The sequence below is a fragment of the Rattus norvegicus genome, chromosome 11 (genome assembly GCF_036323735.1).
Source record: "Rattus norvegicus strain BN/NHsdMcwi chromosome 11, GRCr8, whole genome shotgun sequence".
Classification (NCBI taxonomy): domain Eukaryota; kingdom Metazoa; phylum Chordata; class Mammalia; order Rodentia; family Muridae; genus Rattus; species Rattus norvegicus.
In genome coordinates this window covers 41,912,491-41,977,736 of record NC_086029.1, presented here as the reverse complement: position 1 = coordinate 41,977,736, position 65,246 = coordinate 41,912,491, and the positions used below count along the sequence as shown (strand labels likewise).

At 36.7% G+C, this 65,246-nt stretch overlaps 9 protein-coding genes across 9 annotated transcripts; all 9 read right to left on the bottom strand.

Annotated features, from left to right (window-relative positions):
• Positions 1–9,649: 9,649 nt before the first annotated feature.
• On the bottom strand, positions 9,650–10,022 carry LOC102552244 (keratin-associated protein 20-2-like). Its single transcript, XM_006248105.5, has one exon. The coding sequence runs from the start codon at positions 9,950–9,952 to the stop codon at positions 9,782–9,784; it is 171 nt and encodes a 56-aa protein (XP_006248167.1). The 5' UTR covers positions 9,953–10,022; the 3' UTR covers positions 9,650–9,781.
• Positions 10,023–15,283: 5,261 nt separating this feature from the next.
• On the bottom strand, positions 15,284–15,742 carry LOC120095562 (keratin-associated protein 20-2-like). The gene has a single exon (XM_039088736.2). The coding sequence runs from the start codon at positions 15,734–15,736 to the stop codon at positions 15,527–15,529; it is 210 nt and encodes a 69-aa protein (XP_038944664.1). The 5' UTR covers positions 15,737–15,742; the 3' UTR covers positions 15,284–15,526.
• A 1,968-nt stretch (positions 15,743–17,710) lies between these two features.
• LOC102552137 (keratin-associated protein 20-2-like) lies at positions 17,711–18,214 on the bottom strand. Its single transcript, XM_006248104.5, has one exon. The coding sequence runs from the start codon at positions 18,091–18,093 to the stop codon at positions 17,929–17,931; it is 165 nt and encodes a 54-aa protein (XP_006248166.1). The 5' UTR covers positions 18,094–18,214; the 3' UTR covers positions 17,711–17,928.
• Positions 18,215–28,094: 9,880 nt separating this feature from the next.
• Positions 28,095–28,635, bottom strand: LOC102552046 (keratin-associated protein 20-2-like). The gene has a single exon (XM_006248103.5). The coding sequence runs from the start codon at positions 28,590–28,592 to the stop codon at positions 28,368–28,370; it is 225 nt and encodes a 74-aa protein (XP_006248165.2). The 5' UTR covers positions 28,593–28,635; the 3' UTR covers positions 28,095–28,367.
• Positions 28,636–32,672: 4,037 nt separating this feature from the next.
• Positions 32,673–33,237, bottom strand: LOC102551947 (keratin-associated protein 20-2-like). Its single transcript, XM_063270966.1, has one exon. The coding sequence runs from the start codon at positions 33,133–33,135 to the stop codon at positions 32,962–32,964; it is 174 nt and encodes a 57-aa protein (XP_063127036.1). The 5' UTR covers positions 33,136–33,237; the 3' UTR covers positions 32,673–32,961.
• A 10,457-nt stretch (positions 33,238–43,694) lies between these two features.
• Positions 43,695–43,868, bottom strand: LOC102551852 (keratin-associated protein 20-2-like). The gene has a single exon (XM_063270847.1). The coding sequence runs from the start codon at positions 43,866–43,868 to the stop codon at positions 43,695–43,697; it is 174 nt and encodes a 57-aa protein (XP_063126917.1).
• A 5,393-nt stretch (positions 43,869–49,261) lies between these two features.
• On the bottom strand, positions 49,262–49,438 carry LOC102551771 (keratin-associated protein 20-2-like). The gene has a single exon (XM_063270965.1). It carries the CDS (start codon positions 49,436–49,438, stop codon positions 49,262–49,264), a length of 177 nt encoding a protein of 58 aa, XP_063127035.1.
• A 4,286-nt stretch (positions 49,439–53,724) lies between these two features.
• On the bottom strand, positions 53,725–53,904 carry LOC102551679 (keratin-associated protein 20-2-like). Its single transcript, XM_063270964.1, has one exon. It carries the CDS (start codon positions 53,902–53,904, stop codon positions 53,725–53,727), a length of 180 nt encoding a protein of 59 aa, XP_063127034.1.
• A 7,396-nt stretch (positions 53,905–61,300) lies between these two features.
• Krtap20-2l2 (keratin associated protein 20-2-like 2) lies at positions 61,301–61,441 on the bottom strand. Its single transcript, XM_063270963.1, has one exon. It carries the CDS (start codon positions 61,439–61,441, stop codon positions 61,301–61,303), a length of 141 nt encoding a protein of 46 aa, XP_063127033.1.
• Between the last annotated feature and the right edge of the window lie 3,805 nt (positions 61,442–65,246).

Sequence of the window (65,246 nt, the reverse complement as noted above, 5' to 3'; positions counted from 1 at the left end):
GAACCTAACTTTTATTTTATGTTGAGTTTCTACAGACTTTGAAAAGTCTCTTGATTTTCTGCAAGGCTAATTTGGAATTTCTAACCTGAAAACTCCAATGCGTGGCTGATACATTTGTTAGTTTTTTTTTTTTTTTTAGTTTTTTCCGGAGCTGGGGATCGAACCCAGGGCCTTGCGCCTGCTAGGCAAGCGCTCTACCGCTGAGCTAAATCCCCAACCCTCATTTGTTAGTTTTTTAAAATCCATCTTTTCTAATTTTCTGTAGACTTTTACAAGCTCAATGTTTTGAATTTAAATTATGGAGGATTCAGAACAACATTACACACATACACACACACACACATAGAGAGAGAGACAGAGACAGAGAGATAGAGAGAGAGAGACAGAGAGACAGAGAGAGACAGAGACAGAGAGACAGAGAGATGGAGAGAGGGAGAGAGAATGAATGTTGCCTTAAATCCCACAAACACTAACATGAAATGAAATACAATTTCTGGTATTCCAGGCAGGATTTGCCTTCATTTCTCAGTGGAGAGTAGATATTCTCTTGTATCTTTCAAAATTACAAAATGCCTATTAGTATGTTTTGAACTTTGGTTATTATTTTCTTCCTACCTTGATATGGAAATATTTTCTATCTAGTTATTAAGTTATTCAGTTTTGTCTCATAGAAAATTAATTCTGGCAACTTCTGAATTGAAAAATTAACACCCTAACTGAAAATCCTGCCTGGTTACATGAGATGGCCTGTTCCTGCTCTGTATCCCCCTTATGAAGAGTCCTATCTAAGGTCACCATCACATATTCCTGGGAGTTTCTCTTGCGCTGGATTTCTCCCTCATCCCTGAAATTCCCCCCAATTCCAGTTGTCTCTCTCAGTACTCATTTCATCCATTTTCACCCAACCTGATCTCTTGTTTCCGTCCTCAACCCACCCCCAGTCTACCTGCTATATCTTTTCTATTCTCTCTTCCTTCAGCGATTCATGTATTCCACTTGAGCCTTCCTTGTTACTTATTCTTTCTAAGTCTATAGATTGTAGCATGGTCATCCTTTATTTTACAGCTCACTTATAAGCTATTATATCAGCTTATAAGTGAGTACATACCATGTATGCTTTTCTGATTTTCTCTAGTTATATTATTTGCCTGTACATTTCATGATGTTATTTTTTAATAGCTGAATAATACTCCATTGCGTAGATGTACCACATTTTCTTTAATCATTCTTCAATTGAGAAATGTTAGCTTTTTTCCAGTTTCTGGCTATTGTGAATAAAGCTATTATGAACATAGTTGAGAGTATCCTTCTGGTTAGATGCAGTGTCCTTTGATTATATGCCCAGAAGTGATGTGACCAGGTCTTTGGGTAGATTAATTCCAATTTTCTGAGAAACCACCATATTTATTTCCAAAGTGGCTGTACAAGCTTGCACTTCCACCACTAATGGAGGATGTTCCTCTTGTTCCTCATCCTTACCAGAATGAACTACTTTAAAAATATTACTTGTGGTTTTTATCTTTGCCATTTTGACAGGTTTAGGATGGCATCTACATCATAACTGTTTTGATTTGCAGTCTTTGATAACTAAGGATGTTGAACACTTTTAAGTGCTTCTTGAGAATTCTCTTTATATCTGCACTTTATATCTGTATCATTTGGCTTGTTGATTACTAGTTTCTTGAGTTGTTTATGTATTTTGGAAATTAGTCCTCTGTCAGATGTGGAGTTGGTGAAAATCTATTCCCATTTTGTCCCATTGCTTGGGTGATTTGCCTTACAGTAACTTTCAGTTTCATGAGGTTGTATCTAATGACTGCCAATCTTAGCACCTGCACTATTGGTGTTCAGTCCAGAAAGTTGTCTCCTCTGCCAAAGAGGACTTGGATCCCCTTGGACTTATTTCTTCTTTTCCCCCATGGAGGAACTGGGACACCAACACAACTTTAAAATATTTTCCTACAATTTGGCCTTTCTACAAGATGTGCTGTGATAAAGGTGGTGCAGAACTTTGGAGAGTGGCCCACCAATGACTAGTCCAGCTTAGACTCATGCCCTGAGAGGATTCCCACCTCTGACCCTGACCCTGACTGGAGGATCAAGAACCAGAAGCCAGATATCCTTGACATCTAGGATAGAACCAAGCAAGAACAGAAACAATCAATAAAGTGATCCCTAATGATAACTCTGCTATACTTGTAGATTGGAGCCTAACATAAATGTTATCAGAAAGACTTCATCCAGCAGCTGAGGCTTCATTCTTTGATGGGAGCAGATTCAGAGCTTCAAATCCAAACATTAGGCAGATATTAGGGGATTTCAAAGAAGAGGAGTAGAGAAGATTGTAGGAGCCATATGGGTCAAGGGCACCACAAGAAATACCACAGAGTCAACTAAATTTGGCTCACTGGGGCTCACAGAAACTGAACCAACAATCAGGGAGTCTGCATGGGTCTGAGCTAGGTCCTCTTCATATATGTTATGGTAATCTAGCTTGGTCTTCTTGTGGGACTTCTAAAGGTGGGAGCAGGGCTGTTTTTGCATGCTTTTGTGGCCCCTTTCCTCAGACTGTATTGCCTTGCCCAATCCTTAAGGGGATGCACTTAGTGTTATTGTAGCTTGGTATCCTTTATTTGATTGGAGTTCCTGTGAGGTCTCTCCATTAAAATGAAGGAGTAGATCTGGGGGAGAGGGAAGTTGTAGGGAAGGGCCTGGGAGGCAAAACTGCAGTTGAGATAGAATATATGAGAGGGTAAAAATAAATATTCAAGTAAAAATAACACCCCTAGAGTAAACTGGCTCTGTGCTCTACTCTGGACCACATAGCAAGTATATCACAGGCATGTGCACTTATGTCTCTAAATATTGTTTGTTAGATCTGGTAAGCAAAGTCAAGCAAACCTCAAAGAGAACTCATTTTTATTTTCCAGAGTATTCTCTAGAATAAGGGTCCCTCAGTTTCTCATATTTTATACCAGCATGCCATTACCTTTAGTCTCATCATCTTAATTGTGGGTTACAGATAAAATAAAGATAGAAATTTTGGACAAGATTAGTATATACAAAAATATAAACAAACACATCTCTCTCTCTCTCTCTCTCTCTCTCTCTGTGTGTGTGTGTGTGTGTGTGTGTGTGTATGTGTGTGCATGTATCTCTTTATACCTATGCCTATCTGTATATGTAAAACAATTCTTGCACCCAAGGCTCAGTGATCACTGCAAAAGAAGGAATGGGAAGATTATAAAAGCCAGAGGAACAAGCACTTCACTTGAAATTATGTCGCCTAGGCATGCCAGAATCTATACTCATAACTCTCAGCAACATGACTTTCTAAATATAAGTTGAACAAGGACAATGGACATGCCAATGTGAGAGGGGGAAGCTCATGAAGCTTCAATCCTATACAAAGATCTATAGACAACTCAGGAGTACTGAGAGTGAAAATGTTTTAAATGAGTCTTTGGTAAAAAATGATATATTTCCCTATTAATTTTAGGCAACTGAATATATTAAAAATCTTTCTCCCTCTATATCTCTTGGTTTCCCTCCCTTCTTCTGTCTCTCACTTAAAAAATAACCCATGCATATGTGAAAAATCAAACATAAATACATGTGACAAATTGAGAGATTATTTTAAAAAACTCCAAGAAAGCAAAATCTACAATAAAATACGCTAATAATAATGCATGCAGTTTGATAAAGTGGAAGGTTCACCAGTTGATCATGTTACAGATCCTTACAAAGTCACTGATAAAGTTATCTGCAAGCTGTCACAGAGTCTAGAAGAAAATGATAAAGATGGGCAAACATTGTTGATTTTTCTCAGAAAGTTTAGCATAAAGCTTGAAATTATGAAGTTATGTAAAAATTCCTCATGTGAAGAAACTTGAAGATATGTAAGACAGCAGATGACAGAGTACAGGCTAGGTAGCTGTAGAAACTCCTCAGTAGATACCATAGGACCAGTATCTTCTATAGCACAGTGGGCAGCAGCAGCCATAAACATACCTATCAAAACCACAGCCATAGCCACAGCCCAGGCCTCCATAGCCATAGCCCAGGCTGACATAGTAGCTGCCACAGTAGTATCAGGACTTGATGGGTTTGTAAAAGACCAGGAGAAGGACCTTTGCATCTTGGTGTCATCATTGATTTATACAACCGGGAGTTTGGTTGAGAAAACCACAGTCATTATAATGTCACATGTCTTCACTGTGCCTCAGAAAACATCAGGGTGTCATAGTTTACCGGCCAAACAAAGCTGCATAACTGGAGATAATTGTGCTCATATGTCAGGATCTCATGGTCAAATCACAGGGCTTTAACATGAAGTTCTGCTACTGCCTTTAAGGCTGCCCAATTGTGTTTGTATTTTATTTAATACTTATAAAACCTTTTTTGTATCACGATACAAATCATTAAAATAGCTCTCTCTGATATTTTATGTCTGTTTTGAAATACCCTGTAGATAAAGGGTCTTTGTGTTCTCTTTTCTTTGTTTGCTTTGTTATTGTAGAATAATTCTATCAGGAGGAATGCATTCACTAAGCCTCTCTAATGAAGAATGGTGTGGTTATTTGTTCTTATTGGTAACCTGATGATAGTTGTCATTTACATTAACATATTTTGGTTTTAATCTGAAAGTATTTTATTTACACATATTTCTCAAATTTTCTGTATGTTTTTTTCTGTGATATTGTCATTTCATTTTTGTTACTATGGCTCTGTGGTATAATTTGAGATCAGGTTCTGTGACAGGGCCAGCCTCTTCCTTTCTTCTTTGTATTATTTGGGTATTAATGTCATTTTGTGCTTTCATAGTTCTCTTAGTATTATGTTGTCAAATTTTGTTAAGGAATTAGTTGGAAGTTTGATGGAGATTGTATGAAATCTGTGTATTGCTTAAGTAAACAGCCATTTCCATGTTATGGAATTGGATTCTGCAAATGCATGAATAGTGTATTATTGTCATTCCATATCCAAGTTTCTTATGAAAATTATACCCCTGCCCCTAGATAGGTACTACTTGTAATTATGTTAAGCAAAATAAGCCATACTGAGAAAATAAAATGCTGGGTTTATGAGATAGCTCAGTTGATAAAGCCACATACCATCATTACACCCGAGGACCTGAGTTTGATCAGAGCATCTCATATAGTGGAAGGAGAAAATTCAGTTTTATATCTTTTCTTCTGTCTTCCATTCCAACACTTGCAGAAATAGTAAAAGACTAAGTATATTTAAAAAATTTTAAAAACCACAGGGTCGGGGGTTGGAGATTTAGCTCAATGGTAGAGCACTTGCCTAGCAAGCACAAGGCCCTGGGTTCAGTCCCCAGCTCCGAGAAAAAGAAAAGAAAAGAAAAAGAAAAAAAACCCAAAGGGTCACATGTCCAAGAGGAGAACTAAGTACTAATTATCCTGTGAAATGGGCATACCATTTAAATGATTGCTACTGCCTTATGCCAATAGATCAATATATCCCATAAACCCAGTCAAGGAAGCTTTTGCTGTGAATGGCAGTCAACAAAGTGACATACTGTTCAAACTGTGCATTTAAAAGTAGGTGATGTTCTTCATTCTAAATTGGACATGCACACCATACTACCTTCCACAGACTCACAGACCTTTGTAGAAGGGGAACAGGAGGAGTGTAAATATTAGAGGTGATGAATGACCTCAAGGGAGATTTTTCAAGACACAACATGGTAAGCAGACATTTTATCCCACAGTGATTGTGACAATATGCATAATACCTGAGCAAACTCCCAATAGAAAAAAAAGAAAACTCTAGCATGGATGGAGTAGATGCATTTAGCATTTGATCTCTGCTGAAGGATCAGTTTTTGTTAATGATATGACTTTTGGTAGTCTAGACACACACCAGAGCAGGCTCCAATCCCAAGACAAGCTGGAAAATACAAATTGAACTCTATGGGTGGGGTTACAAAAATAGAAATCTCAAAGTTGGATGGAAAGAGTGATGGAAAGATTAGGGGTCCAGGGAGTGATTAGTTTCAAAATTCCTTGCATGTACTTTCCAGTTGATGCAATTTTTCATTTATTCTTTTCCCTCATAATATGTCTTGATTGTAGAGTTTGTTCCATCTACACCTCCAAGTTCCTCTTCACCTTCATCAGCTCTCAATTCATTCCATTTCTCTCTGTCATTTTAAAAGAATAATTCTCTAAGAGATAACAATCAAACATGACAAAATAAAATGTGATAAGACAAAGCAAAAGCCACTGTGTATAATTTGAATATAGCAATCAAAAAAGAGGAAAAGATTCCCAAGAGCAGGTACAAGAATCAGTGACCACAGAGCCTGAATTAGTCATTTTCTATAACCAGGCAAGGCCTCAAGTGGAGGGATTAGGACACCAACACAGCCATGAGACTTTTGACTTTCAGTTTGTCCTTCCTGCCAGGTATTCTGGGACTATAGCCTATCATCATTATCAGAGAAACCAGAAAGACTTTATCCAGCAACTGATAGGAGCAGATACAGAGCACATTCAAACATGTAGGTAGAGCTTGGGGAATCTTCCAGATGAAGGAAAGGAAGCATCATAGGAGACCACAGGAAGGAAAGGAAGCATCATAGGAAACCAAAAGAAGGAAAGGAAGCATCATAGGAAACAGAGGAATCAGGGAGGAGAACATGGCCCTCATGGAGACTCAACTGACTAGGACTCATGGGAACTTGTAGAGATCAGAGAGCCTACAGGGAGCTGACCTAGGTTCTCTGCAAATATATTATGGCTGAGTAGCTTGGTGTTCTTGTTGAGATCCTAACAGTGGGAAGGGGCTGAACCTGACTCTTTTGCCTATTCGTGAGACTGTTTGCCTCCTCCTGGGCTTCCTTGTCCAGCCTTGATGAGATGGTATGTGACTGGTCTTATTGTAGCTTGCTCTGCCATGTTAGGTTGATGTCCATGGGATAATGCACTTTTCTGAGAGGAGAGAGAGCAAGAGTATCTGGGGAGTGGGGAAAAGGCTTGAGGGGAAGGAAAATTGCAGTTGGGATATAATATCTGAGAAAATGATATAAATCAAACAACAACAAGCAAACAAAAATAATTAAGAAAAATAATCAGTGACACACTCTTTCTTAGGAGTCCCATAAAAATACTAAGCTAATAGCTATAATATGTCCACAGAGGTCCTAGTGGAGACCTGTGTAGACCTTTAGCTTGCTGATTCAGTCTCTGTGAGTTCATATGTACCTTGCTTAGTTGATTCAGCGGGCTTGGTTCTCCTGGTGTCATCATCATCTTCTCTGGCTCTTATATTCTTTCTGCCTTCTCTTCCACGTGGTTCCCTGAATTCTGAAGAGAGGGATTTTATGGAGATATCTCATTTAGACCCTTTCTCAATGTTATATCTGTCTGAATCTGTTGCCATCTGCTGCCTAAGGAAGCCTCTCTGATGGTGACTGGATAAGGCACTGATCTGAGTATTAATAGGAGTAATTTTTTGATACATTGCAAAAATGTTTAGACCAGTGGTGTTTGGTTTCACCCTAGGTCTCTGGAATACCTTGGTTACCCAAGCAGTGACAGTTATAGGATCTGTTTCATAGACTGAGCCTCAAGCCAACTCAGAAATTATTGATGGAACTCACACCCAAAAATATCAATATGGTATGTATTTGCTTATATGTGGATATTAACTTTTAAGTAATGATGACCAAACTACAATCTTTAGACCCAGAGAGGTTAGTTATAGAGAAAATTTCAAGGGTGGGGAGAACAAAGATTTCTCTGGGAGGGAAAAATAAAATAGATTTTATGAGCAGAATGGGGCCAGGTAAGGGTGGACAGGGCAGTATCAGGTAGCGAGTAGAAGGAGAGATAGGGTAGAAGAAGTTAATGTGGAGAAAAAGAGAAAGAAAGAGAGGGGGAGGAGGAATTGAGGGGCATTTCAGAGACAATGTGGAAAATTACTATACTAGAAACTTCCTAGAATATATAAAGGGGATTATAATGAGGCCTCCTCAAAATTGGGGATACAAATTCTCAACTGGTCACCACTTATCACCAAATGAGGCTTCTAGTCCTGAGTCTGGATTGCATTCACTTGAACTGTTGGCCAAGGAGGGGCATGAAAGTGCCCCAAATAAAACACACTATTGCTAAGACAAAGAGTTACTCTCAATCTAATAATTGGGCCTCATTGCCAAGAATAGCACCCACACGACTCACTGAATATGGGGAAACAGAGCTAGTGACTACATGGAACCTGCTTTGTTTTAGTATCTTTGAGACAGGAAGGCATTATTCAAACTACAAAAAGAGAACCATAAACATGAACCCAGCCTCCAACCCTTTGACCTACAATTGGTCCTGTCTGCAAAATATGCTAGGGTAATGCTGGCCCAAAATTTGTGTGAGCAATACAAATATTTTAAAGTACAAAACATTTTAACCATAATTTTTCAAAAGGAAAGATACTACAAGGCTTATGTCATACACATAATCAATGTCTAAATTGTATGTGTGTCTGAGTTTATATAAAAGTTCATGAAACTAGAATAGACATTATGAGAAACAAAAATCTTAATGGAAATGGAAAACAAGAGACTAATGTAATACATAGGACATGAATGGAGGGGAGGGGTAAGGGGAAAGAAGTGTGTAATGAGAAGCATAACTGTAAAATGACCAATGTCTATGAAGTAGCAACTGAAATTGTAGCTGCACATATACAAATACAGGTGTTACAAACATAAACATGAAAATAGCCAATTGTCATTAATCAAACTAAGGAAGATCTATAAAACAGAACCATCGATTGTATAAAAAGATGTTGTACACAAATAAAGAAAACAAATATATCAGGAGGAGGATTAATGCACATTTGGGGGATGTACACAGCTAAATTAAATAGTCAAAATGATATAAATGAATGTTAACATGAGCTGATTTTTAAATCAGGTGTTTTTCAAAGAGTCAGATAGACAAGTGGACAGAAGAATCTTTTCCATCACTAATATCTCAAAGACTCAAATAAAAAAGATGATATTTTAGCCCACAACAGTTAGATAAGTAATATTAGAAAGAAGAAAGATGAATGTTGCTGAGCATGTAGAAAAAAGTGCACCCTCTTCCATTGTTACTGGGACGATTACTTGGTACAGTCATGACAGAAGAGAGCATGTGACATGTTTGAAAATATATAGGGAAGTGATAGGTTATCTAGAAGTCATAGTGCTTCTTATACAATCAGATGAAAATTACTGCATCTTAAAAAAATAGGCACACTACCATGCATATTGTCACATTACTTATAACAGTTGTTTTTTAAATGACTAAATGTCCATCTGTAGATGAATGCTGAAACATCTCTAACTTATCTAACTTCCTCATGTCCTTCTTTATTTACCTCCTGATTTCCCATCCCTCTCTAACTTCCTCTCTTTCAGTACCCTTCCACTTTCCCACAACCATGTCCAACTATGTGACTAAGCAGATACAAAAGCACAGAGCACACAGAAATTGTTTTGTACAATTTAATCATTTAGTTATTTGATGATACATATTTTTGTTACAAAGATTGAGAGTAAAACATGAAATCATTTTACAGAGTATAGTGAAGATAACAAAAAACATAATCACAGTCCAAATTCAGATGAGGAATTAGATGATTGTGTTGCATTTCAATTATATTTTAGATATTTTGTCATAAAGTTAAAATTTTTGAAGACAATTTGAGTTCCTGGTATGAAAACCCTTGGAAAGTCTTCTGGTTAGAAAGGCTGTGTAACTGTATAATATCCTCAGTAGAAACCATAGGACCAGTATCTTCTACAGCACAGTGGGCGGCAGCAGCCATAACCATAGCCACCATAGCCACAGCCATAGCCACAGCCATAGCCACAACCATAGCCACAGCCTAGGCCTCCATAGCCATAGCCCAGGCCTCCATAGTATCCACCATAGTAACACATGTTGTCAGAAGTGAACTGTTCAGAGGAAGATAAGCAGTATGTTTCTGGAGTGTGGATGTAACCAACTGCCAAGGGCTTTTATATACCTGGATGCTTGGTGGCAAAAGCCACAGGCATTATGACATCACACAAGTCTCTTCTATGCTTCAGAAATCATCAGGGTGCCATAGTTTACTGGCCAAACAACGCTGCATAACTGAGATAATTGCGCTCATATGTTAGGATCCCAAGGTCAGATCATGAGGCTTTAATGTGAAAATCTGGATGTAGTTTCAAACAATGCCTCATTCTATATTTAGTTTATTTAATACTCATGAATCTCTACTGTGCCACAATACAAATCATTGAAATCTCTCTCCTTTTTCATGTATGTTTTGTAGTGCTCCATATTGAAAATGTCTTTTTGTTTTCTGTACTTTGCATTGTATTATAAAATTAATGTGTATTTCCTAAGTATTTTGGATGATGAATGATCTTGTCATTGGTTACGTTATTGGTAACTTGATAACACTTAAAATATACATAAGCATATTTTGCATTTATTTTAAATTTATTCTATTGAGACATTTTGACATCTATTTTTACTATGGTATGTTAATTCTACTGATCCATAAACATAATAGATCTATCCATCTTCTGATTTCTTCAATGTCTTCCTTATATGCCTCTTTTTGTGCTACTATTTTTTAGTTTGTATTACTATGGTTCTGTGGAATAATTTGAGATCAGATTCTGTGGTAGATCTAGAATCCTCCTTTCTGCTTACTGTTTTTGCTCATCCAGTCATCTTTGCCTTCCTACATTTATTAGGATTATTCTGTCTAGTTCTGTTGGAATAATATTGGAACTTTTATGGGGATTGCATGAAATCCGTACATGGCTTTAGCGAACATACTATTCTTTCTTCCATTTAGTAATTCTATGAATCCATGAACAGCATGTGTCATTCCATACCCTAGATTCTTCTTCAAATTATTTTTTCACAGAAAAATGGATGGCATTGAGAATTATATTAAACAAAATGAAGCAGACTGGAGAAGGGAGACCACAGGTAGCTAAAGTATCTTTAGCACTTTATCCTGTTTAAAGATCAAGTTTTTTTGTTAACAACGTCACCTTAGATATGGGTATCACATACTAGATCATGCATCAATTAGCAGGAAGTTGGGCAACACAAACTGGACGGAGGGGAATTAGACAACAAAATATAAGCTCAAGGTTGGTTGGGAAGAGAGATGGTGTCTTAGAGTCCTCTTGCTATCTTGAAAAAGCATAACTAAAACAAATTGGGGGAAGGGGCTTTATTTAGTTTGCACTTCCACATTACTCTTCATCATGGAAGGAAGTCCACATTACTGTTCATCATGAACAGTAGGAAGGAAGTCAGGAATAATTCAAACAAGGGAGAAACCTGGAGGCAATAATTGATGCACAGGCCATGGTGGGGTGCTGCTTACATGCTTGTTCTTCATGGATGGTCAACCTGATTTCTTATAGCACCCATGACCAACAGTCCAGATTTGGCAGTACTTGGGATGGGCCTATACCTCCCTCATCAATATCTAATTAATAAAATGCATTATAGCTTGTCTACATCCCCATTTTATGGAGTCATTTTCATAACTGTGCTGACATGGTTTACTCCTATGGTATGGCTTTAGTTTATGTCAAGTTTATGCAAACTTCATTAAAATTGATCCTTTGATAATTTGACACATAAGCACCCCTCTGTAAAGTCACCAACTGTTCTTTATCATTCATTCCCAGGGTCTCACAATAAAAGCACAAATAACTTTAAAAGTCTCAAAAATTTTGCAGGTCCAAACACATTAAACATTCAGTCTCTCTAAAATAAGCAATTCTTTTTAAAAATCTAGAATACCTTGGAAAGTTAAAATTATATCAACTGGGGGCTTTTGAAAAATTTCAATTACATTTTATACATTCTTACTTAATGAGGGAAGAATCAGGGCACAGTCACAATAATATAAAAGCAAAACTAATCTATCAATAGTAAATAGCACACAATGTCTGGAATCTACATTCCTACTTCTCAACTCCATTAAGTGCCTGGACCACTTCTATCACTCAGTCTATGCAGCACACACTGCTTATCTTGGTGGTCATCCCGATTCCCAACAAAATGTTGTATATAAGTATTGGGGTATTGAAGTGACAGGGCTAAACATGGTACTTGTTCACAGAGTGTGGACTTTGGATAAGCAAAGCAGGAGGATGCTTTAAGAATGGCTTCATAGACCTTCTTAGTAGGAAGATGAAAGATAATGTAGCTATGAGCAATGTAGTTTATGACCACCTATCTCAAGAGATTTCAGAGAAGAATATAGTGGCCTAGAAAACATTTTTGGCAATATTTTGGAAAAGAAAGTGGCTGCTTGGTGCCTTAGTCTGAAAATTTGCCTGAGGCTAAATTTCAGTCTCTTGGATTAATGGTATTGGCAGAAGAGATTTCAAGATAACCTAGTCTTTACTGTCACATGGTTATTATTGTTAACTTTTGTGCAGATATATTCACAAAAGGAGCAAACTAACCAAGAAAAATACAAAACATATAGTTTGAGAAGGAAATGAACACCAGGAAGTATAGTGGATCCAAGTCCAATGTTTAAGGTGATAACATGTCTAAAGAAAAGTCTAATGCTAAAGAGACTAGGAAGTGGTAACCTTGGGGAAAGAGGTCCCTGAGATAAGCTTCCAATTTATGAGAAGAAATTAGAAAGATTCTTGAACAGTGAAGAAAAATAATCAGAACAGAAAGCTGATGAAATAGAATTGAATGAGGGGGCCATGTTTCAAACCCAACGAGCTGCAGAGCATGGCAGTTTTGACTATGTATTTCTGCCTTAGAGTCAAGGATACAAGAAAGGAGTTTTGGAAGTTTTCTTCTTAGCCAACAAAAGCTCTGAGGCCTGGCATGTATCAAAGGTGTCACTCCATGGAGCCATAGACAGTCCATTGTGAGTAGCTGTGAAGATGGTTTGTGTTGGAGACTGCATAATGTTGGTAAAGGTAGAATTGTGGGATTCATACCAAGGAGAGCTCAAGACTGGGTATAGAACCTGCCCAAGAGAAAGAAATGAGTTTAAGTCAAGAAACCTGAAAGGAGATGGGTATTTGGAGAGACCTTTGACCTCAGATATGGGGAAGCAGAGTTCAGAATTTGCATATAAGGTTTTTTTTATTTCCTTTGGTCCTGTATTTCCTCACTATATCTTCTTTTCTCCCTATTCGAATTGTCTTTGCTCTGTTGTGTGTTGCTTTTCTATATGTGAGTTGCTTTTTTATTTTGCTTTTGAAGAATTTACAGTTAAGAGATTCTCTTGAGTCTCAAAAGAGACTTTGAAGTTTAGACTTTTAAACAGTGTTGAGACTGTGATAGACTATGGGGACATTTGAAGTTGACTAATTATATTTTACATTAAGAATTTGTTATAAGCCTATGCGGGCAAGAAAGTGAAATGTTATGGTTCTAATGATAATGGCCACATAAGTTGTGAAGTTGATTATTTGGACAGTAGGTTCTGGCATTATTTGAAAGGAATAGGAGGTATGGCCTACTTGGAGGAAATATATCAGTTAGGATGGGCTTTAAAGTTTCAATAGTCCATGTAAAACTCAGAGTCTCCCATTTCCTTCTGCCTGCAGATTCAGATATAGAATTTTCACCTACTTATTCATCACTTTGTCTGCCTGTATGTCATCATGCTCCCTCCCTCTTATGATAAAATAGGACTACATCTCTGAAACTGCACATAAGTCTCAGTTAAATGCTTTCTTCTTTGGGAATTGATGTGATCATGATAATGCTTTCACAGTAATAGAATATTGACTAAGATATATGGTAAAGGAAGGAATTGAGATGAATATATTTAACATTCATTATAATTAATTTCCATTGACTACAGAATGCTTATATTTAAAAACAGTTTTAGAAATAATTTAAAGAAAAGCAAGTGTTTCAAGGCTTATGTCATATGTAGAATCAACATTTGAACTGTGTGTGTGTATCTTTGAATATACATGTGTATGTTGTGGTGTGTGTGTGTGTGTGTGTGTGTGTGTGTGTGTGTGTGTTTGTGTGCATAATAGGTCATAAAACTAACAGGCACCAGGAAAGGAGAAGATATAAATGGAATAGATGAACAAGAAAACAATGTCATGTATGAGAAATGAAAGTAGAGGAGGAGTAAGGGAAGGTAGTATGGAGATGAAAGTATTAAATATAATGACCAGTGTCTATGAAATAATATCATAATGCCCAAAGCAGACTTCTTAAAGACTATTTGAGTGTGTCAGACCACCTTTGAGCCTGGCAGATTAAGTAGAATCAGATGCATGCCTAGACTAACAAGAATCACGGACATCAGTTTGCATGGCTCTATCTCAATATGAAAGGTGGAAAGCAAATGAAAAAGATAGAAGTCCCCAAATTGAATCTCTGTCACAAGGACACACTAATACACATGACCCTGTATACATACACATACAAATCAATATGTGCCAAGCACTCACACAGGATGTCACAAATATAAAAAAATAATAAAAGACAGAGAATAGAAAGGAGTTCAGGTAAGAAAATTCTGAACACAAAACCAGTGCATAAAATACAGTTTCAACAAATAAAAAAAAAAACCCTAAGTATATCAGGAAGAGATGTAATATAGAAATGAGTGTGAGGTGATAGACACAGTTAAGCAAAAGCCAAAAGAATACTAGTGGACACTAAAATGAGGTTTATAATAGGTATTTTTCAAAGAAATAGATACAGATGGGCAGATGCATACAATATTATCTCAAATATGCAAATCAATATCAAGGTGAGATTAGTCTCAACTTTTTGATATTTAATATTAGAGAGAAGAAAAATGAATGTGACAGCTCATGTAGAGAAAAGGGTACCTCTTCTTATTGTTGATGTGAATATAACTTGGTTTACTTATGAAAAAATTGCATGAAGCATGTTTCCAAATACACAAGGAAGTTACAGGTGTTATAGAAATCATACTGCTTTTTATATAATTAGATGTAAATCACTGAATCTTAAAGAAATAGGTACCTATCCTACCAAGACTATTGTCACATCCTTTATGATAGTCACGTTATAAATACAAGAAAATGACCATCTGTATTTGAAACTGACGAGAATTGCCTCTTTCTCTCTCTTCCTCTCCCGTCCCTTATTTCCCTCTATTTTCCTTCTCCATGTCTGTTTCCTCAAATAGCTTCTTCTCTTTTACTCCCCTCACACATTACCACAACCACCTCCACACATATGACAAATCAGATACAAAGTCTCAGAACATACAGAAATTATTTTGCAAACTTTATTCATTTAGTTATTTGATACTATATAGGTTTTCTTGTTCCTGTTTTTCTTTCTTTTTTTTTAAGGTCAAAAGTCAAACTTGATGTCACTCACAGAGTATGGTGAAGACAACATAAAACACGATGTTTTGTCCTAAAGTTAGAAGTTTTGAAGACATTTTTGAGTTCCTCTTTTGAAATATTTGGAAGCCCTTCTGGTTAGAAAGGCTGGGTATCTGCATAATGTCCTCAGTAGAAGCCATAAGACCAGTATCTTGTACAGCACAGTGGGCGGCAGCAGCCATAACCATAGCCACCATAACCACAGCCATAGCCACAGCCTAGGCCTCCATAGCCATAGCCCAGACCTCCATAGTATCCACTATAGTAGCACATGGTGTCAGGAGTAGAGTGTTCAGAGAAAGATAAGCAGTGTTTCTGGAGTGTGGATGTAGCCATCTGCCAAGGGCCTTTTATATACCTGGATGCTTGGTGGCAAAAGCCACAGGCATTATGACATCAAACAAGTCTCTATTGTGCTTCAGAAAACATCACGGTGCCATAGTTTACTGACCAAACAATGCTGAATAACTGAGATAATTGTGCTCATGTTAGGATTCCAAGGTCAGATCATGAGGCTTTATCATAAAAATCTGGATCTAGAGGGTAAGACAATGCCTCATTCTGTATTTAGTTTATTTAAAACTCATGAATCTCTACTGTTCTGTCATAAATCATTAACATATCTCTCTACTTTTCATGTCTGTTTTAGAGTATTCCCTCCTGAAATTGTCTTTTTGTTTTTCTTGCTTTGCTTTGTATTATAAGATAAGTATGTATTTTCTAAGTATTTGTGATGAAAATGATCTGGATACTGGTTATGTTATTGATAAGTTGAGGACACTTATTATATACATAAGCATATTTTCTCATATATTTTTACTATGGTATGTTGATTCTACTGATCTATGAGCATAGTAGATCTTTCCATCTTGTAATATCCTTACTTTTTCATTTGTATGTCTGTTTTTTGCCATTATTTTTTAGTTTTTATTACTTCGGTTCTGTGGTGTATTTTGAGATCGAATTCTGTGGCAGATCTATTATTTTCCTTTCTGTTTAGTGTTGTGTTTACTTTTAAAGTCATATTTTACATTCATATGATCATTAGGATTGTGTTGTCTATTTCTGTTCAGAACAAAATTGGAATTTTTATAGAAATTGCATGATATCTATAGATTGGTTTATCAAATAAACCCATTTTTGTGTTAGTAATTCTACCAATCTATAAGCAGGATGTGATATTCAATATCCTATATTTTCTTCAAATCGTTTTTTTCACAGAACATGGGTGTTACTGTTCATTTAAGCAACCTGTGGCAAACTAAAGAGGGTGGACCTTTATTATTTTATAATGTTTAAATATTAGGCTTTGTCAATAATTTTACCTCTGTTAGGCTAACTACATAGTAGATTATGCTTCAATTATCAGGAAAGCTAGACAATACAAATTGGATTGAGGTGAATTAGACAAAATTAATAATCCCAAATTTGTTTGGGAGGAGAGATGTTATCTTAAGGGACCTCATTCGTATGGTAAAACATCACGACCAAAAGCAAGTTGAGGAGGAAAGGGTTTGTTTGGCTAACACCTCCCTATCCTTGTTCATTATTGAAGGATGTCAAGACAGAAATTCAAATAGAGCAAGAACCTGGAGGCAGGACCTGATGCAGATCTGTGGTGGAGCTTACAGGCTCATACTTCGTGAATTACTCAATCTGATTTCTTATAACATCCAGGATCTGGACCACAAGTCTAGAGTTATCACTACCCTAAAAGGACTAGGTTCTACCTCATCCATAACAAATTAATAAAATGCTGAACAGACTTGCCTAATTCCCCATGGTAGTCATTTCATTAATTGTGATGAAGTGGTTTACTCCCATAGATAGACTGGGCTTCAGTTAGCAGGTAAGATGGGCAATACAAATTGAACTGAGGGAAGGGAATTAGGCAACAATACTAATCTCAAATTATGTTGGAAAAATAGATGGTGTCTTAGTGTCCTCATTTTTATGTGAAATACCATGATCAAAAGCACACATAGGGAGGTAACAGACTACCTAGTATTCACACTGCTTCTTATACAGTGAGATGAAAATCACTGAATTTTAAAGAAATAGGTACACCACTAAGTTTATTGTCACATTGATTATGATGGAAAAGTTATAAATGCAGCAAAATATCTATTTTTATCTGAAAGCTGAAAAGAAGTATCTTTTTCTCCAACTTCCTGTCCTTTTCCTCATTCCCTCCTTTTTTCTCTTCTTCATCTTTTTACATACCTTCCTCTCTTTTACTCCCCTCACACTTTCTCAAACACATCCCCACAAGTGACCAAGCAGATAAAGAAAGCAGAGAATATACAGAAATTATTTAGTACAGTTTATTCATTTAGTTACTTGATGATACACCTATTAAAATATAGGTTGAGAGCCAAATTACAATCATTTTACAGAGTATTATGAAGATAATATAAAACAGAATGTTTTGTCCTAAAGTTCAAATCTTTGAAGACATTATTGAGCTCCTGTTCGGAAAGCCTTGGAAGACCTTCTGGATAGAAAGGCTGGGTAACTGCATAATGTCCTCAGTAGAAGCCACAGGACCAGTATCTTCTACAGCACAGTGGACGGCAGCAGCCATAGCCATAGCCACCACAGCCACAGCCATAGCCATAGCCACAGCCATAACCACATCCTAGGCCACCATAGCCATAGCCTAGGCCTCCATAGTAGCTTCCGTAGTAACACATGATGTCAGGAGTGGAGTGTTCAGAGGAAGACAGGCAATGGGTTTCTTGAGTCTGGGTGTCACCATCTGCCAAGGGCCTTTTATACACCTGGATGTTTGGTGACAAAAGCCACAGGCATTATGACATCACATATATCTCTATTGTGCTTCAGAAAATATCTCAGTGTCAAAGCTTACTGGCCAGACAACGCTTCATAACTGAGATAATTGTGCTCATATGTTAGGATCCCAAGGTCAGATCATGAGGCTTTAATGTGAAAATATGGATCTTGTTTTAAGACAATACCTCATTATATATTTAGTTTATTTAATACTCATGAATCTCCATTGTGCCAAAATACCAATCATTGAAATCTTTCTCCGTTTTATGTCTGTTTGTTTTGCAGTATTCCATACTGAAAATATCTTTTTGTTTTCCTTGCTTTGCTTTGTATTGTAAAATCAGTATGTATTTCCTAAGTATTTGTGATGAAAAATGAATTTGTCATTGGTTATGTTGTTAGTAACTTGATGACAATATATGCATAGGCATATTTTGTATTTATTCTAAATTTGTTCTATTCAGACATATTCTGTCACATATTTTTACTATGGTATGTTAACTCTACTGATCCATGATCCTAGTAGATCTTTCCACCTTTTAAAATCTTATTCAATTTCTCATTTGCATGTCTGTTTTGTGCCACAATTATTTAGTTCTTATTTTATTACTACAATTCTATGGAATATTTTGAGACCAGATTCTATGGTAGTTCCAGATTTTCCTTTCTGACTAGTTAGTTTTGGCTCTTAGAGTGATCTTGTGCCTTCATTTGACCATTAGGATTGTGCTGTGTAGTTCTGTTCATAATACAATTGGAACTTTTCTGGAGATTTTATGAAATCTGTACAGTGCTTTATCAAACATACTGTTTTTACTCTTAGTAATTCTTCAATCCATGAACAGGATGTCTGATTCTATATCCTTACTTCTTCATCAAATAGTTTTCTTCATAGAAAATGGATCATTATGTTAAGCTAAACAAGGCAAACCAGAAAAGGTGGTTCACTTGTAGCTAAAGTGCCTTTAGCATTTTTTACTTGTGAAATCATTTGTTTTTAATGATGTCACTTCTGTTAGGCTACCAATAGATAGAATGGGCTTCAATTAGCAGGTAAGATAGACAATACAAATTGAACTGAGGGAGGGGAATTAGGCAACAATACTAATCTCAAATTATGTTGGAAAAATAGATGGTGTCTTAGTGTCCTCATTTTTATGTGAAATACCATGATCAAAAGTACGTTGAAGAGGAAAGGGTATATTTGGTTAAACTTCCCCATCACTTTTCATCACTGAAGAAAAATCAGGAAAGGAATTCAAACAAAGGAGGATACTGGAGGCAGGAATTGATTCAGAGGCCATGGTGGTGAACTGTTTACAGGCTTGATCATCACTGATTACTCAACCTGATTTCCTCTGGCACCCAGGATCACAATCCCAGAGTTGGCATTACTCTGAATGGGCCATACGCCTACATCATCAAGAACTAATTAATAAAATGCCCTACATGTTTGTCTACCTCCCAACTTTATGGAATAATTTTCTTAACTGTGCTGAATTCTTCATTCCTATCATCTGGCTTTAGTTTGTGTCAAGTTGATACAAAACCTTTAGTATAATTGACCCATGTTACATTGACAAACGAACACATGCATGCTAAGCCACAAACTTTCCTTATATAATTATCCCCAAGATCTCACAAAAATCACACAAATAACTTTAAAATTCTTTAAGTTTTTACAGATTCAAACACTTTAAAAGTTCAGTCCCTTAAAATATGCAATGTTTGTATTTTTCCAGAATCTCTTTGATGTGTTGAAAATCTGTCAACTGTGAGCTTTTGTAAAAATAAAAATAAATTGAATAAAGTCTTATTTGAAGATGAAAGAACTAGAACATAGTCTCAATAAGATAAAGTAAAATAATCTACCAAGGGTGCAAATAACAAACTGTACAATGTCTAGAATCTACTTTTAGTTTTCTCAGCTTCTCTAAGGTCCTGGATTACTTCTCTTTCTCTGCCCATTGCACCCCATACAGCCTGTCTTTTTTTATGCTTTGGGAGGCTCCACTGCTCCTGCCATTCTTGCTGGTTGTCCCATGGTAATGGAACACCTTCACCTCTTTAAAAAAGGTATCAGGATATGGGTACTGATGTGATAGGCCTAACCATGGTGCTTGTTTACAGAATATAGTCCTTGGATTCACAAAGGAGGCAAATGCTTTAAGAGGCATGAGTATAGAAGATAGTGTTGCTAAAATCAATGTGGATTATGACCACCTACCTCAAGAGATTTCCCAGAAGAAGAATATTCTTAAATGGCCTAGAGTTTATTCTTGTGATATTTTGGCAAAGACTATGACTGATTTTTGCCTTTGTCTGAGATTAAATTCAAGTGTTTTGGGTAAATGGTGTTGGCAGAAGAGATTTAAAGACAGTCTAGTCATTACTGTCACATGATTATTATTTTAACTTTTATGCAGATTTGCAAACAAATGATATGAGTGTTGAAGGTGATATAAAGTTTTAATCCAAACCTGATGCTAAATGCAATAAATGAGTGGTAACCTCAGAGAAAGATGCCACCAGGCATGGTTCTAACTTATGAAATGAAATTAAAGAAATTCTTAAGCAGTGAAGGAAAAGCATCAGAAACAGAAACTTGTTGTAATATAATTGTATGAGAGGGCCAAGTTCCAAGCCCAGTAAGCAGTATAGCTTGGCAGTTTTGGCTATGTAGTTATGACTTTAGAGTTAAGGATGTGTGAAAGGTATTTTGGATATTTTCTCAGCTAAGAAAAGTTGCTAAGGTCAGACATATAATAGACACTGAATTGAAGCCTAGGAAGTCCATTGTGGGAAGCTGTGAAGGTGAATTGTATGGAAGACCCCAAAGAGTTGGTGATGCCAACATTTTGGGATCTCCTTTAATCCCAAAATCCTTTAAACCTTTCTCCAATTCCTCCAATGGGAACCCTGTTCTCATTTCAAGAGTTTGCTGCTAGCATTCGCCTCTGTATTTGACATGCTTGGCTGAGCCTTTCAGGAGACAGCTATATGAGGCTACTGTCAGTATGCATTTTTTGGCTTCATCAATATTACCTTGTTTTGGTTGCTATATATAAATGGGCTGTATACCTAGTTGGGGAAGGTTCTGAATGGCCATTCATTCAGTCTCTGCTCTAAATTCTGTCACCATATACTCTCCTATGAATATATTTGTTCCCGTTTTTAAGAAGGACTAAAACATCCACATTTTGGTTTTCCTTCTTCTTGAGCTTCATGTGGTCTATGGGTTTTATCATGGGTAATTCAAGCTTTTGGGCTAATATCCACTAATCAGTGAGTGCATACCATGTGTGTTTTTCTATGATTGGGTTACCTCACTCAGGATAATATTTTCTAGTTCAATCCATTTTGTCTATGAATTTCAAGAAGTCATTGCTTTGAAATAGGTGAGTAATACTCAATTTTGTAGATATACCACATTTTCTGTATCAATTCCTCTGTTGAAGGGCATCTAGCTTCTTTCCAGGTTCTGGCAATAATAAATGAGGCTGCTATGAACATAGTAGAGCATGTGACTTTGGTGTGTGTTATAGAATACTAGGAGAGGTATAGCTGGGTCCTTAGGGAGTTCAATGTCCAATTTTCTGAGGAACCTCCAGACTGCTTTCCACAGCGGTTGTGCCAGTTTTCCATCCCACCAACAATGGAAGAGTGCTCCTCTTTTCCACATCCTTGCCATCATCTGTTGTCACCTGAGTTTTTGACTTAGTCATTCTAACTGGTGTGAGGTAGAATCTCAGGGCTGTTTTGATTTGCATTTCCCTGATGACTAAGGATGTTGAAGATTGCTTTAGGTACTTTTCATCCATTCAATATTCCCCAGTTGAGAATTCTTTGTTTAGCTCTGTACTCCATTTTTAATAGGGTTATTTGACCCTCTGGTGTCTAACTTCTTCAGTTCTTTGTATATTTTGGATATTGTGGAAAGCCGTAATAGCTTTTGCCGTTACAAGATGGCGCTGGCTTCCGTTGTGGCAGCCTGGCTCCTCCCTGCAAACAAACTGTGTGCACATGCGCAAGGGTGTGTTCGCGCCAAGTCTTTGCCCACCCAGGGGCGTGCCAGTGAGATCATGAGTAAGCAACTAATCAGGCGTGGACGCGCCATGCTAGGGTTTTATAAGCAGCGCCTTTCTGGGCCCCGGGTGTCTCCTCTTCAAGATGCAATAAGCGCTTTGCTGCAGAAGGATCCTGGTGTCCACGTGCGTTCTTGCTGGCGAGACGATAGCGCGGGACAGGATATTAGTCCTCTATTGGATATAGGATTGGTAAATATCTTTTCCCAATCTGTTGATTGCCATTTTTTCCTAATGGGAGTGTCCCTTGCCTTACAGAAGCTTTGTAGTTTTATGAGGTCCCATATGTCAATTCTTGATCTTAGAGAATAAGTCATTGGTATTTTGTTCAGGAAATTTTCTTCCATGCCCATGTGTTTGAGGCTCTTCCCCACTTATTCTTCTACTAGTTTGAGTGTATCTGGTTTGATGTAGAGGTCACCATAGGTGTGTGGGTTCATGTCTGGGTCTTTAATTCTATTCCACTGATAGACCTGCCTGTCTCTGTACCATACCATACAGTGTTTATCACTATTGCTCTGTAATACTACTTGAGGTCAGGGATGGTGATTCCCCCAGAAGTTATTTTATTGTTGAGTATAGTTTTCACTATCCTGGGTTTTATTTTTTGTTATTACAAATGAATTTGCAAATTGCTCTTTCTATCTCTATGAAGAATTGAGTTGGAATTTTGATGGGGATTGCACTGAATCTGTAGATTGCTTTTGACAAAATGGACATTATACTATTTTAATCCTGCCAATCCATGAGCATGGAAGGTCTTTTCATCTGAGATCATCAGTTTCTTTTTCTAGAAACTTGAAGTTCTTGTCATACAGATCTTTCTCTTGCTTGGTTAAAGTCACACCGAGGTATTGTATATTATTTGAGACTATTGTGAAGGGTGTCATTTCCCTAATTTCTTTCTCAGCCTGTTTATCCTTTGAGTAGAGGAATGCTATTGATTTGTTTGAGTTAATTTAATACCTAGCCACTTTGTTGAAGTTGTTTATCAGGCTTAGCAGTTCTCTGGTGGAACTTTTGGGGTCACTTAAATATACTATCATATCATCTACAAATAGTGTTATTTTGACTTCTTCCTTTCCAATTTGTATCCCTTTGACCCCCTTTCATTGTCTGATTGTTCTGGCTAGGACTTTGAGAACTATATTGGATAAGTAGGGAGAGAGTTGGCAGCCTTGTTTATTCCCTGATTTTAGTAGGATTGATTCAAGTTTCTCTCCATTTAGTTTAATGTTGGCTACTTGTTTGCTTTATATTGTGTTTACTATGTTTAGGTATGGGCCTTGTATTCCTGATTTTTCAAGACATTTATCTTGAAGGGTTTTGAATTTTGTCAAATGATTTTTCAGCAGCTAATGACATGATCATGTGGTTTTTTTTTCTTAGTGTTTATTTACATAGAGGATTGCATTGATGAATTTCCCTATGTTGAATCATCCCTGCATCCCTGGGATGAAGCTTACTTGATCATGATGGATGATTTTTTTGATGTGTTCTTGGATTGAGCTTTTGAGAATTTTATTGAATATTTTCATATCAATATTCATAAGGGAAATTAGTCTGAAGTTCTCTTTCTTTGTATGGTTTAGGTATAAGTGTAACTGTAACGTCATAGAAGAAATTGGATAGTGCTCCTTCTGTTTCTATTTTGTGGAATAGTTTATATGAGGTCTGTTCAGGGCTGTTTTGGGTTGGGAGACTTTTAATAACTTTATATTTCTTTAGGAGTTAAGGGGTTGTTTAGATGGTTTATCTGATCCTGATTTAACTTTGGTATCTGTTATTTGTCTAGAAAATTGTCCATTTAATCCAGACTTTTCAGTTTTATTGAACATAGGCTTTTGTAGTAGGATCTAATGATTTTTTTTAATTTTCTCAGATTCTGTTGTTATGCCTCCCTTTTCATTTCATATTTTGTTAATTTGGATACCGTCTTTGTGCCGTGTGGTTAGTCTGGCTAAGAGTTTATCTTTTTGATTTTTCTCAAGAACCGCTCCTGGTTTTGTTGATTCTTTTTGTTTCTACTTGGTTAATTTCAGCCCTGAATTTGGTTATTTCCTGCCTTCTTTTACTTCTAGAGCTTTTAGGTGTGCTGTCAAGCATTCTTACATTTTATTCAATTTCTCATTTGCATTTCTGATTTGTGACCGGATTATTTAGTTTTTATTTTATTGCTATGATTCTCTGGAATGATTTGAGACCAGATTTTATTGTAGTTCCAATATTTTCCTTTCTGCTTAGTTAGTTTGGGCTCTTAGAGTGATCCTATCTCTTCATTTGGTCATTAGAAATTTGCTGTCTAATGCTGTTCAGAATCCAATTAGAAATTTTCTGAAGATTTCATGAAATCTGTACATTGCTTTAGCAAACATACTATTTTTAATATTAGCTATTCTTTAATCCATGAACAAGACATATGATTCAATATCCCAGTGTCCTCTTCACATTATTTTCTTTATAGAAAATAAATGCTAGTGATCATTATGTCAAGCTAAGCAAAGCAAATCCAAGAAGGTGGATAAATTGGAGCTAATAGGCTTTCAGTATTTTATACCTTTGTAAACCATTCTTTCTTAATGATGTCCCTTCTGTTAGACTGAACATGCATAAAGTGGGCTTCAACTAGTAGGTAAGCTGGGCAATGAAAATTGGACTGAGGGAGGTGAATTAGACAATAATACTAATCTCAAATTTCATTGGGAAAATAGATGGTGTCTTAGAATTTTCATTGGTATGGAAAACAATATGACCAAAAGCACATGGAGGAGGAAAGAGTTTATTTGGTTAAACTTTCCCATCACTGTTCATAATTGAAGCAAACCAGGACAGAATTCTAAAGGCAGGATTTGATTTGGAGACCAGTTTGGAGTACTGCTTATAGGTTTGTTCATTATGAATTACTTAACTTTATTTTTTATTAGCACCCAGGATTACAAGTGCATAATTGGCACTACTCAATGGAGCATGCCCCTCCCTCACCAATAACTAATAAAATGCCCTACAGGCTTGCCTACTTTCCTATTTTTGGTGTCATTTTCTTAACTGTGCTGAAGTGGCTCGCTCCTGTCCTTTAGATTCAATTTGTGTCAAGTTGTTATGAACCCTTCCGCATAATTGGCCATGCTAACCTGTAAAACAACACATGCCAGTTAGACCACAAACTCTCCTTACATATTTGTCCTCAAGATATTACAAAATCCCAACAAATAACATTAAAATTCTTGACCTTTTTACATATTCAAACACAGTAAAAGTTTAGACCCATAAAATATAGAAAGTTTGTATATTTCCAGAAACTCTTTGATATGTTGAAAATCTGTCAATGATGAGATATATAAAAATAAAATAAAATTGAATAAATTATTGTTTGAACATGGAAGAACTAGGGCATAGTTACATTAAGATAAAAATAAAATAATCTACTGATAGTGAAATAACACATTGTTGAATATCTGGAAGCTACTTTCATTCTTCTTGGCTCATCTATTGTCCTGGATCAACTCTTTCACTCTGCTCTCTTCATCACACAGAGCTTGACTTTTCTGCTTGGGTAGGCTCTACTATACTACTTCTGCTATTCTTGCTGTTTGTCCCATGGTAATCAAATCCCCCACTCTTCCCTAAAAACTTTGGTTTCATAATTGGGGTACTGATGTGACCTTGGTGCTTGTTCACAGAATATAGTCCTTGAATTCATAAAGGAGGCAAATGTTTTAAGAGACCCTTAATAGGCCTTCTTTGTATGAGTATAGGCGATAGTGGTGCTAAGAGCAATATGGATTATGACAGATGACATCAAGAGATTTTCCAGAAGAAGAATATTCATTAATGACCTAGAGTTTATTCCTTGGCAAAGACTGTGACTGCTTTTTGTCTTTGTCTGAAAATCTAACTGAGACAAAATTCAAGATTTTTGGGTAATTGGTATTGGCAGAAGAGATTTGAAGATAGTCAGGTCATTACTGTCACATGATTATTTTAACTTTTATAGGGATTTAGAAGAAAGGATGCGAGCATTGAAGGTAACAAAATCCAAACCTAATGTTAAATGCAATACATGAGTGATAACTTCAGAGAAAGATGCCACCAGCCATGGTTTAACTTGTGAAATGAAATTAAAGAAAATCTTAAGCAGTGAAGGAAAGTCATCAGAAACAGAAACTTGTTGTATATAGTTGAATGAGGGGGCCAAGGTCCAAACCTAGGAAGCAATATAGCTTGGCAGTTTTGGCTATGTAGTTCTAGCTTTAGGGTCAAGGATATATGAAAGGTATTTTGGATATTTTATTCTCAGTTAACAAAAGCTTCTAAGGCCAGACATTTAATAGAAGTGTCCTTGAATTGAAGTCTAGGAAGTCCATTGTGGGAATCTGTGAAGATGAATTGAATGGGAGACCCCAAATTGTTGTTAATGTCAATGTTTTGGGATTTCTACCAAGGAGAGCTACAGACTGGGTATAGATCATGCCCAAGAGAAAGAAGTGTGTTTAAGTCAAAAAAGCTGAAAGTAGATCTAGAGAGTTCTTTAACTTCAGACATGGGTATGCAGAGTTTTGAATTTGCCCATCTGGTGTTTGACTTCCTTTGCTAGAGCTACATAGCCACAGAGCCACATAGTCACATAGCCACATAGCCACATAGCTACATAGCCACATACCCACTTATCTCCATTTTAGAATGTTAAGGTATATTCCGTGCCATTGTCAAAAATATGTGATCTGCCTTTTATTTTGCTGTGAAAGTTGTTGCAATGAATAGATTGCCTTAAGTCGCAAAAGATATTTTGAACTTTGGACATTTTAACAGCAATCGTGATAGACAATGGGGACTTTTGAAGTTGGACATAATGTATTTTACATTATTATTTGTCTATAAGCTTATGGGGTTGAGGAAGTGCAATCTGATAGGTTCAATGACAATGCCCACATAGCCTCAGAGAGTTGAATACTTGGTTAGTAGTATCTGACATTATTTTGAAAGAATAGGAGGTGTGACCTAGTTGGAGAAATTGCATCACTGGGGATTGGCTTTGCAGTATCAACAGCTCATGCAAAACCCAGAATATCCCTTCTCTTGCTGCCTGCAGATCGAGATTTAGAACTCTCAGCTACTACTCCACTATTATGTCTGTCTGTGTGCCACCATGCTTCCCCTCAGGATGAAGTAGAGCTACAGCCCTGAAACTGCACAAACAAGTCCTAATTAGAGACGTTATCTTTAGGAATTGATGTGGTCATGATGATGTCTTCACAACAATGGAATATTGACTAAGATGTATGGTAAGGGGAAGTGTTGAGATAAAGGTGTTCAAAACTCATTGTAATTAATTCTCAGATAATACAAAAATTTTAAATTAAACACATTTCTTGGTTCAAAAGAAAATGTCCACTGTGGAGTTTATTGTCACATTTTTTTTGCAATCTTTTTTTTTAATCTTTATTAACTTGAGTATTTCTTATTTACATTTCGATTGTTATTCCCCATCCCAGTTTCTGGGTCAACATCCCCCTAGACCCTCCCCCCCTTCTATATGGCTTCCCCTTCCCATCATCCCCATATTACCACCCTCCCCCCAACATTTTAATAGTCAAGTTATAACTACATGAAATGCCCATTCATAGATGTATCCCAAGAGGAGAGGATATGGTTATTTCTCTCTCTCTTCATAACCACCTCTTTTCCATTCTTCCTTCTTTCCCTGATCATTCATTCTCCATGTCCATATTCTGAAATACCTTCTTCTTATTCCCCTCTCACTTTTCCAACCCCCATATGATCAGACAGATACAAATACATAAAACATACAGAAATAGTTTTGTTCCATTTATGCATTTAATTGATAATTCAAATATTTTATGCAAATGTTGAGTTATTGTTGAAAACATTCTTAAAAGCATCATGTAGATAAATGTTTTTATAAATAATTTTTTTGATGATGAGTGTCCAACCTAATCTTAGATGACAAGTTGTGTTTCAATTAATTTCAGATATTTAGTATAAAGTTAGTATTTTTGAAGACATTCTCTACTGTATCCTGTGAAAATTCTTGGAAGCACTTCCAGTCACAAAGGCTGGAAGTAATGTCCTCAGTAGAAGCCATAAGACCAGTATCTTCTATAGCACAGAGGGCGACAGCAGCCATAACCATAACCACCATAGCCATAGCCATAGCCACAGCCATAGCCACAGCCTAGGCCACCATAGCCATAGCCCAGGCCTCCATAATATCCACTATAGTAGCACATCGGTGTCAGGAGTAGAGTGTTCAGAGGAAGATAAGCAGTATGTTTCTGGAGTGTGGATGTACACATCTGCCAAGGGCCTTTTATACACCTGAATGTTTGGTGACAAAAACCACAGGCATTATGACATCACACAAGTCCCTACTGTGCTTCAGAAACATCAGATTGCATAGTTTACTGGCCAAACAACGCTGCATAACTGAGATAGTTATACTCATATGTTAGGATCCCAAGGTCAGACCATGAGGCTTTAATGTGAAAAATCTTAATCTGATTTCAAGGCAATGCTTTATTATATATTTAGTGTATTTAATTCTCATGATTCTGTACTGTGCCACAGTATAAATCATTGAAATCCATCTATCTTCTTGTTATATCTGTTTGTTTTGTAGTATTACATATTGAAACTGTTTTTTTCCCCTGGTTTGATTTGTATTGTAAAATAAGTATGTATTTCCTAAGTATTTTCAGTGAAAAATGCTTTGGTCATTGGTTATTTTACTAGTGACTTGACAACAACATATGCATGAACATATTTTGGATTTATTCTAAATTTATTCTACTTAGACATATTTTGTCATATGTTTTTACTATGGTAAGTTAATTCTACTGTTCCATGATTCTAATAGATCTTTAATCTTCTTAAATTTTGTTCAATTTCTCATTTTTATGTCTGCTTTGTGCCACAATTATTTAGATTTTATTTTATTACTATGATTCTGTTCCCTAATTTGAGATGAAGTTCTAAGACAGTTCCATCATTTTTCTTTCTATTTAGTTTGTTTGGGCTCTTAGAGTGATCCTGTGCCTTCATTTGATAATTATGATTGTGCTACCCTATTCTGTTCAGAATACATTTAGAAGTTTTCTGGAGATTTCATGTAATTTGTATATTGCTTTAGAAAACATACTCTTTTCCTTTCATTAATTCTTCAATCCACAAACAGGACATACGATTCTATATCCTAATTTCTTCTTCACATTATTATCTTTACAGAAAATGGATGCTAGCCATTATGTTAAGCTAAGCAAGGCAAATTAAAGGTGGATTGCTTGTAGTTAATAGGCCCTTCACATTTTTTACCTGTGGAAACCATTATTTCTTAATGATGTCCCTTTGTTAGGCTGAGCACACATAAAGTCGTATTCAATTACCAGGGAAAATAGGTAATAAAACTTGGATTGAGGGAGGGGAATTATACAACAGTACTGATCTCAAATTTGGTTGGAAAAAGATATGGTATTTTAGAGTCCTCATTGGTATGGGAAACACCATGACCCAGACCAAGTTGAGGAGGAAAGGGTTTATTTGGTTAACTATCCCTATCCCTGTTCATCATTGGAGGGAATCAGGATAGGAATTCAAACAGGGCAGGATTCTAGAGGCAGGAATTTATTCAGAGGCCATGTTGGGGTACTGCTTACAGGCTTGCTCATCATGCATTACTCAACCTTGTTTTTTATATCACTGAGGACCTCAAGTCCAGAGTGGGCAGTACTCAATGGACCATGCCCCTCCCTCAGCAATAACTAATTAATAAATTGCCCTACAGGCCCACCTATTTCCATATTTTATGGAGTCATTTTCTTAACTGTGCTGAAGTGGCTTACTCTTATCATATGGGTTCAGTTTGCGTCAAGTTGATACAAACCCTTCCGTATAATTGACCCATGTTAACTTGCAAAACAAACTCATGCCTATTAAACCACAAATTCTCTTACATATTTATCCCCAAGATCTCTCCAAAAACCAACAAATAACTTTAAAAATTCTTAACCTTTTTATATATTCAAACACAGTAAAAATTTAGTTTCTTAAAATGTACAATGTTTGCATTCTTCCAGAATCTCGTTGATGTGTTGAAAATCTGTCAACTGTGAGATTGTGTTAAAATAAAATAAAATTGAATAAATTTGTTTGAAAATGGAAGAACTAGTGGATATGCATAGGAAAGTAAGAGTAAAATAATCTACTGATAGTGTAAATAACACATTGTGGAATGTCTAGAATCTACTTTCATTCTTCTTAGCTCCTTTACGTCAGGATCACTTCTCTCACTCACTAACTCTCACACAGTTTGTCTTCTATGCTTGGGTGACTCCACTATATTACTTCTCCTGTTCTTGCTGATTTTCACATAGTAATTGAATCCACCCATCCCCACCCCTGAAAAAAATTGGGATATTGACATGATAGATCTAACCATGGTGCTTGTTCACAGATTAGAACTTGGATTCACAAAATAGGAAAATGCTTTAAGAAACACTTAATAGGCCTTCTTTATGTGAGTGTAAAAGATAGTTTTGCTGAGAGAAATTTGGATTATGACTGCCTACCTCAAGAGATTTCCCAGAAGAAGAATATTCATAGATGAACTAGAATTTATTCTTGTGATATTTTTACAAAGACTGTGGCTGCTTTTTGCCTTTGTCTGAAAATCTACCTGAGGCTAAATTTAATGTTTTGTGTAATTGGTGTTGGCCAAAGAGATTTCAAGATAGTCTACTTATTACTATCAAATGATTATTTTTAATTTTATACACATGTAGAAGAAATAATGTGAGTGCTGAAGGTGATAAAAAGTTTGAATCCAAACCTAATGCTAAATGTAATACATGAGTGGTAACCTCAGAGAGAGATGCCACTGGCCAAGCATCTAACTTGTGAAATGAAATTAAACAAAATCTTAAGCAGTGAAGGAAAATTGTCAGAAACAAAAACTTGTAATATAATTGAATGAGGAGGCCAAGGTCCAAACCCAGCAAATAGTATAACTTGGTAATATTGGCTACGTAGTTCTGGCTCTTATGGTCAACATGTATGAAAGATATTTTGGATATTTTCTTCTCAGCAAAAAAAGCTGCTAAGGCTATATATGTAATATTGGTGTCCCTGAATTGAAGTCTAGGAAGTCCATTGTGGGAATCTGTGAAGATGAATTGTATGGGGGATCCTAAAGTATAGGTGAAGCCAGAGTTTTGTGATTATTATCAAAGAGAGCTCCAGACTGGGTACAGAACATGCCCAAGAGAAAGAAGCATGTTTAAGTAAAAAAAAAAACTGAAAGGAGATGGAAACTTGGAGAGTACTTTGACCTTAGACACGGGTATGCAGAGCTTACAATTTTCCTATCTGGTATTTGACTCCTTTGGGAAAGCCACATATGCACATACTCACTTACCTACCTTTTATAATGGTAAGATATATTCTCTGCCATTTTATTTTGAAAATATGTGGGCTGCTTTTTACTTTGCTCTCAAAGTTTTAAGAGATTGCTTTGATTTTCAAAAGAGACTTTAAACTTTGGACATTTAATCAGTGTTTCAATTTTGATAAGAATATGGGACTTTTGTTTTTGACTTAATGCATTTTACATTATTAATTGGCTACAAACTTATGGGGTCTAGGGCGTGGAATGGGAAAGTTTCAATGACCCACATGTGCTAATAAAGTTGAATACTTTGTAAGACATGGCATTATTTGAAAGGAATAGGAGGTATCGCCAAGTTGGAGTTAGTGCATCACTGGGGATAGGCTTTGAAGTTTCAAGAGCCCATACAAAACCTAGAGTCTCCCATTTCCTGCTGCCTGCAGATCCAGATTTAGAACTCTCAGCTACTTCTCCATTACTTTGTCTGCCTGTGTGCCACCATACTTCCCCTCAGGATGAAGTAGGACTAAAGCTTTGAAACTGCACATAAGTTCCAATTAAATGCATTCTATTTAAGAATTGATGTGGTCATGATAATGCCTTCACAGCAATAGAATTTTGACAATGATGTATGGTAAAGGTAACTGTTGAGATGATTGTGTACAAAATTCATTGTAATTAATTTTTGCTTATTGCAAAAATTTTAAATAACCACATTTCTTGTTTCGAAGAAAAATGTTCACTACAAAGTTTTTTTGCCACAATGTTTTCAATAGTCAAGTTATAACAACATGAAATGTCCATCCACAGATGTGTTCTGAGAGGATGTGCTCATTTCTCTATTTCTCCATTACCACCTTTCTTCAAATCATTCTTCTTTCCCTGTTCATTCTCCATGTCCATATTTTGTAATATCTTCTTCCTCTTATTCCCCTCCCACTTTTCCAATCTCCCATGTTATCAGGCAGATACAAATACACAAAACATAGAGAAATTGTTTTGTTCCACTTATGCATTTATTTACTTGATAATTCAAATATGTTATGTAGATGCTGAGTTATTGTTGAAAACATTTTTAAACATTATGAAGATAAATGTTTTTATAAACAATTTTGTTGCTGATGACTATCCAACCTAAGGTGAAACAATAAATGGTCATGTTGTGTTTCAAGTATTTTCAGATATTTGGTATAAAGTTAGTATTTTTGAAGACATTCTCTATTGCATCCTGTGATAATTCTTGGGAGTACTTCCAGTCATCAAGGCTGGGTAGATACAGAAATTTTTCAATAGAAGCCAAAGGACCAGTATCTTCTACAGCACAGTGGGCGGCAACAGCCATAACCATAGCCACCATAGCCACAGCCATAGCCACAGCCATAGCCACCATAACCATAGCCACAGCCTAGGCCACCATAGCCATAGCCCAGGCCTCCATAGTATCCTCCATAGTAACACATGATATCAGGAGTAGAGTGTTCAGAGGAAGATAAGCAGTATGTTTCTGGAGTGTGGATGTTCCCATTTGCCAAGGGCCTTTTATATACCTGGATGTTTGGTGACAAAAACCACAGGCATTATGACATCACATATGATGTTTGTGCTTCAGAAAACATCAGGGCTCCAAAGTTTACTGACCAAACAATGTTGTATAACTGATATAATTGTGCTCATATATAAATATTTCAAGGTCAAATCATGTAGCTTTAATGTGAAAACCTGGATCTAGTTTTAAGACAATGCCTCATTATATATTTAGTTTATTTAATACTCATGAATCTATACTGTGCCACAATATAAATCATAGAAATCTCTCCTTTTATGTCTTATTTGTAGTACTCCATATTTCAATTTTGTTTGTTTGTTTTTCATGCTTTGCTTTGTATTTCCTAAATGTATGTGATGAAAAAAGATTTGGTCATTCGTTATGTTATTAGTGACTTGATTACAATATATGCATAAGCATATTTTGGTTTATTCTAAATTTATTTTATTCAGTCATATTTTTTCATATATTTTTATTATGGTATGTTAATTCTACGAATCCATGATCCTAGTAGATCTTTACACCTTCTTAAATTTTATTCAATTTCTCATTTGTATGTCTGATTTTTGCCATGATTATTTAATTTTTATTTTATTACTATGATTCTGTAGAAAAGTTTGAGGCCAGATTCAATGGTAGTTCCAGTATTTTCCTATCTGCATAGTTTATTTAGGTTCTTATAGTGATCCTGTGCCTTCATGTGATCATTAGGATTGTCTATGTAATTATGTTCAAAATACAATTAGAATTTTCCTGGAGATTCCATGAAGTCTGTACTTTGCTTTAGCAAATAAACTATTTTTTCCTTTTAGTAATTCTTCAATCCCTGAACAGGACATATGGTTCTATATTCTAATTTCTTCTTCACTTTATTTCCTTCAAAGAGAATAGATGCTAGCAATCATTATGTTAAGCTAAGCAAGGCAAATTAAAGAAGGTAGTTCACCTATAGCTAATAGGCCTTTAGCAATTTTTACCTAATGATGTCCCTTCTGTTAGACTGAGCACAGGTAACGTGGGCTTCAATTAGCACGTAAGATGGGCGATAAAAATTGGACTGAGGGAAGGGCATTAGACAACAATACTAATCTCATATTTAGTTGGAAAAGAGATTGTGTTGTAGAGTCCTCATTGGTATGGGAAACACCATGACCCAAAGCAAGTTGAGGAGGAAAGGGTTTATTTGTTTAAACATGCCCACCAGTGTTCATCATTGAAGGAATTCAGGATAGGCATTCAAACAGGGAAGGATTCTAGAGGCAGGAATTTATTCAGAGGCCAGGTTGGGATACTTACAGGCTTGCTCATCATGGATTACTCAACCTGACTTTTTATACCACCCAGGACTACAAGTTCAGTGTTGGTACTACTCAGTAGGCCATGACTCTCCGTCAGCAGTAACTAATAAAATGCCCTAAAGGCTTGCTTACTTTCCTATTTTTGGATTCATTTTCCTAACTGTGCTGAAGTGGCTCACTCCTGTCCTATGGATTCAGTTTGTGTCAACTGAATTTGTTATGAACCCTTCAGTATAATGGGCCCAGGTTAACTTGTAAAACAAATACATGCCTATTAAACCACAAACTCTCCTCACCTATTTATTCCTAAGATCTGAACAAAAGCCAACAGATAACTTTAAAACTCTTAACCTTTTTACATATTCAAACACAGAGAAAATTTATTTTCTTGAAATGTACAATGTTTGTGTTCTTCTAGAATCTATTTGATGTGCTGAAAATCTGTCCACTGTGAGATTTTGTAAAAGTAAATAAAATTGAATAAATTCTTGTTTGATGATGGGAGAATTAGGGTATACTCACAGGAAGATAAAAGTAAAATAATCGAGACCTCACCGCCTGGTCAGGTGGGCACTCCTGAGGCTGCAGAGCGGAAGAGACCACCAACACTGCCCACCCCTGCCCACATCCCTGGCCCAAGAGGAAACTGTATAAGGCCTCTGGGCTCCCGTGGGGGAGGGCCCAGGAGCGGCAGGACCCCTGCCTGAGACACCACCGGAACCTGAAGGAAACAGACCGGATAAACAGTTCTCTGCACCCAAATATCATGGGAGGGAGAGCTAAACCTTCAGAGAGGCAGACAAGCCTGGGAAACCAGAAGAGACTGCTCTCTGCACACACATCTCGGATGCCAGAGGAAAACACCAAAGGCCATCTGGAACCCTGGTGCACTGAAGCTCCCAGAAGGGGCAGCACAGGTCTTCCTGGTTGCTGCCACCGCAGAGAGCCCGTGGGCAGCACCCCGCGAGCGAACTTGAGCCTCGGGACCACAGGTAAGACCAACTTGTATGCTGCAAGTGACTGCCTGGTGAACTCAAGACACAGGCCCATAGGAACAGCTGAAGACCTGTACAGAGGAAAAACTACACGCACGAAAGCAGAACACTCTGTCCCGATAAGTGGCTGAAAGAAAACAGTAAAACAGGTCTACAGCACTCCTGACACACAGGCTTATAGGACAGTCTAGCCACTGTCAGAAATAGCAGAACAAAGTAACACTAGAGATAATCTGATGGCGAGAGGCAAGCGCAGGAACCCAAGCAACAGAAACCAAGACTACATGCCATCATCGGAGCCCAATTCTCCCACCAAAACAAACATGGAATGTCCAAACACACCAGAAAAGCAAGATCTAGTTTCAAAATCATATTTGATCATGATGCTGGAGGACTTCAAGAAAGACGTGAAGAACTCCCTTAGAGAAACACAGGAAAACATTAATAAACAAGTAGAAGCCCATAGAGAGGAGACACAAAAATCCCTGAAAGAATATCAGGAAATCATAAATGAACAAGTAGAAGCCCATAGAGAGGAGTCACAAAAATCCCTGAAAGAATTCCAGGAAAACACAATCAAACAGTTGAAGGAATTAAAAATGGAAATAGAAGCAATCAAGAAAGAACACATGGAAACAAACCTGGATATAGAAAACCAAAAGAAGAGACAAGGAGTTGTAGATACAAGCCTCACCAACAGAATACAAGAGATGGAATCTCTTGAGCAGAAGATTCCATAGAAATCATTGACTCAACTGTGAAAGATAATGTAAAGCGGAAAAAGCTACTGGTCCAAAACATACAGGAAATCCAGGACTCAATGAGAAGATCAAACCTAAGGATAATAGGTATAGAAGAGAGTGAAGACTCCCAGCTCAAAGGACCAGTAAATATCTTCAACCAAATCATAGAAGAAAACTTCCCTAACCTAAAAAAAGAGATACCCATAGGCATACAAGAAGCCTACAGAACTCCAAATAGATTGGACCAGAAAAGAAACACCTCCCGTCACATAATAGTCAAAACACCAAACGCACAAAATAAAGAAAGAATATTAAAAGCAGTAAGGGAAAAAGGTCAAGTAACATATAAAGGCAGACCAATCAGAATCACACCAGACTTCTCGCCAGAAACTATGAAGGCCAGAAGATCCTGGACTGATGTCATACAGACCCTAAGAGAACACAAATGCCAGCCCAGGTTACCGTATCCTGCAAAACTCTCAATTAACATAGATGGAGAAACCAAGATATTCCATGACAAAACCAAATTTACACAATATCTTTCTACAAATCCAGCACTACAAAGGATAATAAATGGTAAAGCCCAACATAAGGAGGCAAGCTATACCCTAGAAGAAGCAAGAAACTAATCGTCTTGGCAACAAAACAAAGAGAATGAAAGCACACAAACATAACCTCACATCCAAATATGAATATAACGGGAAGCAATAATCACTATTCCTTAATATCTCTCAACATCAATGGCCTCAACTCCCCAATAAAAAGACATAGATTAACAAACTGGATACGCAACGAGGACCCTGCATTCTGCTGCCTACAGGAAACACACCTCAGAGACAAAGACAGACATTACCTCAGAGGAAAGGCTGGAAAACAATTTTCCAAGCAAATGGTCAGAAGAAGCAAGCTGGAGTAGCCATTCTAATATCAAATAAAATCAATTTTCAACTAAAAGTCATCAAAAAAGATAAGGAAGGACACTTCATATTCATCAAAGGAAAAATCCACCAAAATTAACTCTCAATCCTAAATATCTATGCCCCAAATACAAGGGCACCTACATATGTAAAAGAAACCTTACTAAAGCTCAAAACACACATTGCACCTCACACAATAATAGTGGGAGATTTCAACACCCCACTCTCATCAATGGACAGATCATGGAAGCAGAAATTAAACAGAGATGTAGACAGACTAAGAGAAGTCATGAGCCAAATGGACTTAACGGATATTTATAGAACATTCTATCCTAAAGCAAAAGGATATACCTTCTCAGCTCCTCATGGTACTTTCTCCAAAATTGACCATATAATTGGTCAAAAAACAGGCCTCAACAGGTACAGAAAGATAGAAATAATCCCATGCGTGCTATCGGACCACCACGGCCTAAAACTGGTCTTCAATAACAATAAGGGAAGAATGCCCACATATACTTGGAAATTGAACAATGCTCTACTCAATGATAACCTGGTCAAGGAAGAAATAAAGAAAGAAATTAAAAACTTTTTAGAATTTAATGAAAATGAAGATACAACATACTCAATCTTATGGGACACAATGAAAGCTGTGCTAAGAGGAAAACTCATAGCGCTGAGTGCCTGCAGAAAGAAAGAGGAAAGAGCATATGTCAGCAGCTTGACAGCACACCTAAAAGCTCTAGAACAAAAAGAAGTAAATACACCCAGGAGGAGTAGAAGGCAGGAAATAATCAAACTCAGAGCAGAAATCAACCAAGTAGAAACAAAAAGGACCATAGAAAGAATCAGCAGAACCAAAAGTTGGTTCTTTGAGAAAATCAACAAGATAGATAAACCCTTAGCCAGACTAACGAGAGGACACAGAGAGTGCGTCCAAATTAACAAAATCAGAAATGAAAAGGGAGACATAACAACAGATTCAGAGGAAATTCAAAAAATCATCAGATCTTACTATAAAAACCTATATTCAACAAAACTTGAAAATCTTCAGGAAATGGACAATTTCCTAGACAGATACCAGGTACCGAAGTTAAATCAGGAACAGATAAACCAGTTAAACAACCCCATAACTCCTAAGGAAATAGAAGCAGTCATTAAAGGTCTCCCAACCAAAAAGAGCACAGGTCCAGACAGGTTTAGTGCAGAATTCTATCAAACCTTCATAGAATACCTCATACCAATATTGTCCAAACTATTCCACAAAATTGAAACAGATGGATCACTACCGAATACCTTCTACGAAGCCACAATTACTCTTATACCTAAACCACACAAAGACACAACAAAGAAAGAGAACTTCAGACCAATTTCCCTTATGAATATCGACGCAAAAATACTCAACAAAATTCTGGCAAACCGAATCCAAGAGCACATCAAAACAGTCATCCACCATGACCAAGTAGGCTTCATCCCAGGCATGCAGGGATGGTTTAATATACGGAAAACAATCAACGTGATCCATTATATAAACAAACTTAAAGAACAAAACCACATGATCATTTCATTAGATGCTGAGAAAGCATTTGACAAAATTCAACACCCCTTCATGATAAAAGTCCTGGAAAGAATAGGAATTCAAGGCCCATACCTGAACATAGTAAAAGCCATATACAGCAAACCAGTTGCTAACATTAAACTAAATGGAGAGAAACTTGAAGCAATCCCACTACAATCAGGGACTAGACCAGGCTGCCCACTCTCTCCCTACTTATTCAATATAGTTCTTGAAGTTCTAGCCAGAGCAATCAGACAACAAAAGGATGTCAAGGGGATACAGATCGGAAAAGAAGAAGTCAAAATATCACTATTTGCAGATGATATGATAGTATATTTAAGTGATCCCAAAAGTTCCACCAGAGAACTACTAAAGCTGATAAACAACTTCAGCAAAGTGGCTGGGTATAAAATTAACTCAAAGAAATCAGTTGCCTTCCTCTATACAAAAGAGAAACAAGTTGAGAAAGAAATTAGGGAAATGACACCCTTCATAATAGACCCAAATAATATAAAGTACCTCGGTGTGACTTTAACAAAGCAAGTAAAAGATCTGTACAATAAGAACTTCAAGACACTGAAGAAGGAAATTGAAGAAGACCTCAGAAGATGGAAAGATCTCCCATGCTCATGGATTGGCAGGATTAATATAGTAAAAATGGCCATTTTACAAAAAGCGATCTACAGATTCAATGCAATCCCCATCAAAATACCAATCCAGTTCTTCAAAGAGTTAGACAGAACAATTTGCAAATTCATGTGGAATAACAAAAAACCCAGGATAGCTAAAGCTATCCTCAACAATAAAAGGACTTCAGGGGGAATCACTATCCCTGAACTCAAGCAGTATTACAGAGCAATAGTGATAAAAACTGCATGGTATTGGTACAGAGACAGACAGATAGACCAATGGAATAGAATTGAAGACCCAGAAATGAACCCACACACCTATGGTCACTTGATTTTTGACAAAGGAGCCAAAACCATCCAATGGAAAAAAGATAGCCTTTTCAGCAAATGGTGCTGGTTCAACTGGAGGTCAACATGTAGAAGAATGCAGATCGATCCATGCTTATCACCCTGTACAAAGCTTAAGTCCAAGTGGATCAAGGACCTCCACATCAAACCAGACACACTCAAACTAATAGAAGAAAAACTAGGGAAGCATCTGGAACACATGGGCACTGGAAAAAATTTCAACATCTTTAGTCATAAGAGAAATGCAAATCAAAACAATCCTGAGATTTCACCTCACACCAGTGAGAATGGCTAAGATCAAAAACTCAGGTGACAGCAGATGCTGGCGAGGATGTGGAGAAAGAGGAACACTCCTCCATTGTTGGTGGGATTGCAGACTGGTACAACCATTCTGGAAATCAGTCTGGAGGATCCTCAGAAAATTGGACATTGAACTGCCTGAGGATCCAGCTACACCTCTCTTGGGCATATACCCAAAAGATGCCCCAACATATAAAAAAGACACGTGCTCCACTATGTTCATTGCAGCCTTATTTATAATAGCCAGAAGCTGGAAAGAACCCAGATGCCCTTCAACAGAGGAATGGATACAGAAAATGTGGTACATCTACACAATGGAATATTACTCAGCTATCAAAAACAAAGACTTTATGAAATTTGTAGGCAAATGGTTGGAACTGGAAAATATCATCCTGAGTGAGCTAACCCAATCACAGAAAGACATACATGGTATGCACTCATTGATAAGTGGCTATTAGCCCAAATGCTTGAATGACCCTAGATGCCTAGAACAAATGAAACTCAAGACGGATGATCAAAATGTGAATGCTTCACTCCTTCTTTAAAAGGGGAACAAGAATACCCTTGGCAGGGAAGAGAGAGGCAAAGATTAAAACAGAGACTGATGGAACACTCATTCAGAGCCTGCCCCACATGTGGCCCATACATATACAGCCACCCAAATTAGACAAGATGGATGAAGCAAAGAAGTGCAGACCGACAGGAGCCGGATGTAGATCGCTCCTGAGAGACACAGCCAGAATACAGCAAATACAGAGGCGAATGCCAGCAGCAAACCACTGAACTGAGAATAGGACCCCCGTTGAAGGAATCAGAGAAAGAACTGGAAGAGCTTGAAGGGGCTCGAGACCCCATATGTACAACAATGCCAAACAACGAGAGCTTCCAGGGACTAAGCCACTACCTAAAGACTATACATGGACTGACCCTGGACTCTGACCTCATAGGTAGCAATGAATATCCTAGTAAGAGCACCAGTGGAAGGGGAAGTCCTGGGTCCTGCTAAGACTGAACCCCCAGTGAACTAGACTGGTGGGGGGAGGGCGGCAATGGGGGGAGGGTTGGGAGGGGAACACCCATAAGGAAGGGGAGGGGGGAGGGGGATGTTTGCCTGGATACCGGGAAAGGGAATAACACTCGAAATGTATATAAGAATTACTCAAGTTAATAAAAAAAAAGTAAAATAATCTACTGATAGTGTAAATAACACATTGTGCCATGTTTGCAATCTACTTTCACTCTTCATAGCTTCTCTATGGATCAACTCTCTCACTCTGCTCTCTGCATCACTCACAGCTTGTCTTTTATCCTTGGGTGGCTTCACTATACTGCTTCTACTGGTCTTGCTGGTTGTCCAATAGTTAGCAAATCCATAGTCCCCCACCCTGAAAAATGTCGGTATCAGCATTGGGGTATTGATTTGACAGGTCTAACCATGGTGCTTGTTCACAAAATAGAGTCTTTGGATTCACAAAGCAGGTAACTGCTTTAAGAGGCTGTTAATAACCCTTCATAGTATAAGTATGGAAGATAGTTGTGGTAAGAGCAATATGGATTATGACCGCCTACCTCAAGAGATTTCCCAGAAGAAGAATATTCATAAATGTCCTAGAGGTTATTCTTGTGATATTTTGGCAAAGATTATGACTGCCTTTTGCCTCTGTCTGAAAATCTACCTGAGCCTAATTTCAAGGTTATTGGGTAATTGGTTTTGGCAGAGAGATTTCAAGATAGTCTATTCATTATTGTCACAAGGTTATTTAAACTTTTACACAGATGTCCAGAAAGGTATGCAAGTGCCGAGGGTGATAAAAAATTTGAATCCAAACCTGATGCTAAATGCAATACATGAGTGGTAACCTATGAGAAACATGCCACCAGCCATGGTTCTAACTTGTGAAATGCAATTAAAGAAAATCTTAAGCAGTGAAGGGAAAATCATCAGAAACAGAAACTTGTAATATAATTGAATGAGGGGGCCAAGGTCCAAACCCAGCAACAGTATATAGTTGGGCAATGTTGGCTAGGCAGTTATGTCTCTTTGGTTCAAAGATGTATGGAAGTTATTTTGGATATTTTCTTCTCAGCTAAGAAAAGCTGCTAAGGCCATACATGTAATAGAGGTGTCCCTGAATTGAAGTCTAGGAAGTCCATTGTTGGAAGCTGTGAACATGAATTGTATGGGACATCCCAAAGTATAGGTGAAGCCAGAGTTTTGTATTTCCTACCAAAAAGAACTCCAGACTGGGTATAGATCATGCCCAAGAGAAAGAATTGTGTTTAAGTCAAAAAAAGGTGGTAGGAGATGGGAGATCTGGAGAGTTCTATGATCTTAGACATGGTATGCATAATTTAGAATTTGCCCATCTGTTGTTTGACTTCCTTTGGAACAGAATTTTCCCACATACCCACTTATCTCCCTTTTAGAATGGTAATGTCTATTTTGTGCCATTTTATGTTGAAAATATGTGATTTGCTTTTTATTTTGCTATGAAAGGTATTCCATTTAAGATATTGCCTTGAGTCACAAAAAAGACATTACTTTGGACTTTTAAACAGCAATTGCCATAGGCGTTGGGGACTTTTGAATTTGGAACTAATGTATTTTACATTATTATTTGGCTATAAGCTTATGGAGATGAGGAAGTGGAATGTCACACTTTTAATGACAATAGTCATATGTGCTCATATAATTGAATATTTGGTCAGTAGTGTTTGCCTTTATTTGAAAGGAATAGGAGGTGTGGCCTAGTTGAAGGAAGTGCATCACTGGCGATGGGCTTTGAGGTTTCAATAGCCCATGCAAAACCCAGAGTCTCCCTTCCTCTGCTGCCTGCAGATCTAGATTTAGAACTCTCAGCTAAAACTCCATCACTATGTTTGCCTGCATGCCATCCTACTTCCCCTGTGCATGAAGTAGGACTAAAGCTGTGAACTGCACACAAATCCCAATTAAATGCTTTCTCTTTTATGAATTAAACTGGTCATAATAAAATCTTCACAGAAATAGAATTTTGACAAAGATGTATGGCAAGGGGAACTGTTGAGATGAATTTGTTCAAAATTCATTGTAATTAATTTTTACTTAATATAAAGTTTTAAATTAACCACATTTCCTGTTTCAAAGGAAAATGTTCACTACAAAGTTTATTGCCACTATGTTTTTAATAGTCAAGCTATAACAACATGAAATGTCCATCCACAGATGTATGCCATGAGGATATGCTTATTTCATTCTCTCTCTTTCCATAACCACCTCTCGTCCATTCTTCTTTCTTTCCATGTTCATTCTACATGTTCATCTTCCGAAATATATTTCTCTTCTTTTTACTCCCCTCCCACTTTTCCAACCCCAAATGTGATCAGGCAGATACAAATACACAAAACATACAGAAATTGTTTTGTTCCATTTATGCATTTATTTATTTGATAATTCAAATATTTTATGCAAATGTTGAGTTGTTGTTGAAAACATTTTTAAAAGCCATATGAAGATATTTGCTTTTGCATACACTTTTGTTGATGACTGTCCAACCTAAGGTGAAACATTAGATGGTCGTGTTGTGTTTCAAATATTTTCAGATATTTTATTAGAAAGTTAGTGTTTTTTAAAACACTTTCTATTGCATCTTGTGAAAATTCTTGGAAGCAATTCCAGTCAGCAAGGATACGTAGATACAGAAATTCTTCAATAGAAGCCATAGGACCAGTATCTTCTACAGCACAGTGGGCGGCAACAGCCATAACCATAGCTACCATAGCCACAGCCATAGCCACAGCCATAGCCACAGCCATAGCCACAGCCATAGCCACAGCCATAGCCATAGCCTAGGCCTCCATAGTATCCTCCATTGTAACACATGTTGTCAGGAGTGGGATGTTCAGAGGAAGACAGGTAGCAGGTTCTTTAATCTGGATGTCACAATCTGCTAACTGCCTTTTATATACCTGGTTGTTTAACAGGGAAAACCACAGGCATTGTAGAGTCACACATCTATTTACTGTACTTCTTAAAATACAGTAAGTGCCAGGTTTTACTAGATGAGCAAACAAGGAGGTGTAACTGACATAATTATGCTCTGTGTCAGAATCATATTCAAAACATGGGTGCCAAAATCAGGGTTTGATTTTATTTTCAAGACTATCTCATTCTAAATTTAGTTTATTGTGTTCATGTGATCTGACCCTGTTACACAATACAAATAAATAAGTTGTCTACTCTTAGTATCTATTTCCTTTACACAACTTCATACTTAAAATTTCTTGTGTTTTCTTTCTTTTTGCTTGTTTTGTTATTATACAATATATCTTATCACTATGAATACATTTCCAGGGCCTTGCTAATAAAGCATGATCTGGTTACTGGTTATATAATTGGCGACTTGTAGTACATCTTATCAAACATATTTTCAGTTATTTTGGATGCAATTTTACATATCTTGATTTAACTATTTTTAGAAATATATCAATGACCATGTAATGGTCAGACAATTTGATGTGTGCTTCTCTTTGCCCCATGTCTCATATGGTAGCATTTTAGATGTAACTGAAAGATATCTCAGGTGGGTCAGGTGATCCAGCATCAGCATTTAAGTGTAGTTTCTTTAGTTTAATTGATATTTACATTGGCTTTTAAAATGGCTATACAGCTACCTCGAACAGTAACTTGTCTCTTGAATAACTTTTGGAGACATTCTGGGATTATACTTCAATTGTAAAGACTTTGTCTAGTATGAATAGAATGAGTGATGATACCAACAGCATTGTTCCCCTTAAAATGTACCTGAATTCTTTAAAAGGGAATAAAAAAAGAGAGCTATGCACTCTTTCTTTGTCTTTCAGTTTGTAGCTGCTGAACAAAGATTTGGTGTAAACAATGAAATCAAATCATGAAAAATATATAATACCCATTTATTCCCATATATTTAAATAAAACACAATAATCTAGTTAAGATACATACAGGTATCATTATATAGTCTGAGCCAGTTAAATGCATTAAAACATATGTATGTACATATAGATATATGCATATAACCACAATTCATGAAATAAAGGCTATAAATTTGAAGGTGACCAAGGATGGGTACATGGAAAGTTTTGTAGGGATGAAGGGAAAATGGTATAATCATATTATAATCTCAAACTGCAAGTAACAGTAAAAGAAAAAATAAAACAACTATTGAAAAATAAAATCTCTCTTTGATAGTCAAAGAGACACATCTGTAGGTAAGATACCAGTGCTCAAATGTAGAAACTAAAGAATTTCAGGTGTGGCTTCCCCTTTTACTTTACAGAGCGTGGCTCCATAAATAACCCCATATTAAGTATGGAAGGAAGAGCCCAAAGAAGCACACTTTTATAGGCCATAATGCTGTAAGTAAAGAACCACAGAGATTCCATGAGAAACTCTGAAAACTGGTAAACATTTTGAGCCTTAAAAATCAGGCTATAAAATCAACATACAAAGAATCAGCAGCAAAGTCACATATCACTAATGAGCTTGTCAAGAAACCAAAGAAGGAGCAAGATCAGAACCCCACTTGTGGGCACACTCAAGAATCCCTTAAAAAAACACCAAGCTGGAAGCCATAATATATCCTCAGAGGGCTTTATAAAGACCTGTGCAGGCTGTGAGCTTGCTGCTTTAGTCCCTGAGTTCATGTGAGCTTTACTCAGTTGATTTAGAGGGACTTGTTCTCCCAATATCCTCTATCCCCTCTGGATCTTATGCATTTTCTGCCTTCTCTTATTTTCATGGGGTTCTCTGATTTTTGAAGGAAGAATTTGATGGAGACATTCCATTTAGAGATGAGTGTTTCAAGGTTTTTCATTCTGAAAAATGTCAGCCCATGGGTATTTGTATTTGTTCCCATCTGCTTCAGGAAGAAACATCTGAGGATTCCTCAACAAGACACTGGTCTAGGAGTACATCAAATATCTTTAGGAGTCATTTTTATCACTATGTGTATTTTCAGACCAGTATTATTTTATTTTATCCTAAGTCCCTGGGCTATCTAGTCTCAGGTTCTCGGTCACCCAAGTAGTGACAAATATGAGTTCCATCTTATAGAATGGGCCTTAAATCAAACAGTCTTTGTTGGTTAATCCCACAAGCCTTGTGCCACTATCACCCTAAGCATACCTTGAAGGCAGTATACCATTGCACGTAAAGAGTTTAGCCTGGTATTCACATTTCTCTTTTGAGATCATGCAGAGTATGTTCCTGTATCAAAGATGCTGGAATGAATGAGTGAAGGTTCAACGAGCACCAGCTTGACATCTATATCTTCAATGAGTTCTGTAGGCGTTCTCATTAGTAATGAGGTCATGTTGTCAGTTTGTAGACAGTCTTCTCTTGGTCCCTTTTCATTCTTTTAGTTTGTCTTGTTCTATTTTTATGTGATAGTTTTTTATTTCATTATATTTTATTTTGTTATAGTTCTAAAATTGAATGAATTTAATGAATGCAACTCTAACCACTATGGTTATTTTAAAAACTGAAGTGTCACTTATACCTGTAGGAGTAGCACAATTGTTTTTTTTTCTCCAGTAGAGTTACACTGGGTATGTCCATTACTCCAGGACAGGCCTTATGTTCAGTAGTTGTTGACAAACATATAATTATATTCCATAGTATTTGGAGTATGCGTTTTTATTTGGTTAGAGTTGGGTGCTATTTTTTGTTTGGGGGTTGTTTGTTCTGGGCGGTTGTGCTTTTGTCTGATTTTTGATAAAGGACTAAAAGTTGGGTAGGAAGGGGAAGAGGACTTGGAGGGTATATTAAACTATTTAAGTTTTAAAATTTGTTTTAAATAATAAAAAATAAAAATGAATCTTAAAAAAAGAAACAGAAGAATTGTACTCATAAAGTTTATAAATTATCTTGTCCTAAACCAAAGTATATTACCTCTATAATGAAAACTTTAGAGAACTGAAGAAAAACTGAAAACACTAAATAATTGAATGATATCCTATGATCAGGGGTTATAGAATTAATGATTCAAGAAGAACTATATGTACTAAATTAATGCACAGATTTAATGTAGTCTTTATTAGAGTTTTAATTATAATGTTAGCAGAATTAGACAACACAACCCTAAAATCATGAAATCTAAGAGCTCTCTAATATTGAGAAGAATGTCAAGGAGAGAGAATGATGTTGAAGGCATCATAATACCTGATCTCAAAGTATTCTTCAGAACCATAGTTAATGACACTAAATGTCACTGGCATAAAAACAGACAAATTGTTTAGTGGAAAAGAAGAAGCCTAAGGGCAAAATCCATAGCACCATGGTTACTTAATTTTTGACAAGAATATCAATAAAAGCTACATAGCAAAAAGTCTCTTGAGCAAATAGTGGTGGGAAAACACAATACATATGTGTAGAAAAAAGAAATTAAAATATGGTCTCAAAAGGGACCCAAAAATCTTAATTTTAATCCTTAAAATTTGAGAAATTTAGTGGAAAACAAAAGTAAGATTTTCGAGATGAATTTTCCTGACAGAACTGCAGTGGCATCTGCATGATGACATGATAATACAGAACAGCATGAAAGCAAAGCAAAACAACAACAAAAAGCCTCTTGCACAGCCAGTGCCAGAATAATGAAATGTGGGAGAAGGTTTTGGCATCTACTCATCAGATCAGTGATTAGTATCTTTCATACACGAAATGTTATTACACTTGAGACTAAGAATAGTGGTCAGAGGCAGGGAAATAACAAAATTAATTAGGTAATGCCAAAATACAACTACAGGGGATATACTTTCTTTTCACACAGCTAAGTACTGTGTCTTTGGGTTTAGCCAATATTTGTATTACAACATCGCCTCAGAGGGGATGACAGATGGCTTGGTTATTAAAGGGCATGCCATACACCCAAGAGAAAGAAAATCCATAGAAATAGACAACCTTTTATGTATCCAACTAAGGATGCTCTGTACAACAGAATAATCATCTGTACACAAGTCAGGGTGTTCTCTATAATACAATAATTACATGTACACAAGGAGAGAGAACATGTGCTTCAGACAGGGTGTTAACACACAAAATTGGTATGGGATACACACAGCTAAACAGCCAAAGGAAATAAACTGATGCTAAAATGAGCAGACAATTCGAACAGATATTTACCAAAAGACAAGATACAAATGGCCAAAAAGATATAATAAGGTGCTATTCTGCTAATAACCCAGAGACACCAATCAAGAACAAGATGAGATTGCAGTTTATAGCTGTTAGACAATTCATATTGGAATGAAGAGAGATTAATGACACAAACCTTGTGGAGAAAAGGGCACCCTTCTCCACTGTGAGAGGAAATGTGAGTTGGTACAGCCATGGCAGATACTAGCGTACCATGTATCATCCCCTGAAACATATATAATAGATATATATAAATTATATATAAGTACATATACTTATATGTAACATATTTTATATATACTAAGTATATAATATATACTTATAACAAAATATACATATTAATATATATACACATATATAATTATGTGTGTGTGTGTGTGTGTGTGTGTGTGTGTGTGTGTGTATGCCTAGGTGTATGTGATAGGAAATAGAGGTCATGCTACTGCATTTACCTAAAGGAAATCCAATTCACCTCAAAGTATTGCTCACACTAAATAGTTTATAGTTCCATTGTTCACAATAGCAAAGGTATGGAGCTAATGTGTATCAGCAGATATGTTTTTCTTTATTTCTATCATTTCATTTCCCTCCCCCTCCTTTCTTTCCTCACCATTTTCCTCTTTTTATCAAGCTCTAAGTCCTTTTACCCATCCTTTTATGCCTCACCCTCTTTTCCTCTGTGAACATACAATGTGGCCCAACAGATACAAATGGACAGACATATGAAAACAGATGAAATACATTTAATAAAGTACAAGAAAGCAATATTCTCAGTGGAAAGTTTATTTTTTGGAAAGTTTATTTGATAATACTTATATTTTTATATCCAGGTTGAAAGTCATGTTTGATCATATGGAAAAGGTGTTTTAAAGATGATGCCAAACTGCAAGTGCTCAGGCAATCCAGTTGAAAGTGAGGGCATAAATTGAAGACACTACATTTCATGTTTTTTTTATCAGATATTATTTTATAAAGTTAGAATATTTGAAATTATTTAAGAGTTCCTGACGTGATGAAGTTTTTGAAATTATTTAAGAGTTCCTGATGTGATGAAGTTTGTAAGCACTTCAATAAGACCAACATTCTGGCCAGCTGCAGAAACTCCTCAGTAGAAACCATAGGACCAGTACCTTCTACAGCAGAGTGGGCGGCAGCAGCCAAAACCATAGGCACCGCAGCCACAGCCATAGCCACCATAGCTACAGCCACAGCCATAGCCACAGCCATAGCCATAGCCACAGCCATAGCCCTGGCCTCCATAGTAGCTGCTGTAGTAACACATGATGTCAGGAGTGGTCAGTTCAACTGAGGATTAGTAGTGTGTTTCTTTAGTTTGGATGTCACCATCTGTCAAGGGCCTTTTATATGGCAGGGTTATTGTTGGGGAAATCACAGGCATTGCAGCTCCACATATCTCACTGCCATGCATCATAAAACATTGAGCGTTGTGAGGTGCTGGACACACAAGGCTGCATAACTGAGATAATTGTGCTCCTATGTGACTCCACAGTCAAATCGTGGGATCTGATTTATTTTTCAACTCTTCACACCATTCTTTATAGTAGATTAGTGAATACAAAATGTGATTCTGTCAGATGATATATGTCACCACAGTTTTCTCCATTTTACATTTTTTTAAAAATTTAATTGTACTAGAGAGAGAAGAAGATTGATTTTTTTCTTCCATTTTGTCTTGTTATTTCAGAATGAAATTTTACATTGAAGCGTAAGTTTCTTGAGCCTTCCTCAAGAACAATTGGTTAAGTTATTTGTTAACTTGGTGGGCATTTCATATCTTATATTGATATATTTGGCTTTTTTTCTTAAGCATTCTTGATTATACATTGCTTTAAAATCAGCAGAAAATAACATTTTACATACACATACAGAATTTGTTACATGCTATCTTTTGGGAGCGCATGTGAAGGTCTTGTAGGTGAAACTGTAAAAGGCATCATGGGTGAACCAAGGTAAATATTTATAAACTTCTTTTTAAATCATGGTCATGAAAGCTTCACAGAGAAATCATAGCCATGTAACTTTATGAGTTTATCCAACAGCTTGAGTGGATTAGTACTTGCTGCGCAAGCATAAAGGCTCAGCTAAATCCCCACAACCCATATAAAACATTGGGTGTATTCATATTCAATACCTAAGGGCTACACAGGTACAGAGACAATTTCATGGGAATAAAGTTGTTAGACAGCGCAGAGAACAAAACAGTGTTTTCATGTGGCAACTACACACATCCATTCATCTACACAAACACATCTGTACTTACACCATACACATACATGACACAAAATTCACAGACACACACAGACACACACAGACACACACAGACACACACAGACACACACACACACACACACACACACACACACACCACACATGAAGAAAGGGCCCATCTCTGAAATCATACATAAAAAAATTAAAGAAAAAGGACAGTTCTTAAAGTTAAATCTACAAAACTACTATAGCATTGCATGAGGTATTGCAAGCAGGATGCATATTTGAGAATTCAAATCTAACATCCAAAAATTATGTGGCATTTCACTTTTAGGTTTCATTTAGCTCATTCTTTGTCTCCATTCTTTCTGCTGCAATTTTCAAAATTTCATCCACCCTAAAAGTTACATTATGTTTCATTGCATAAATACAGCATAGATTTATTATACACTTATCTGTAGATGGACGTCAAAGCAGTCTGTTTTCTGGAAACATTGAATAGATCATTGACAGTGACTGATAACAAGATTAGAGACGTTTGTGTATATTGTCAATCCTGATAAACCTGGATCAGGCAGTAGATCTATTTCTAGGATCATTTTTTTTTCTTTGAGGAATGTTCACATAGGTTTTCACAGTGGCTGTACAAATTTGAACTCCCAACAACTGAAAATAAATGTTTCCCCTTCTCTAAATCCACACCAGCATTTTGTAGCCAATTGTGCTTTTCTTTCATTGTTTTATTTATTTACATTTCAAATGTTGTACTTTTCATTCTGACTGAGGTAATGAGAAATCTCAAGGTAGTTTTGGGTGTTTGATGATATTCTTTATGTGAATGATGGTGTTCTTCACTGTACAGAGATTTTTAGTTTTATGACATCATATTCATATGTTGATGGCTTAAGTCTTGAATTACTGTTGTCCTTTAACTGAAATCCTTTTCTGTATCACTAAGGTCATGTGCTATACTTTCAGATTCCGTTTTCAGTGTGTCTATTTTAACATCAGCACATGCAGTTTAAATTACTATATCTCGTTAGAGGTCAAGATATCAATGGGTCAATGTATATATGTACGTGGTAAGTGCTCTCCATGGGGTTGAGATAGAATGCAGTAGTATCAGTGGTTAAACGTTATAATGGAACAAGAGGTTTAAGTAGTCTGGATGGGGAAATGCAGAAAAGCATCATAAATAACACTAGAACCTTACAAGAATGTTGTATGGAAATCTGCTGGTCACTGTAGAAACTTGCATTCCAAATTTATTTCAAATGAAGTAACACTATAATAGGGCAACAACACCTATACTGGATAGAGCAGGATGACAAGTAAAAATGCTAGAGACAGAAATATGACATCCATTTAGGAATTCTTGACTAGCGTAGGCCCATATACCTCTAAGAAATTGCAGGCTACAACCAATGCTATTTGTTTATTCTTGAGAATCTGCCCATGAGACCTTGTTGATGAAAACATAGTTGAGTCACAAAACATGGGGAACTCAAGCTGGACCTGGCCTCGAAGCTTCACCACCATTGTGAAGCTTTCACAGTACTGAATGGTAGTATGCTCACTGCTGGAAGATAAATTACATGATCATTTTTTTAACTACATCTGAATTCTGTGAGCTGGAAAAAAATGACTGGACATGTATACAGCTGTAATAGAAACATGAACAGCTTGGCAGTAACCTTGCCCTTTCTAATTGAATTTAAGTTTACCTGACAGATATGTAGTCAACCAGGAGCCATTATTTGGACAAGAACCTGCAAATTGACCCCAAGGAAAATCCTACTTGTAGTATTCTGATAAATAGACCCAGTTTTAGAAAATACTCCTAAGAATATTGTTATAGATGGTGATTATCACAGAGTTCCAAATGATAGAGGACACAGAATAAGAATGAGATATGCTACTGGAGGAAACAACTGGTAACTACAAGGAAACAGTGTTTTCCCAACACAATAGGTGGTTTTGTTTGAGAAGTCACACAGGATGTGACAGCACACAAAAACCCCTATTCAAGTTCAAGTCAGAAAAATTCCAACATGGTATGGGCAGTGGTCATGCATTCCTACTTGTAGTGAAGGAGCAGTAGTCATTTGGTATCTATTAGAATATTGAGAGACAGCTACTTTAGCAGTGTGGTCCTAGATAGGCCAACTATACTTCAATTGACCTCTACGCATCCTAGAAAATATAAGGATCATAAATTGGACCTGGTGTGTTTAAGGGGAACAAGAAGAGGATATAAAGTTTGAATATAATGGGTAAGTCTGAGAAGAGAAGGGAAAACATGAGTTTTATTCAAAAATGTTTCATGACATTCTCTAAGAAAAAATAGTGTAAAAGGCATTTTGTTTATTCTCTGATAACATTGATGTGGATTCAAAGGCTTGAGCAACTGAAAGAATATAGAAAACACCTGATTGTACTCATGTAAAAGGTTCTGGATAGTAGGACAAACAGACTATTCTATACAAAGAATAATGACTCAAAAACCAAAATTCATGTGAAATAGTCACAGATAAACAGCGTGAAGAAAAGTAATTGGTATTAGAATGAGTAGAGAGTCATCATATTAAGTTTCCTAAAAAAAAAGAACCCAGATGACCAATGGTGAATTTTCAAAATTTTAATTCAAAGTCACAATGATATGGTCCCATACAGTTATTAATAAACTGAATACTAGAAAGAAAACGTGTGTTAGAGATCATGTGAAGTAAAGTAAAGTCTGTACACAGTGAGATTGTATATGGTGATGCTCATGGTAGAGGATACTGTGGAGATTTAGAGAACTAACTTATGTTAGTTTTTAACATTTAAGTTGTAGGCAAAAGGATTTGCTCTCAGAGAAATACCTGTACTCCCAAATTCATAATGACATCATAATAACAGAAATATAAAGATACTAAAACTGTCTACCGATAGAATGTTTAAAGTGCAAGTTCTCTGCCCCATCTTTCTCTCTTTCCTTCTCCATTTAATATTCACATTTGTTCACAAACAATCACACATTTACTACCAGATATAAATTCACAAACATACAACTCATGTTTAGTAAAACAATAAAAGCAAAGTATTTTCAAGGAAATAGTTTATTTTAAAGCATATGCATATAAGTACATGAGTAGATCACATTTTACAAGGCATTCTGCTGTCAGTAAAGAGCTTTGCTGTAACTATCATGCAATCAAATTAAAGAAGGGGAATTGGGTAGGCATGTTGTGTTTTATGTATTATTCTTCAGATAATATAAATTAAGATTGGAATTTATGAAGATATTTAAGAACATCTAAAGTGAAAAATGTTGAAGTGAGCAGCTGCTGAATCGCCTCAGTAGAAGCCACAGGACCAGTACCTTCTACAGCACAGTGGGCGGCAGCATCCATAACCATAGCCACCATAGCCACAGCCATAGCCACCATAGCCACAGCCATAGCCACAGCCATAGCCACAGCCTAGGCCACCATAGCCATAGCCCAGGCCTCCGTAGTAGCTGCCGTAGTAGCACATGGTGTCAGGAGTGGAATGTTCCGAGGAAGACAAGAAGTAATTTCCTTGAGTCTGGGTGTCACCATCTGCCAAGGGCCTTTTATACACCTGGGTTGTTGTTCAGGGAAACCACAGGCATCATAGGGTCACATGTCTCTGCACTGTACTACAGAATACTTCATGAGCATTGTGATTTACTGGGCACACAATGCTGCATAGCTGAGATTCTTGTGCTCCTACTTCAGGATCTCATGGTCAAAAAGGATCTGATAGCATTTTCAGATCTGTAGGTCATTCTTCATACAGTTTACAGAGTGCCAGGCATTAATCATTGCATAGTTATCTTCTTTTTACATATGTTACCAATGAAAGGTCAGTTTTTTCCTTCATTTTTTTATTTTGAGTGAATCTTATCTTGAGGTTTATGCTTTTTGAGTCTTTCTCATAATCAATAACTTAATTTTTAGTTATGTTATTTGTTTATTGTGTGCAGTTGGTCTCATAATAATCAGTAGAAAATATAAGACAATTTGTGTTCACCAGCTATATGTGTTATAATCCCTTTTAAAACCCATCTGAAGTTCTTATATGTGAAACTGTGATGGACATTATGGTTGAGTGAGTGAACCAGTGTAAGTATTGATGCACTTCACTTTAAATCATGGTCAAGCTAGCTCTGCAGAAAAATCATGGATATAAAACTTTTTGAGTTTAACTAATAGCCAGGCAGATGACTGCTTGCTATGCAAGCATGAGAATTAGTTAAAATTGGTTAAAAATGGATCTCAAGAATCCATTTTAAAATCTGTGTGTATTCAAATTCCTACACTGCACTGTGTTTTGTGTTAGATACTAGAGGGTTGCAATAATTACTAATTGTCAATCTAGCTTCATGTTTCACGAAAGAGCCATTTCATTTTAACAAAATTAGTTCATAGAGCAAAGAACAAGGCACAATATATCTATTTGGCTTCTACACACATCTATCATCTACTATAATACATTTGTGTTTATTCTACACACATATATAACACTAAATACATGCATTCATACATACATATACACATACTGACATATATATTCACATATATTTTATTTTATACACATACACAAATTCCATGGAAAATTCCTAGGATATGCATATATAGCAATCACAAATGTTTACATGAGAGTCCCACTAAAGTCATATAGGAAAGAAAAACAGGGCCTAGGGAGATGGATCTGTGGATAAGAGCGTTGGCTGCTCTTCCAGAAGTCTTGACTTCAAGTCCCAGAAACTATATGGTCGGGCTTACCACCAGCTGTAATAGGATCTGATACCCTCTTCTGATGTACATGAAGATACAGCTAACATATACATAAAACAGAAATAAATTAATCTAATAAAACACAATTTAAGACATCCTTAAGAGAGACAAACATATATGTCAATCCATAAACTTCTACATTATATATGGTATTCTAAAGGGAATACAGATTTGAAGATTTCAAGTTCACATCCACATAATCTGTGACATTTGATTTTTAGGTCAATTAACTCACTGACCCAGCTCCATCCATTCAGCTGCAATTTACACAATTTCACTTTTCTTATAAATTATGTTCAATTGTGTAAATGGAACATGACTTTGATATACATTTATCTGTAGCTGCACATCAAGGCTATCTGCATGGCATAGCTGACCATATCTTTTTTTCTAATTCTTCTTCAGAAATCTGTGGTATGCCTGTCAGCTGTGGTATGTGTGTTGGAGATCAGCTGTGTTCTTTGTTCTCCATTTTCTTCCTCTTTGTACACCAGGCTGGAAGGATGAAGAGGAATAACGAATTGGTGGGGTTTGCAGGATCCCAGTCAGCCTGGGAATGAGTGCAGGAGCTAGTAGTCTTCTGTTGGAAATTGGTTCTACTGCTATGTCTTAATTTAGATCCCCAAAATCCATGCTTCTGGACTCGAGGGTCTCTGCCCCATTTGGCTTCGATTGGTAATGAAGAATTGCCATATAATCAATGGCTGGGCAGGGAGATGGAGGCGGGACTTTTAGATTGCTCAGGCAAGGGAGAGGGAGGTGGAGAGGAGGGAGGGTAATGGGGGAGAGGGAAATGGAGAGAAGGAGAGCGGGAAGAGGGGGGAGAGAGAATTATCATGATGATGGGAAAGCAGAAGTATGAAACGTAAAGGCTCACCAGCATATAAGAATTGTCTGAGATAGCAGAGATGAAAGATAGATTTTAAAAGATGTTAACTCAGAAATACTGGGGGGGGGGGAGTGTTTGCTAGCTATGGGGAAATGTAAAAGCGCCCAGTCATCGAGCTATTCAAAGCATATCAAAATTAGCTGGTGTATGTCTTTCATTCTTGAATCCAGAGCTGTTGGGCAAGTACAGCCCATGTAACCTGCCTGGAGCTGAAGTGGATTAACTAATTCACAGCTATGGACTTCTCTGAGGATTTTCATGAAAGAACTCTCTAACAGGATCTTAGCTTGTGTGCATACCTTTATTTGGGGCAAACCAGGGCTATATTTAAACTATATATTTGGAGAGTGTGAAGGAGTTTTCAAGGTGCATGTAGAAATCATTGGCTGGAGTGCAAAGTACGGTGCATGCCTCATTTGTGTGGAGAGTTCTAGGAATCCCAGCTACAAAGAGTTCTTATGAGGAAAAGAGGTTGAATTTTATAGGTTATTCAACTGTCCAAGCATTTCCAGGGGGAAGGTGTTGGGGGTTGGGCCTCTATTCAAGGTTAGAGAATGGGAAGCCCTGCTGATAAAGAGATTCCTCTCTTCATTTTGCACTAAACTCAGAGGAGCTATACAGATATGGTAGATGGAGACCTTAATTACAGGAGTTTCCCTACAGGAATCTTGTCACCAATTTCTGCAGTGGTATACTAGTTTATAATCCAACAAACTATAAATAAATATTTCCCCTTCTGCAAGTCAAAAGCATCATTATAGTCAATTGTATTTTTCATTTTATCCATTATGACTAAAGTAAGAAGTTTTGAAGGCATTTAATTCATAAATTTTGAAGATACCCAGTCATACTGCACAATTTCAATGTGTTTCTCTATCATTTATATTTCCATCTTTGGGAGAATCCTGTTCTATATTCTATTTAATATTTAGGTAGTTTGTTTGCTTGGTCTTAGGTTTCTGAGTTCTTTGTGTGCTCTAGATACTATCGCTCTCTTTGATCTATAGATGTTAAAGCTTTACCATGTACTTCATAGCCCACTTTATTTGAATGATGGTGTTCTTTGCTGTACAGAGATATTGAGTTTCAGGAAGTCACATTTATAAGTTGTTGCTCTTAAGTCCTTAGTTATTTTTCTAAAGTTCATTCTCGTGGCAGGTAGGTAGTTAATATATTTCTTCAGAATTCATTGACCAATGCATCTATTTTTATTGTTAGGTATCATGCTGTTTACTACTGTGGCTTTGTAGATTTTAACATATTATTATGTGTGCCTGAGTGGACTGCTCTTGGAGGAGTTGAGGTGGAATGCAGTGATTTCAAAGGGTAAAAGTTATAATGGAACAGGAAGGATTAAGTAGGTTATTGGATGGAAATGCAGGAAAGGAGGTATAATTAACACTAAGGCCCTTAGAAGAACGTTGCATGAAAATCTGCTTGCCATTGTAGAAGCTTCCATATATATTATATATTATATTTCTGTAATATGCACACGGCCTATTACTACTATCTTGATTTCTGTGAGTTAACAAATACCATAATATACCATCTATTGAAAATAGATGCATTGGTCAATTGAATTTTGTATATACAAAATAGAGTTACCCTCTATTGGACCAATAATACCCATAGAAGACACCACAGGCTAACACATAAAAGTCGTGTTTCAGGGATAGGTTACCTCTTTAGGAATTCTTGACCAGTGGGGTCCCATAGACCTACAAATATTATAGGCCACTGCCAATGCAATTGTTTACTTGCAGAATCTGACCACAAAACCCTGTCGACAAAGACTTAGTTGAGCTACAGGATATGGAAAACTCAAGCTTGTCCTGACCTCACAGCTTCACCTCTGTAGTATGACTTTCATCATGCTGAATGGCAGTATGCACGTTAATGGAAGATAAAATACATGATTATTTTCAACTACCTGCGAACTCTGTGAGGTAAATAGATGACCAGATCATAAATACACATGCATAGCTGGAATAGTAACACGAAGAATTTGGCAATGTTCTACCACTTTCTGACGGAATTTAAGCTCACCCGACACAAGTGACCCAACCTGGAGTCATAATTTGAATAAGATCCTGCACATAGACCTTAAGAGAGATCCTACTATGGCTACTATGATAAATAGAAGAGAAATAGTTTATCTTTGGATTGGAGAACCTCTTGACTTTGACCAGTGGTATGCTAATTACAAAATGACAAAGATGCATAGAATAAGACTTGTTGTGTTAGCTCTATTTGAGGAAAACAACAGATGACTAAAAGGAAGTAGTTTTCTGTACATGGCAGGGAGCTGCTCTTATGAAATCACAGAGATTGTGAAAGAATGTATAAGACCTGTGCAAGCTCAAGCCATAAAAATTTAACATGATGTCAATAGATAAGCCCACATTCCTAATTTTAGATGGGAAACTACTGGCACTTGAAAGCTGTTAAGCTGTGGAGAGTCAGTATCTTTTGGGGTATAGCCTTAGGTAGGACAGCTCGACTTCAGGTGATAGCTACCCATTGCAGAAAATATAGGTATCTTAATTCGTCAGATGAGATTAAAGAAAAATAAACAGCACATAAAGCATGTTGGACATAAAATGTTTGAGTCATACAAAAGAAGGGGGAAAACTATGAAATTTATTCAAATATATTGTATGGAATTTTCTAAGAACTAATAAAAAAGAATGCACAATTAAAAGATGCTTTGCTAATTCCGATAAATGATTGGATGGTATTTCTAAAGCTCAAGAATCAGAAAGAAAGTAGAAAAGTCTGATTGCACCCATCTGTCAGGTTCTTTATAGCAGACTTTTTTTTTTACAAAGAAGTGAAAGCCCAACCTCAAAATTCATGTGAAATATCTACAAATAAACAGAATGAAGAAAGATGATTGATGCTAAGATAAAGAATTCTCATAAGTTTTCCTAAGTATAATCTTCAGATAACCAAAGTTAAAAAAGTCACAATGATATTATTCCATATAGTAATTAACAAAATGAATATTAGGAGAAAAATGGGTATTAGAGAACACATGTATTAAAGGAAACTACCACACTGTGAGAATATGTATGGTGACACTCATTATAAAAGGCTTTGTAGAGAGTGCAAAGCAAACTTTGTTATTGTGCCAAATGTAACTTGCAGACAAAAGGATTTGAAATGTCAAGAGCCATGTAGGAGAAGCTAAAATCTAGTAAGTAATCTTCCTGGGATTGTTCTGCATGGACTGTAAATCTATTGTGGATTTGCTCTTTTTGACAAGTCTGGGGAGATTATATTTGAAGAACAATTCCTGCTATTAATATGCTTTTCCTGTTATTATTAAATATATAATAATCACTAGGTATTGACCACCCTTTTGAGCAGATTTCTGCAGATCTATGAAGATGTACTGTTTTGTATTGATTTTATATAGACAAATAGATAATAATTCTATAGGATTTCTGATTTGATTAAAATAATTTCAGGAAAAGAGTTTTTAGAGATGATCTTAGTTGCTAGGAAGATTAATAAAGTTAGAATCAAGAATAAATGTGTCCACTCCCCAAAATAGTAAGTAAAGCCTGAATGACAAGAGATATGATGAGTTTTCATAATTACAATAACAGAGAAATTGACTTAGGGACAAATTTTTGTTCAAGGAAAAACATTTAGGTCCAAGGATAAAGTCACAGGCATGATAAGGTAACGCCATGAAAAAATGATTGCTTTGAACTTACAATGAGCATATAGAATGAAACACTGCTTTGAAAATAATATCAATATCCTTTTGTAACTCCATTTTACATAACATTTTACCTCTGATGTAATCTTCTAAAGAACTTCTTTTTGTCTAAGAAGTTATAAAAAGAAATAAAGAAGAAAGGAAATGAAAGAGAAATAAAGAAAAGAAATAAAGTTGTTTGTTGGGTGGCTTGCTTGGGGGGCTCTGCCCCATCCATCCATCCACCCACCCACCCATCCATCCACCCACCCACCCATCCATCCATCCACCCATCCATCCATCCATCCATCCATCCATCCATCCATCCATCCATCCATCCATCCATCTGTCCATCCATCTGTCCATCTGTCCGTCCATCTGTCCATCCATCCATGTATGCATCCATCCATCCATCCATCCACCCACCCATCCATCCATCCACCCATCCATCCACCCATCCATCCATCCACCCATCCATCCAAATGTTGTATATGTCTGTTTGACTATATGTATGTGTGTAGGTATATGTATCTATGTAAGCATGCATGGATAATGGAGTTGATTGTGACAGGTGGTTGGACCGGCCAGAGTGTGTGTGTATGAATATATATGTGCCTGTATATATCTGCTTGTACAAAGCAGCTTAATTCTTTTCCTTTTCATCCTCTCTGATTCACAAAAAGTTAAACAGCTTAACTAGCCAGGCTTCTGGCTAACTAAACAAAAGAAGGAGCACTAGCAATAAATTCTTTTACTTAAACCTCTGCTGTTTTACTATGAGGTGCTAAAACACCAGAGACTATACTCTTTGACCTCAGAAACACTCAGATAGGTCAGCCACCACTGCAAAGTAAGAGACTTAAGACAGGAAAATGCTTTATTATAGAAAATGAAACCCTAAATATCTCTTAAGACCAAATCTTGCCCGGTCAACATTCTTTCCCCTTGGCTAACTTAAAGAGAAAATTTGAAAGAACCAACCACTGGAGTTGGCATCTAGCATGAAATATCTTCATTTGCAAATTCATAGTAATACCACAATAGCAGAAATATGAAGATATCAAAATTATCAACTAATAAAAAATGTTTAAATAGAATGTTTTCTTCTTTCTCCCACTTTCTCTCTTTCCTTCTCCCTTTAATATTGTTACATTTGTCCACAAAATTAAAAATCACATGTTTACAATCAAGTTGATATAACTTCAAAAATATACACCTCCCATTTAGGAAAAAATGAGAAAAGAGTATTTTCTACAAATTACTTTATTTGAAATGTATTTATGGAATGGGCAAAACCAGATCATATTCTAAAAGGCATAATGACAATGAAGAGTTTTGTTGTAAATATTTGTGCAATCAAAGTTGGAGAAGAGCAATAGGATGGACATGCTGTGTTTCACTTATTCATCACAGAGTTTAAATTAAGGTTGAAATTTATGAGTATATTTAAGGTCATCTGAAGTGAAGAAAGTTGGAGTTAGCAGCTGCTGAATCTCCTCAGTAGAAGCCACAGGATCAGTACCTTCTATAGCACAGGGGGCGGCAGCAGCCATAACCATAGCCACCATAGCCACAGCCATAGCCACAGCCATAGCCACAGCCTAGGCCACCATAGCCACAGCCTAGGCTACCATAGTAGCTGCCATAGTAACACATGTTGTCAGGAGTGGAGTGTTCAGAGGAAGACAGGCAATGGGTTCCTTGATTCTGGGTGTTGCCAAGGGTCTCTTATACACTTGGGTTGTTGTTGGAGAAACCACAGGCATTGTATTGTCACATGTCTCTGCCCTGTGCTGCAGAATACATCATGAGTGTTGTGAGTTGCTGGACAGGCAATGCTGCATAGCTGAGATACCTGTGCTTCTATCTCAGGATCTCATGGTCAAATAATGGATCTGACATAATTTTCAGGTCTCTGGGAAATTCTTCATGTAGTTTACTGAATACAGCTCATGATTATCTCAGATCATATAAATCACTACATCATTTTCTTCTTTTTATATATACTGAGTTTTCATTACCCCAATGAAAAAAGTCCAGTGTTTTTCCCTTCTTTTTACTTCTGATACTTTAAATGAATCTTATCTTGAGGATTATGTTTATTGAGTCTTTCTCGTGAAAAATAAGCTAATCATTCATTGTGTTATTTGTCCTTGGTGGATAATTGTTGTCTTAGGTTAATGTGTTTGTATTTGTTTCTAAGAACTGTGTTTTATTACACCTTGATTTTGAAATCAACTGAAAATATAAGACCATTTATATGTATAAAGTCTACATGCCATGTATTCCCCTTTGAAAGACCATTTGAATGTCTTGTAGGTGTAACTTTCAAAGGCATTATGGTTGTATGGTTGAATCAAATCAAGTATTTATAACCTGTTAAAATGGTGGCCAAGTTAGCTTTGCAGAGAAATGACAAACATGAAATTTTATGAGTTCATATAACAACAGGGGAAATAGGTCAGTGGACAAGATTACTTGCTGCACATGCATGTGGACATAGTTAAAAGTCACTAGAACCCAAGTAATATTTTGGTTGTATTTCCTTTATATATCCCAATACTATATGTTAGAATAGAAGAGGATCACTGTGACTTACTTAATGTCTTCCTAGCAGACTGTTCCCTGATATAGACAATCTCATGGAGATAAAATAAGTAGATCATGCAAAGAACAAGACCCAAGTTGTTCATTCAGCAAGTGTACATATCCATTCATTTATTCAAACACATGTGTGCTTATACCATGCACATATATTACACAGAAATACATACATATATACACATACATATATACATATGCACATGCACATAAACATACAAAATACATGTACATATGTAATCACAGAAATTCTATAGACAATGGCCATAATATGCTTCAGTATATGCATACATAGAATGCACAAAACTTGGATGGAATCACCAGCATACTCCCCTAAAAAACAAAAACAAAAGCAAAATATAACCAAAACCAATTTTACAGACTCTTTATAAAGGACCAAGCCAAGCAAATGAACTGTTTCTCAGTGTGTGGCTGATGGATAGAGTATTACTATGGAAGGTGAAAAGCATCACTGACAAATTTAAACTTTGAGATTTTTGCCAATTTATCAAAATATATGTTGTATAACAAAATATTTGTAGTTCAGCATTTAGTTTGGAATTTTACAAAATGACAATTATATATAAATGAGGTGACATTATGGTAAAAACACATTTTGGACAACTCCATGAAAAGACTTCCTTCTGATTTTGCAGTGTCCATTCTGAAATTGTATGGGCCCACAAGTACTGTCAGTGGTTTGATTGTGATTATTAGCTAATAAACCAGTCACTTCTCTTTTCCTCTGTTTTTCTGACTGTCTATCCCAATTGATGTCCTCCTCCCAATCTCTCCTAACCCTTTAGCCCCTCCTCTTTTCCTCTGAAAAGTAGAGCTCCCCCTATACCACCCCAAACTCTGGCAAATCAAGTCTCTGTAGGGCTAGGTGCTTCTCATAATTAGGCCATACAAGACAGCCAAGTTAGGGGAACAGATTCCACAGTCAGGCAACAGCTTTAGGGACAGCCCCTTCTCCAGGTTTTTGGAACCTACATGAAGACTGAGCTTCACTTCTGCTTCATATGTGTGGGGAGCCTAAGTCCAGTTTATATATGCACTTTGGTTGGTAGTTAAGTCTCTGAGAGCCCCCAAGGGTCGAGGTTAGTTGACTCTGTTGGTCTTTCTGTGGAGTTCCTTCCCCCTTCAGGGCTCTCATTTCTTTTCCCATAAGAGTCCCCAAGCTCCATCCAATGTTTGGCTGTGGGTCCTTGAATTTTTCTGATTCAGCTTCTGGGTAGAGTCTCCCAGAGGACAGCCACGCTAGGCTCCTGTATCATTAACAGCATATTATCATTAACAGAGTATCATTAACAGTTTCAGGGATTGATGCTTGCCCATATGATAAATCTCAAATTGTGCTGGCTATTGGTTAGCCATTTTTTCAGCCTCTGTTACATCTCCTGTTTCTTGTAGGCATGATAAATTTTAGGTCACAAATTTTGTGGGTGGATGAATATCCCTATTGATTCAAAGGGTTTCCTACAGGATGTGGCCTCTTCAGGTTGTATATCCCCAGTGCTATGAGCTAAGGTCAACCCCATTGATTCTTGTGAGTCTCTCACATCCCAGGTCTCTGTCATGTCCTCAAAATGTCTCCAAACCCACAGCCCCACCAGCTGTAGATTTCCATTCATTCTCATGACTCTCTAGCCATTTTCCCCGACTCTCCCAACACCTGATCCTGAGATGCCCCCATTCCCCTTCCCATCCCTTCTCATACTAATTAGCCCACTCCATCTGCATCCTATGACTATTTTTCTTTCTAAGTAAAATTCAAGCATCTTTGCTTGTGCCTTCCTTCTTGTTTAGCTTCTTTAGATCTGTGTGATGTAGCTTGGGTGTCCTGTATTTTATAGTTAATATCCTCTAGCTGCTTAGTATTCCATTTCTTGATCCATTCTTCAAATGAGGAACATCTTAGATTGTTTGCAGTTTCCAGCTTTTATGAAAAGAGCTCGTTGAGCTCTTTTGAAAAGACCATAGTTGAGCAAGCGTTTCTTTGGTATAGTATGACATGTTTTGGGAATATACCCAGAAGTGGTATAGCTGGGTCTTGAGGTAGAACTATCCCCAGTTTTCTGAGAAAACACCAAATTGATTTCCAAAGTGGTTATACAAGATTGCACTCTGACCAGCAATGGAGGAGTGTCCTTCTTGCTTGACATCCTCGCCAGCATGTGCTATTACTTGAGTTTTTGATCTTAGCTATTCTGACCAGTGTAAGATTGAATTTCATAGTGATTTTATTTGTATTTTCCTGATGACTAAGGATGTTGAACACTTCTTTGAGTGCTTTTCAGCCATTTGAGATTCCTCTGTTGAGAATTCTGTTAGCTCTGTACTCCATTTTTAGATTGGGTTATTTGGGTTATTGTCTAACTTCTTGAGTTCTTTATAAATTTAGATATTAGCTGTCTCAGGCTTTCCATTTCTGTGAAGAGACACCATGACCAAAGCCACTGTCAGAAAGAGGTTCCTGTTTGTTCTTGAACAGCGGTCCATAAACTTCTAAATATTACAGACTTTTGCCATACCATTGTGTAGTTCTGGAACAAGACTGCAAGATCCTGTTGATAAAGAATTAGTTGAGTCACAGAACAAGGAGAACTCAAGCTTGTCATAACCTAGAAGCTTCATTCCCATTGTGTAGCTTTCAAAGTACTGAATTGTAGTATGGGCAATACTGGAAGATAAAATGCCTGATTTTTAAGTATCTGTGAACTCTGTAAGCAAAAATGTTGACTGGACTGTTCATACACGTGCATAGCTATAATAGGCCCCTGAACACTTTTTAGTAGTCTACCCATTTCTTATTTAATTTCCATTCACAAGTCTGATGTAAACCAAGCTGGAGCCAAAT

Coding starts and splice junctions, on each gene's coding strand:
- LOC102552244 (XM_006248105.5), bottom strand. CDS start 9,952: ATGTGTTACTATGGTGGATACTATGGAGGCCTGGGCTATGGCTATGGA.
- LOC120095562 (XM_039088736.2), bottom strand. CDS start 15,736: ATGGCTACATCCACACTCCAGAAACACTGCTTATCTTTCTCTGAACAC.
- LOC102552137 (XM_006248104.5), bottom strand. CDS start 18,093: ATGTGTTACTACGGAAGCTACTATGGAGGCCTAGGCTATGGCTATGGT.
- LOC102552046 (XM_006248103.5), bottom strand. CDS start 28,592: ATGTGTACATCCACACTCCAGAAACATACTGCTTATCTTCCTCTGAAC.
- LOC102551947 (XM_063270966.1), bottom strand. CDS start 33,135: ATGTGTTACTATGGAGGATACTATGGAGGCCTGGGCTATGGCTATGGT.
- LOC102551852 (XM_063270847.1), bottom strand. CDS start 43,868: ATGTGTTACAATGGAGGATACTATGGAGGCCTAGGCTATGGCTATGGC.
- LOC102551771 (XM_063270965.1), bottom strand. CDS start 49,438: ATGTGTTACTACAGCAGCTACTATGGAGGCCAGGGCTATGGCTGTGGC.
- LOC102551679 (XM_063270964.1), bottom strand. CDS start 53,904: ATGTGCTACTACGGCAGCTACTACGGAGGCCTGGGCTATGGCTATGGT.
- Krtap20-2l2 (XM_063270963.1), bottom strand. CDS start 61,441: ATGTGTTACTATGGCAGCTACTATGGTAGCCTAGGCTGTGGCTATGGT.